This window comes from Aegilops tauschii, chromosome 1 (assembly GCF_002575655.3).
Source record: "Aegilops tauschii subsp. strangulata cultivar AL8/78 chromosome 1, Aet v6.0, whole genome shotgun sequence".
NCBI classification, from domain to species: Eukaryota; Viridiplantae; Streptophyta; class Magnoliopsida; order Poales; family Poaceae; genus Aegilops; species Aegilops tauschii.
Genome location: NC_053035.3, coordinates 396,270,480 through 396,342,568, shown reverse-complemented (window position 1 = coordinate 396,342,568; position 72,089 = coordinate 396,270,480). Strand labels below are relative to the sequence as shown.

General features: G+C 48.0%; 2 protein-coding genes across 3 annotated transcripts; both read left to right on the top strand.

Annotated features, from left to right (window-relative positions):
• Nucleotides 1–1,631: 1,631 nt before the first annotated feature.
• On the top strand, nucleotides 1,632–10,140 carry LOC109762329 (phosphatidate phosphatase PAH1). 2 transcript variants are annotated; one of them, XM_073499004.1, is made up of 11 exons: nucleotides 1,632–1,802; nucleotides 2,771–5,144; nucleotides 5,224–5,804; nucleotides 5,887–5,960; nucleotides 7,054–7,138; nucleotides 7,255–7,341; nucleotides 7,516–7,588; nucleotides 7,772–7,815; nucleotides 8,428–8,556; nucleotides 8,641–8,739; nucleotides 9,595–10,140. In XM_073499004.1, exons 2-11 carry the CDS (start codon nucleotides 2,846–2,848, stop codon nucleotides 9,649–9,651), a joined length of 3,528 nt encoding a protein of 1,175 aa, XP_073355105.1. In that variant the 5' UTR covers nucleotides 1,632–1,802; nucleotides 2,771–2,845; the 3' UTR covers nucleotides 9,652–10,140. The 2 variants fall into 2 exon arrangements, with proteins under 2 accessions (XP_073355105.1, XP_073355108.1); XM_073499007.1 differs by lacking the exon at nucleotides 1,632–1,802 and adding an exon at nucleotides 2,340–2,618.
• Nucleotides 10,141–43,384: 33,244 nt separating this feature from the next.
• LOC109762358 (probable membrane-associated kinase regulator 4) lies at nucleotides 43,385–45,001 on the top strand. The gene has a single exon (XM_020321210.4). The coding sequence runs from the start codon at nucleotides 43,672–43,674 to the stop codon at nucleotides 44,782–44,784; it is 1,113 nt and encodes a 370-aa protein (XP_020176799.1). The 5' UTR covers nucleotides 43,385–43,671; the 3' UTR covers nucleotides 44,785–45,001.
• Nucleotides 45,002–72,089: the final 27,088 nt, after the last annotated feature.

Genomic DNA, 72,089 nt, shown 5'->3' with positions numbered 1-72,089 from the left:
AGGCGTGAGAATGCTCACCCGTCTCATGGTTTCGTGTAACGAACAGGTCACACGAGAATGCCAGGGAAAAAAAGACACCAAGCCTTTTCTTTTACCGAATTTGGTCGCCTTGTTCCCCTGAACACTCGATAAAAGCCTCAACTTGTAGCAGAAAACGGCCGGTAGCAACCAACAGCGTGCGTGAGAGCAAAGGATTCTTTACATTTCCTGCCTGCATCTGCCAACAACTGCCCACGCACGTACTACGCTCTTGTACAGTCGTTAGTACGCCACGCCGGTTGCCGTGATGTCTCGTCTCGTCACCGGCAGGGCTGCGCGCGGCGGTCCCCTCTCGTTCTCTGGCCCTCGTGCGTCCTGATCATTCCTGAGTCACTGTTGGATCCTACTACCGTCTCGTCTATCCACACCACGCCTCCATCCACTCGCTCGCTACTAAATTTTTTCTTTTTTTGAGACGCGCTCGCTACTATTCGTGGAAAATCGCAAAAGAAAAGACCCACCACGGTGGTCGTGTCTCGCACGGTCGTCGTGTGCCCGTGGCTGGTCCGCGGCTATACGCTACGGCACCGCACCCTCCCCAACTCGCCGAGAGCTTCTGGAAACGCAGACCAAGACCAAATCGCGTACTATCCCGAACGCGTTGGCTTCACGCCACAAGGCACCGCGCGCGTAGAGTACAGCAAAAGCGCAGAGACCAGGCGGCACTTGCACCACCGGCGGAATGGGCCGAAAATGGAAGGAGAATGACGGTGCACGCACGCACGACTAGTTGGTGCTGGGATGGGAGGAAAGCAACCGGGCGGTACGTTCTGGAGGCCAGGCATATTCGCCCGGATAACCGCACTTTGTCAAGTGGTGGCGGGCAGGGTCCGCACGCCATCGTTTCGTTTGCCCCCGCGCATGGATCACGTACGTACGGACGCACACCGCGACGTCGACGGTCGGGCCGGGGCTGTACCGGAAATGCCCCTCTCCCGAGATTGGCCTCCAGCACAGCACGAGCCGAGATCAAATCGCTTGTACCCCTGCCTGCCTTTCTCGGTCGAACGAATATGTGTTCGTAACTTGCACATTTTAGCCAGAATTTGCAATTTTGATGCTACGTCAAACTGCCAGTACTCCTACAATTAAACAGGTTAGGTAGATGCGGTTGGGCAACAAGAAAAGACAACGCCATCACAGGCTTTATTACGCCCAGCAACCAACTATTCCTGCGACGAAAAAGCGTCTTCAACACCATGCCAGGTGGGCCCCCGCGGCGCGTAACTCCTGCCAGGCCCACCTTGGCAGCCTCTCACGCTCAGAATTTCCTCACGTCTCGTTCTTCAGCAACGCATCTCATGATTCGGATTTTAAAATGAGGACGCGGACGACAACTGCAGAGGCAGCTTGGGCGATCACTCTCCGGCTGCAACGATCTCTGCGCGACGTGGCGGCATGTTCGTTCATTCCTCCGCGGCCACCCGTCCGCCTACCTCTCTCCATGACACGTGGTCCCGGGCACCCACGTGCCCCCACATGTCAGCCCGACACCGAGCTGCGCTCAGTTGGCGAGGCGGACCGCGACGGCCCACGTGCGCCCCGCGTGCGGAGGACGGGCTCACTTATAAATGCGGCTCTCAACGCCCGCCTATCCCCTTCCCCTTTTCACCCCCCGTCGGTCTCCCCCCAAATTCCCACCCCCCGCAGCGACCCGCGACGCCGGCGCGAGCGACCCCACCCCACGAGAGGCGACGCGAAGCCCCTCAGACGAACGAACGGACCCGCCGGAGAGAAGCGGCGAGCGGCCGAGCCCAGTCGCGGTGAGTCCCCGCCCCCCGCGCTCCCTCTCGGATTACTAGATGATGATTTGGATCCAGTTCGATTTGGCATTTGTTTTTGTCCCCTTTTTCATCCGGGAAGGAAACTTCGCGTCCCGTTTTTACTGCTCGCGGCGTGAGTTTCGCGGAGCTTTCCCTGCCGAAGGAAGGAAGGCGACTGTTCTTCTGGGTTTGGGAATCGGGAGGTCTGTGGGTTTTGCCTCGTCTGGGAATCGATGATGGGCATGCGCGCTAAAGTACTAATTTGGGTAACCGAGGTCTGGAAAATGCGCGCAGGTTTTTGGACCCCTGTATAGGAGTAGCAGAATTTTCTGCTTGTTTTTGAAGCAGGTTTCTGTTTGAATGTCTTCATGAGTCAGCTCACGAGCAGCACGAGTTTTTTCATTAATTGTTATTTGTGGCGATAATGTTCGAGCTATATATAGATCTCAGGACACTTGGAAGTTCGAATTCAAATGCCAATATTACCAGCAATTATATCACGAAATAATACCAAAGACTGAAGAGAAACTGCAAAAAAAGGCCCGACACGTTTATAGTATATTTTTCCATAATATCCTGCGAGAACAGCTCGGGAAACTTCTCTGAAAAACACCCGCACTCCGGCCCGGCCTCTTCTTCTCCCCTTCCCCCTTCCGTCCCCCCCACAGCCTCAATTGGCCTTCGCCGCCGCCTTTGTTCCACCCAAGCACGCGCGCCACCTCGGTGGTATCGCCCACGTCCTCGCCCGCTCCACTGACCTGGCCTGCCGTGGAGTCGAGATCTGTCCGTACCCGGGCTCGGATTGATTTTCCCTCGGTTGGTGGCGAACCCTAACTTGCTTGGATTGTTACTCGAGTCTTGTTCTGGTTTAATCTTCCCACCAATCCATCCACTCTCTGACGGATTTATTTGCTGCGCGGGGGAGTACGGATAGAAATCGTATACTACTTATGTTCATTTGATTGCAGAAATTGATGAAGCAATTGGACGAATCGAGCAGATCGGTGAGTGTTTGATGCGTGCGATCGAGGGCTCGTGCAGAGATGGACGTGGTGGGGATGGTGGGGCGCGGGGTGGGGCGTGTCCTCTCGCAGGGCATGTACTCCGTCGCCACGCCCTTCCACCCTTTCGGCGGCGCCGTCGACATCATCGTGGTTGAGCAGCCCGACGGCTCCTACCGCAGCACGCCCTGGTATGTCCGCTTTGGCAAGTTCCAGGGTGTTCTCAAGCGTAACGAGAAGGTCGTCACCATCGCCGTCAATGGCGTGGACGCCAGCTTCCACATGCTGCTCGACAACTCTGGCCAGGCTTACTTCATGCGGGAGCTCGTGCCTGGCGGTGAGGACTCTGAAACCGCTGCAGAAGAAGCTACGAGCGAGCCTGAAACTCCTCTGCGTAGTAAGAGTGACGGGGAACTTTACAGCCAGTTGGTCGGCCCAGAGTTGAATGAGGACCAGGAGGAACAAAATGGAGAGGAGTTTGATTCATATGGCTATTCCAAGTTGGAGGAGGCAGAAGATTTGGCAAATCAAGCTGGTGGGGGCAATTCAGAGATGCTTTTGGTTAGTGTGAACGGGTGTGTTCTAACTGCTCCCATTTCTTCAACTGAGGAGAATATGGAGAATGTGCAACTAAGTGACCCGCAGTTCCATTTGGGGCCTGGGGAGAGCTCGAGTGGCGACCTCAGCCGCGGTGGCGAGGTGTGGGAATCTGGCATTTTGGATGGTTTATACATATCACAGGAAAAGGTTAAGTTTGATTCTGAACATCCATCAGAGGCTTTGGAGGAGCTTCGGGAGGTGTCAATTTTGAAGGATGGGTCACATGACATCCCAGTTAATGAACATGAAAGCCTCCATGTCTCTGTTAATGAAGGCCAGACCTGTGTTGCATTGACCAATGCTCTTGATGTGTCGGTGAACAATGATGATGCTTATCAACCATTGACCAATGAAGACAAGACTTGTGACATTCCACTGGTTCAGAGCAACTGTGCTGCATTGACCAATGAAGACGAGGTTCAGAGTGTGCTACCACGGTCAGAGAACAATGGACTGAATTATCAACCTTTGGTCGTGGAAGATGAAGGTCATGAAGTTTCAGGGAACAATGGTGAGGGCTATCAACCCTTTCCCAATAAAGATGAAGCTCTTGACGTGTCGGAGAACAATGATGATGCTTATCAACCATTGACCAATGAAGATGAGACTTGTGATATTCCACTGGTTCAGAACAACGAGGCCTGCAAGTCCCCATCCATGGAAGGCAAGGTTTGTGATGCCAACAATGAGATTATTGAGGGTGAGGTTCAGGGTTTATCACAGTCAGGGAACAATGGTCCGGATTATCAAACGCTGAATGTGGAAGATGAGGCTAATGATATTCCAGGGAGCAACGCTGAGGTTGATCCACTCTTGCCCAATAAAGAAGAGTCCCTTGATATCTTGGAGAACAATGATGAGGGTTCTCAACCATTGACCAATGAAGACGAGACTTCTGATATTCCACTGGTTCAGAACAATGAGGCCTGCAAGTCCCCATCCAAGGCAGGCAAGGTTTGTGATGCCAGCAATGAGATTATTGAGGATGAGGTTCAGGGTTTATCACAGTCAGGGAACAATGGTCCGAATTATCAAACGCTGAATGTGGAAGATGAGGCTAATGATATTTCAGGGAGCAACGCTGAGGTTGATCCACTCTTGCTCAATAAAGAAGAGCCCCTTGATGTCTTGAAGAACAATGATGAGGGTTCTCAACCCTTGACCAATGAAGATGAGGTTCAGAATGATGAGGCATGCGAATCCCCATCTAAGTCCGGTGAAATTTGTGATGAAAGCAATGAGAATATTCAGGCTAGTTTTAGCAGATATGATACTTTCAGAAGTTGCTTGGATTTGACATCACAAGATGATGGAGATTCAGGAACTGAACTCTTTTCACCTGAATTTGATCACCAGAGGGATCCTGAGCTTAGTCTGAGTATCCGTTCCGATGTTGACATAGATCTGGGAGAAGATGGAAGTGAAACTGCGGACTGTGATCCATCCAATCAATTAAAGCATATAGAGGAAGTGGATGTTTCATCAGTTACTTCAGACGATAATATAACACGCAGCGAAGGCTGCTCTCCTGTCTATGGCAAGGCAGCTGACTTGTCCTGTGAAGGGGGTTCTGATGACAGGAGCAAAGATACCACCCCTTCTAATATTGCTGCTAGTAAATCTGATCGCTTGCGAATGTCCCCAAGCAGTGACAGAGACAAATTAGGAAGCATTCCGGAGAACCCAACTGCTGAAGAGGAAATAAATAAAGAAGAGCACCCCCATTTACAGAAGGGTTTGGGTAAGCACATGTCAGTCAGCAATGTTTCTCTCTTTTATAAGATTAGGTCTCATAGTTTTTCTTTGATTTGTACTGGCAGGCTTTGAGATTTCTCTGTGTGGGCACTTGCTACGGCCAGGAATGGGCCAAACATCCGCTGATGAAGTGTTCCAGCAAAATCTTGTCCCTGAGGAGGATTTCAAATTGTCTGGACCATCAATAATAAAAAATGCAAACCTTATTGTCAGAATTGGCTGTAACTATTTCTCATGGAGTAAAGTTTCTCATGTTGTTCTTGGGAAGGCTGTATTTGGTCCAGACTTCTGTGTAGAACCTATCGATGCTATTCCAGTTGAACGCCAAGAAACACCCAATTCGAGAGATGATTCTCTTGGGTTGTCCCCAAGCCGGAGATGGAGGCTGTGGCCTATTCCATTTAGGATATCAAGATCTCTTCAACGCAGTAATAGTGATTCTTCTGAGGATATTTTTCTTGACACAGAGACAGTCTTAAGTCCTATGGACGAGCAAGCCCCAGCCAACAATAAAGACCAGTCACCAAGAAAGCAATTTGTGCGGACTTTAATTCCCACTAGCGAACAGGTGGCATCTCTTAATCTTAAGGAGGGACAAAACATTGTCACCTTTAGCTTCTGCACCAGAGTTTTTGGGAAGCAGCAGGTTCATGCCTCTTTTTGCTTAATTAATCATTTCCTGTTGTTATTTCGTGGATCTTTATATTAATATTTGTTATTTTTGCTAGGTTGATGCACATATCTACGTGTGGAAATGGAATGCAAAAATTGTTATATCCGACGTGGATGGAACCATCACAAGGTAAAGTTTGTAGTTCACTTTCATATAGTTTTTAGTTGTCACTTGTCAGCTTAGTATTGTGGAACTAAATATTTCAGCCCCTCATCTGTCAGACTCATAGTGTCTCATCAAACTGTAATTGTTATATCAAACTAGCATAACTTTCCAGCCAAATAATGAGCTGCTGTGTATATACAATAATTTCATGGTATTAGATGTTGCCATGAGGTATTCTTATTTTATCTCACTTCATGTTCAAGGCAATATTGATTGAAAGATGGATCGGCCTTGTACTAGATTCAAACAATTTGCTTGTTCACAAATGAAATTTGTAGTACTTTATTTTGAATTGTGGTCTCATAGAATCTAAGCAGAGTATTTGAAGAACAAAAAAACTGCTAGTTTAAGCATCTACATCTTTGGATTGTTAAATTGAATGAGTCAATGAGTTGTTTTGCTTCTAGATTTATTACATGTAATTCTAGGTACAAACTATGTGCCGTCTAAGCTGAACCTTTTCTATTAATATTGAGGTTATTCATTTCTTGTAACCTTTAGGCACTATGCTCACTTTGTGATATGTTAAAATGGTGGCAAAACTTCCCATTGGCACCATTAGGCCTTGGATGACATTCTTTGCATCTTAGTTGGAACGATTTCTATCATCATATATGGTCTGGTACATGTGAATATTAGGCCGGCAATTGGTAAAATTAGCCAACATCGGTCTCTCAATCACTGCAATAGTGCTTTGCAAAATAACTCGGGCATAGATTTAAATGGCAAAGTTTATCTCTTTCATTTTGAGTTCAAGGCGCCATGCTCATTTTGTTTGAAAACTAGTGATTGTAATCAATTATTTCTCTCTTAAGTCGGATTATCAGGAAATAAATTGCATGTACTTTCTTGGTCACACATGTCCAGCAAATTTCCTTCTCAGCTCAACCGAAAATTTCAGTGGACAATGCTGCCATGCACTGACTGAATTAAACCTCAGCTCCATCCAATGAATTTCCGGCTTACTGCACCATTTCCCTTTGCATTCTAGAGCTCTGTACATGAACTTTTGCTGTAAATTATCACAACAGCTGAATGTGAGTGGGTTACATTTCAGGTCTGATGTCTTGGGCCAGGTCATGCCTTTAGTCGGACGAGATTGGAGTCAGTCTGGTGTTGCTCGACTCTTTTCTGCAATAAAGGTGTGATACACAATTTTGAGATTTTGTTTCAGAATTTTATTTTTGGATGAGATTGTACCCAGTTTTGAGCACATACGGCACATACGTTTCTGATGAGTCTTCTGTTTCCTGTCCAGGAAAATGGTTATCAACTGATATTCCTTAGCGCTAGAGCCATTGTCCAGGCATATCTGACAAAAAACTTCCTCTTCAATCTAAAACAGGTAAATTAGCTGTTGCCATTTGTTGTTTCCTTCTGTCACTTCTATTCAACTCGTAGTGATTTGATCATATATGCGGTATAACTGCATCGATTATCTAATAGATGTCTATTTTATATTGCTAGTATTTTCTATTGAGTTTGTTATGTACTCAACCATCCTTTTACAATTTTGCAGGATGGGAAAGTTATGCCTAATGGACCTGTTGTAATTTCGCCCGATGGATTGTTCCCTTCACTCTACCGAGAAGGTAACGTGATTATGATTTTAGCAAATTAATTTGCCATTTGGATTCGCTTAACTCTACCGGATGATCTGTAGACCCTCTGATTGACCACCGAAAATTTGCTATTAATGATAATTTTTTTTCTTCTTTGACTGCAATATAAAATTGTTTTTTAGCATCTTCTAATGGTTCCTCTGTTTTTCTCAGTTATACGAAGAGCACCACATGAGTTCAAGATTGCCTGTCTGGAGGTAACTGTCAGAATCAGCTTCCTAAGTTTGCTTGCTTAGCACCTCTGTAAAGAAATATAAGAGTGTTTAGATCACTAAAGTAGTGATCCAAACGCTCTTATATTAGTTTACGGAGGGAGTAATAATGAAAGTATAAAAAATGCAATGAAAACTCTACCTTTTCAATGCAATGAAATGCAAAAGCCCTTTGCATTTTCTCGAAAAAAAAGTATAAAAAATGTTGACTTTATGATTTTTCTGGATCTGCAATTTCTCTGGAATTAAGGTCATATTGGCCCATGCCTGTTTAAGTCTCCCATGGGATCTTACCCTTCTACTCCCTCTGTTCCTAAATATTTTTAGAGATTTCAATGCGGACTACATACGGATGTATATAGACGTACTTTAGTGTGGATTCACTCATTTTGCTCTGTCCGTAGTCCGTAGTGGAATCTCTAGAAAGACTTATATTTAGGAACATAGGGAGTAATACACAAACAAATAATAAGCTTGGTAGATTAACTAAGGTTTTTCATGGGATTGGCTCCTAAATTCTCTTGTGAAGGCTGGGGCATAATTTTAGGCACATAAGGCCACAGGCTTTTGACATCTTCTATTTTTATTCTTTGACAGGACATTAAAGCACTTTTTCCTTCTGACTACAATCCATTTTATGCTGGATTTGGCAACAGAGACACTGACGAGCTTACATACAAAAAGATGGGAATTTCGAAAGGCAAGATTTTTATCATCAACCCCAAGGTATCTCAATTACACTAAGTCGAAGTCATTAATGTTGTGCTCGATGTGTGATTGCCTCCTAAGTCACATCTTGTTGGCATGCAGGGTGAAGTGGCCATCAATAGTTCAGTTGATGTGAAGTCCTATACCTCCTTGCATACCCTTGTCAATGACATGTTCCCTCCAACAACTTTGGTTGAGCAGGTCAGTGGCTGTTCTGAACTCTGCTAGGAATTTTTTTTTTTTTTTTGCATTCATCTGAACTCTGCTAGTTACTCCAGACATAGTGGAGTAGTATTTTGCAGTGGTTCCAGACATAGTGGAACAGTGTTATAGCCCCTCCGTCCCAAAATAAGTGTCTCAACTTTGTTTCAACTTTAGTACAAAGTTGTACTAAGGTTGAGACACTTATTTTGGGACGGAGGGAGTAGTTAGGGACAAGTAACAATTATCAAATACACAGCAACAAATTCATGTATGCTGGGTAATATCCAGACCTTAATAGTTTCTATCCATTTCATTTTGCTACTACTAGACTCGTCTTCTACCTAGTACATTTTGCCAGTTGAGAGTTTGGATAATGTTGTTTTGCCTCGTGTATTAATTTTGAATAGCCATCAAATCATACGGATATTCCTCACGAAAGGGAACCGCAAGGATATTTTTTAATCATAAAAATTGTAATTATCAGGGAACAGTTTTCTAACTAGAATGTTTGAACTTGGCAACGATGCTTACACAGTAGTACAGTCAGTTACAATGATTTTTCCAAACAGCGATAAAAGGTCACATAGAGATAAAATGCACTGGACTTGTGTATATGCAAACTACACTCAGAAGATTAGCTACACTGAGGCAGGGGCATGATTAGCTTTTCTTTCTTCTATATTATCAAGAACTCGAACGTTCTTATGCTGTAAGATGCAGACATGCCTATTGATTACTCTTTTGAGAGCAACCAGAATGATAGCGGTCCACTTGCTCATGGTGTTTTACCATTCAAGTGATATGGAGTACTATTTATTTTGGTTTCTGACCATCAATTATAATGCTGTGCAGGAAGATTACAACTCCTGGAATTATTGGAAGGTGCCGCTGCCAGACATTGATTTGTAGAGTAGTTTTGACAAGTACAGCAGTAGATGCAAGTAGAGTCTGTGGACAGCATGACAGGCAAGTTCGTGTACGCTAGTTCTCAATCGCCACAGCAGAATTCTGTTCAACCTGTAAAGCATCTGGTGAGTTTTCCAGATGGACTGTGTTGATCGCCGTTGTTGCAGAAGCTCGATTTTCCTTGCTCCGACGCAGCGCCATCACGATCATTCATCTTTTAGGTAGTGATCTGATTGTCATGGCCGTCGTTAAAACTTATCGGTGCTGTGCTGGCATCTCAATTCGCAACGATGTAGCCCGCCGAGCTTGTTTGTTAATCTGTTGTCAGCAGCTGCTAGACTCTGTTGCTTTCCTTGTTCTTGTAGCTCTAGGCTGTGATGTCAGTTAGATTACTCGTGGTACATTACTGGAAAGCAACAGGGAACAGAAACTGTCAATCACGCTGTATGTTGTTGTATATGGGATATAAATACGACTGCATTTTTCTGTAAACGTCGCATGTGCATGACTGCTGGGCCTGTGGGTGGAGATGATACCAACTCAGATTATGGTATGCAACTTTTTTCGTCTCGTGGTGGTAACCCTGCTGACAATTGCCAAATGGCGAAGAAGAAACTTTTAGCACAATTGGTTCTCTGGAAACTTTGATGGGGTGTGGACGTGCCCGAGCAGAGCAGCTGACCTCCAGAGCTCGTCACATACAAACATGAGTTGTGTTGGGGATATGACTATCAGGCGTGACCCGCCAGGAGGGGCAGGGTCATCCTGATGGCGGTTCATTTCAATGAAGCCCAAGAGTACAAATCATAATGGCGGTTCATAGATAGGCTGAGTAAAGGGCTTAGTTCATAGATAGGCTGAGTAAAGGGCCTAAGCCCAAAGGCGGCTTAAGGCCCACGGTTATAAACCGCATGTATTTATAGACTTGTGTTGTAAGGCATATGAGATAGGTCGCAGGGCGTCAACCCGTGTATATAAGAGGACGACCCGGCGGCGGCTTAGGACAAGAAACAACAGATCGAGAGCCAGGCTTAGGGTATTCGCTCCGTGGTCATCGAAACCCTAGCAATACCACCTCAAACTGGATTAGGCCTTTACCTTCACCGCAAGGGGCCGAACCAGTATAAACTCCTCGTGTCCTTTGTCCTGTTTAACCCCTTTAAGCTAACTTCGTTGCGATGGCTTCACGACTAAGTCCTAACATAGGACATGTGCCGTGACAATTCCACGACAGTTGTTGCCCACCGTGGGGCTATCGCATGATAGTTTCAAGTTCTTAGAGGGCAACTTCGAAGGGCTCAAGGGATACGCCGTGGGCCGGATGACCAAGAGTCGTCGCGGCAAGCTCTACATCGATGACGTAGGCTGGGGCCCCGAGGCCGGCTCAATTGAGTACGGGTACCGGGTCCCCTTTGGTGGAATTCACGTCTTCATTGGCAAGATCGGCGAACCGGGCCCTGAGCTGGACACCTGCACCGACATCATCGAGACGGCTCAGCGTGCGAGACCTTCCCGAGTTCAGCCTGTCATGAAGCGTGCCTTCGTGGGATTCATTAACGGTGCGGAATCTGAATCGGTATCTAACGGTGAGACGGTTGTCTATTCAGATGGCGAGTCATCCACTGGTGAGACCGAGTCATTGTATCAATATTCCGGACTTGGGGGCTGTTCCGATGGCGACAATATTCCGGACCCCTGTGAGCCGCCGAACCGGGTCGCGATCTTCATGGCCGGTACGCAACGGGTGCAACACTCATCGACTGCAGCAGCACTGATTTCCGGGTCAGCAGCGGCGAAGGCTGCAGGGGCAGGAGGCCCTGTGCGCCCGCCGGCTCAGGTCTTAACTGACTTACTGGATAAGCTGACAACATTGTTAACAACAGTAGTTAATCCGGCAGATCAGGATCAGCACAATGCGGCGGTTGCAAAATTGCGTGATGAGATCGCGCAGGCTAAGGAGGAGCTAAACGCGAAAAACGCAAGGATGGCTGAGGAGCGAACCGCTTTGGATGCTCAGGCGCAGCGGATTCAGTCGGAGTCTTACCGACTCATGTTAGATCAAAACGCATCAAACGACGTCATGAGGAGGAGGCATCAGACTCGTCTGCCTCCGGTTTACGAGGCAAGGAATCTCTTGAACACGCCAGGAGCAGGAACCAGTAACCAGCCAGTGGTGAATCGGGTTGAAGCACCTGGGACGGGTATGCCGGTTCAGCCGCGCACGACGGACCCGCCTCGTCAGAACAATAACCCGCCGCAGCACGTGCCAACGCCGCCGGGTCATTACTCTAACCCTTTGGATAACATGATCGCCGCGGCGTCACGGTTGGCAGCTCTTCCGGTTGAGGGCGAGTCTTTGATAGCAGTTGAAACACGGAGGGCTAGAGAGCTCCTTCAGACAGCTTTGGTTCAGCAGCAGGCTTATTCTTACAGTCGTGACAGGATTGATTCCACCCCTCGCCCAAGCCGGAGTTACAGCAGGCACATTGATGAGCCGGCTGTGTCAAGCAGTGCGCGGAATCGTAACCCGCCGCGTGGGCATAACCCGGCGGGTGGTGGTGCCAATGCTCAGAACGTGGTGGATCAAGGTAGAGCCCGTCGAGAGGCCGAGTTAGAGGCGCAGTATGCGGCTCGTCAACCTTCTCCGGTTCGTCCGACAACTTCGGTGGAGCCAGGTGTAACCTTCAGGAATTTGGGCGTGCCGTGTTTAGTATCGACTCTACGTAATGAGCGTCTGTCCAAGGATTTCAAGGGTCCCCGTAAGGTGCCTAACTATACAGCCGATTTACCTCCCGAAGCATGGATCGAGAGTTATGAGATGGCCATGGAGTTGTTGGATGTCAGTGATGCGGCGTGTGCTAAATATTTCCCCCTGATGTTGGAAGGAACGGCCCGTACTTGGTGAAAGGGGCTCCCTGCCAACTCCATTGGGTCATGGGCCGAGTTAAAAGCCCGGTTTATCCAGAATTTCAAGGATACATGCAAGCAACCTATGTCAATTGTGGATTTAGCCTCCTGTGTCCAGGAGGAAGGTGAGCAACAACCCATTGGGTGCGCCGGGTCTCAACAATTCTGCACTCGTCAGATCACATTAATGCCGACTCGGCAGTGTTGATGCTGGAGAACAATTGCCGGTTCACACCCCTAAAGCAAAAGTTGGGACGACTCAAACGTCACTGCAATGACATGGGGACCCTAATGGCGGCTCTAGTTAAGTATGTTGACTCTGATGGTACCAAGGACCCCGAGTCTGATGATGAGAAGCGGGGGAAGGGAAAGAAGAGCAGCAACGCCAAGGGGCAGCAGTATAACCCGGCGAACCAGGGAGGCAACGGTAAGCGCAAGGCTGATAATAGTTTTGACTTTGTGGCTAACACCAATGCACAGAATAATGGTCAGCGTCGTAAGGGTAAACCGCCCCCGCAGACTGGAGGGTCAGGCATCAATCTTGAGCAACTGTTAAATCAGCCCTGCCCGAAACACGGGACGCGGGAGAGGCCGTCTGGGCACCTCTCGAAAGATTGCTACATTATGAAGGAGTTCAAAAATTCAAATCTTTTCCAAGACAGTCATGGACCGGGTGGCGGTTCAGGATCCGATTTCCATGGGCCGGGTTACGGTGGAGGCGGCTCTAGCTCAGGGTTTCAAGGAAATCAAGGTAGTCATGGTAACCAAAGTGGTTACCATCAGCAGAATAATCAGGGGAGTCAACAGCAGCAACAGTCGGGTTATCAGAGCAACCCAAAGAAGTTGAATAGTGGATAATATCATGTCTTCACCACTAGCTTATGCAAGCGATACCATAAGCTTCATAAGAGGGCAGTGAACTCCGTTGAACTGGCAGTTCCCCGTTATTTACGCTGGTCTGAGCAGCCCATTGTATGGAGTCGGGAGGATCACCCGCCCTGGGTTGATAATCCGGGTCACCTGGCATTGGTGGTGGCACCTCAGGTTGGAGGGTATAAGGCCAACTCCACCGCCTGACCCTATCCTGTCCGGCCCCGTCCGTTTGGGGTAAAACAGACGAATAGCGCAGCCCAGCGCGCTGCCTCAAACGGACAAATGTCCGGATTCCGTCCGTTTTTGACCCATCCCCGGCCCAAACTTGCGCTTGGTTTGGGGTGAAACGGACGCGCGCGGACGGCCTGGACGCACGCCCTTGTCCCCCCCGTGGCCTGCCTGTCGGGGACACTAGCAGTCCCTCCGCTCCCAACGCTTCCACCCTCTCTCTCCCGCCCCGCCCCGCCGCCGACGCCGCCACTATTCTCCGGCAGCCTCCTCACCACGCAGCCTCCGGCCGTCCCTAGCAAACCACTTCTCGACATGGCCGCCACCACGCCCGTGCTTTGGCCGTCGATCGGAGGTTTGGCCGTCGCCGTCTTTGCCGGCCGCAGAGGGGACAGGACCGCCGGCGACGCACCACGGCGGCCTCGGCAGCTTCCGACGAGAGCTCCAGAGCGGCCAGTAGCCGGCCGGCAACCACCCCTGCTGCGTTGAGGTGATCATCGCGGCCTCTTCGCCACCACGACCGCAAGGTGTTCGGCATTTTGCCCACAAAGGTATGGACAGTGGAGACGAGTTTTTCTTCCATCACTTCCTTTGTTCATCAGACGATTCGTCGTCGGATGATGAAGATCTTGTGGTGGCTGCACTGGTCGTTCACGACCACATTCAACGGCAGCTTCCTCGGTACAGGGGGTCAGTCCCTGGCCGTGCTCCCAACCCGAACCACAACAGGGAGAGAGAGGCCACGCCCTGCTCTATGCTGATTACTTTGCCAACACCCCGCTCTTCAAGCCGGATAAATTCCGTCGCCGTTTTCGAATGGCAAGGCATGTGTTCAATCGTATCCGAGAGGAAGTGGTTACTCATGACCCATACTTCGAGTGCAAGACGGATGCCCTTGGCAAGCTTGGATTCTCCTCTTACCAGAAATGCACCGCGGCCATTCGCATGCTTGCATATGGAATCCAGGCGATCTGGTGGATGAGTATGTGCGTATGAGTGAGACAACATGTCTGATGTCAATGTACAAGTTTTGCCAGGCTGTGATCGAGGTGTTTGCCCAGAGTACTTGAGGCAGCCAACTGCCGCTGATACAAAGAGATTGTTGGCGACCAACGCAGCTAGAGGCTTTCCAGGCATGCTTGGCAGCATAGATTGTATGCACTGGGAGTGGAAGAACTGTCCATTTCGATTGGCACACTCATTTGAATCTTCAAAATGACTTGGTTGAGCACGTGTGGGATCACATTAGCAACCAATAGATGTATTGGTTCATTTTATGTTCATTCAAGACAATTTCGATTGGGTTGTAAAACTATTTTTATTTTCAAACAATTAATATTTGGACATGCAAACTTGTTTTGATATGAAAATATGGGCATTTTTGGCCCTGGCGGACAGGATGGGGCAAACGGATGCGGCCGCGCGCTGGGCGCACGGCCACCGCATCCCAGGACAGGCCCGGACACGACCCCATTGCCCTACCCAAACGGACCGATTCCGGGCAAAGCGGACGTCCGTTTGGGGTCGCGCGGTGGAGTTGGCCTAAGTTCACCAAGGTACTCATGGACGGAAGGAGCAGCATCAATATTCTCTATTATGAGACTTTCCGCCGCATGGGGCTGACAGATAAAAATCTTAAACCATCAAACACTGTTTTCCACGGCGTGGTGCCTGGTAAGTCGGCGTACCCAGTTGGAAAGATAGCTCTGGAAGTTTCTTTTGGAGATGAGCATGACTCTAGCTCAGAGACCTTGACCTTTGAAGTGGTGAAAATTAAGAGCCCTTATCATGCTCTTTTTGGACGGCCGGCTTATGCCAAGTTCATGGCACGGCCTTGTTATGTGTATCTGCAACTCAAGATGCCGGGTTACAAGGGAACCATCACAGTGCATGGAAGCCGGAAGATAGCCTTGGAGTGTGAGGAAGGAGACACTGCTTATGCCGAGTCTGCTTGTGCAACAGAGGAGCTGAAATTTTATAAGGATAAAGTTGACCCGGCGGACATGACGTCTCTAAAGAAGCCAACCACAGAGCAGGATCCTTCACTCAACTTTAAGTCGGCAGATGATACTAAGATGGTTGACTTCGTTCCTGGCGATTCATCGAAGCAGTTCAGTATCAGTGCCAATCTGGATCCGAAATAGGAAAGCGCGCTCATCGAGTTCATCCATGAGAACCGGGACATCTTTGCATGGAAACCTTCAGACATGCCGGGTGTACCGAGAGAAATCGCTGAGCACACTCTTAATATTGATCCAAAGTTTAAGCCGGTCAAACAGTTTCTTCGCCGATTCAACGAGGAGAGGCGGAAGGCCATTGGAGAGGAAGTGGCCCGGCTCTTGGCAGCTGGGTTTATCGTTGAAGTTTTCCATCCTGAATGCTTGGCTAACCCGGTGCTGGTACTCAAGAAGAATGGCACTTGGCGGATGTGTGTGGATTACACGAACTTGAACAAGGCTTGTCCGGCTGATCCGTTTGCTCTCCCTCGTATTGATCAGATCATTGATGCTACGACGGGTTGTGAGCGTCTGAGTTTTTTGGATGCTTATTCTAGTTATCATCAGATCAAGATGGCAGTTAAGGACCAGGAGAAAACAGCTTTCTTTACTCCGTTTGGAGCCTTCTGCTATGTGTCTATGCCTTTTGGGCTCAAGAGTGCCCAGGCGACTTATCAGCGGTGTGTGCAAAATTGCCTTCACAATCAGATTGGGCGCAATGTTCATGCTTATGTCGATGACATTGTGGTGAAGTCAAGAAAGAAGGAGACCCTGATTGATGATTTGAAGGAGACATTTGATAATCTCCGGGTCTACAAGATGATGCTTAATCCGGCTAAATGTGTCTTCGGTGTGCCTGCAGGCAAGCTCTTGGGTTTTTTGGTTTCTAACAGAGGCATTGAAGCTAACCCGGAGAAAATCAAAGCCATTACTTCTTTGGCTTAACCGGTGTGCGTTAATGATGTTCCGCGCCTGGCGGGTCGTATTGCGGCTTTGAGCCGGTTCATAAGCCGGCTGGGTGAGAAGGCTATCCCCCTCTATCAAATGATGAAGAAGACAGATCATTTTGTTTGGAGTGATGCTGCTAACCAAGCATTTGAGGATTTAAAGAAACAATTGGCTGAGCCGCCCGTGCTTGCTGCCCCTGTTGATAAGGAGCCATTATTGTTGTATGTGGCTTCTAATAGCCGGGCCGTCAGTGTGGCCATCGTGGTAGAAAGGAAGGAGGCAGGCAAGGAGTATCCGGTTCAACGGCCGGTTTATTATATCAGTGAGGTGCTCATTAAGTCCAAACAGAGGTACCCACATGGCAGAAGCTTGTGTATGGGGTCTTCATGGCAAGCCGGAAGCTTAAGCAATATTTTCAGGGTCATCCCATCACTGTGGTTAGTTCTGCTCCTTTGGGGGATATCATCCAAAACAGGGAAGCAACTGGCCGGGTTGCTAAGTGGGCTATTGAGCTTGGACCTCACGGGCTAAAATATGTGCCTCGTACAGCTATCAAATCTCAAGCACTTGTGGACTTCATCAATGATTGGACAGAATTGCAGGCACCGGAGGAAAAGCCAGATAGCACATATTGGACTATTCACTTTGATGGGTCCAGGCAGTTGGAAGGCTCGGGGGCTGGAGTTGTGCTTGCTTCCCCTCGAGGTGATAAATTTTGCTATGTTCTCCGTTTAATGTTCCCTTGCACTAACAATGCAGCTGAATATGAGGCCTTGCTCCATGGTCTTCGAATGGCTAAGGAGATGAACTTAAGCCGGGTAAGGTGTTTTGGCGACTCAGACTTGGTGGCTCAACAAGTCTCTGGTACTTGGGATTCCAAGGATCCACTCATGGCGGCTTATCAACGAGAGGTGGATATTATTGCTGGTCACTTCAAAGGTTATCAGGTCGAGCATGTCGATCGGCGCAAAAATGAAGCGGCGGACGCTTTAAGCCGGTTGGGTTCTCAACGTAAACCGGTGCCGCCCAATGTCTTTCTTGACATTTTGCATAATCCGTCGGTTAAGTTACCTACAGAGGAGGATTTGGCTATTCTTGAGCCGGAGGCACAATTGGTGGTGGCTCTTCATGTTATTCCTGACTGGACAGTTCCCTATTTGGCTTACGTGACCCGGGGCGAGTTGCTTGAGGATGAGACCTTGGCCAGGCAGATAACCGGAAGGTCTAAGTCAATGACAATTGTCAATGGGGAGCTGCACCATTGCAGTGTTACAGGGGCGTTTCAGCGTTGCGTTTCTCCTGAAGAAGGTTGTGAGATTTTGCGTGAGATCCACGAAGGAGATTGTGGTCATCATGCCGGCTCTAAATCCCTGGTGGCCAAGGCTTTTCGTCATGGGTTTTATTGGCTGACGGCTCATGCTGATGCTGAGGACTTGGTCAAAAGATGTGATGGTTGTCAGAAGTTTTCACGTTGAGCTCATGTTCCGGCTCAGGAGCTAAGGATGATCCCTACTTGGCCGTTTGCAACATGGGGGCTTGATATGGTTGGGACTTTCAAGAGGTCCAAGGATAAGAAGACCCACCTCTTGGTGGCGGTTGATAAGTTCACTAAGTGGGTCGAGGCAGAGCCGGTCAGCAAGTGTGATGCAACCACGGCGGTTCAATTCATGAAGGTGATCTTCTGTTTTGGCTTTCCACACAACATTATAACGGATAATGGCACTAATCTCTCCAAGGGTGCTATGAAAGAATTTTGTCAACGTGAGCATATCCGGCTTGATATATCATCAGTAGCTCACCCCCAATCTAATGGCCAAGCAGAGAGAGCCAATCAAGAGATCTCGAGAGGCATCAAACCCAGGCTTATGGTTCCTTTGCAGCGAACGCCGGGTTGTTGGGTGGAGGAATTACCTTCTGTGTTATGGAGCATCAATACAACCCCCAACAGGTCTACAGGTTATACACCTTTTTAATGGTCTACGGAGCAGAGGCGGTTCTCCCTAGTGACATCCGTCACGAGTCACCTCGCGTGGCGGCTTATGTTGAAGCTGACAATGAAAAAGCACGTCAGGAAGCACTTGACCTGTTAGATGAGGAGTGTGATATCGCAGCGGCTCGTTCAGCGATTTATCAGCAAGATCTGTGCCGTTATCATAGCCGCCGGGTTAAAACTAGAACTTTCCAAGAAGGCGATCTAGTGCTCCGAATTATCTAGGATCAGACTGATATGCACAAGTTATCCCCACCTTGGGAAGGACCATTTGTGGTCAGCAAGAACCTGAACAACGGGTCATACTACCTTATTGATGTTCGAGAGCACAAAGACTCACGTAAATCGAAGGAGGAGACCCACCGGCCGTGGAATATTGCTCATCTTCGGCCTTATTACACCTGAGCCACAGGCTCTTCTGATGTACATATTTTAACAGTGTATATATTATGATCAATATAATAAACCGGCATCCCTGCTAAAGCGGGGCCTCTGTCGTTTTTTCATAATGAGTGTTTGGTTACTTGGGGGCTTCTACTTTATAGAACAAAGTTATGCTTACCCTTGGATCCGACTTATGGGCCACAAAAAAAACTTGGGGGCTTGCGACCCAGTTTAAAGGGACCAAAGAGAGTCTGTTGCAAAAGCACCACTCAAACATAGGTACCCATTGAGCATAGCTAAGAAAAATTACTTGGGGGCTCTTTTTGTTCTAAAGAACAAGAGTTGCTATAACCCTTGTGATAGGCTTAAAAGCCAGGCTTGGAAGCCAGGTGTATTCACCTAAAACCCGGGGTTATCCTGCGTGTATGCCAGATGCTTCTCCATCAGGTAATCCTGATTGACCCGGCGAACTCTTAATAGTCAATTTTTCAACAAGACCCTGAACTTGTTAAGGTTAAAACGCCGGTTTGTCATGTGAGGGCACGGCTTACGGATAGCAAGGAGAAGCTCAGGCTGATAAAGCTGCCTTCCTTGAAACTTGGATAAATCGGCCTGTGATGCACGATGCTACTCTGACCCCGCGTACTCCTGATAAGTCTATCTTTAAATAAGAACTGAACTTATCTGGGTTAAAATGTCGATTGAGTAATGTGAGTGCCGGCTCACGGAAAGCACGTGCCTTCCAGTGACTAATGCTAGTTTCATTGAAGAAGATATTTTGGCTTGGCGGCCTATGAAAGCCTTGGATTTTTCTATTGATTTGATTTGAACGTCTTTCTGTGTTTTTTCTCTTGTGACATAGTAATACATGGTTGAAAACCAATAAGGCTTATAATGCCTTATGAGTCGTATATGACATTAATTCGGTGTTTATTGACCCGGCCTGGCTTTTGACTATAAGTCGCCAGTATGTCATAAAATAGTATCCGGTGTTTATTGACCCGGCCTGGCTATATTCATAAGCCGGCAACGTATGCTGATTACCAATGCTCAAGTTTTGGGTTATCGCCCTTATTCTACTGGTTTGGTAAACCAACAGTGTGATCAAATATCACAGGTATGACATATCTTGTTATAATTAAGCTAGTCCTGATTATAGGAGTGTTTATGTATTGGGCATTATGACCCGTCCTGTGGTAAACCATGGGACACTTGTGATTTGTTTTTGCATACAGGAACAGATTCAAAAGCTGCATTATAAACATCAGTGGCAGATATTCAATTGGCTGTCTTATGCAACGCGAAACGTGCACGATGGCACGACAGCTTCAAAGTTTTACTATCCTATTACATGCCTCCATGGGCCGAATAAGATCAAAGTGTTTTGTCAAAAACTCAAGTTGAGAGCCGCCCGGCGGTTCAGTCTTCTTGGCCTTGCCGCTCGGAGTCTTCTGCGTCATCCTTTGCCGGCTCTTCGTCTTCTTCCGCCGGCTAAAAATTTGGTGATGACCAATTGATGCCAAATAAAGCTTCAAATTCAGCTTCATCATCTATAAGCTCAGACGGATCGACAACAAAGGTGTTCTTACGGATTGGTGGGATTAAGTCCATCACTTTGTAAGCCGGAGTTGGCATCTTCTTATTCTCCTGGTCATAAGCCGGATGATACTTGGAGAGGTCCGAGTCATTGGCAATGAGAGTGGCCATTGGGCGGATTTCCTTTATGCAGGCTGAGAAATCTTTCTGACCGAAAGGCGTACCATCTTCTTTCAAGCTTGGGTAACCGGTGGCTACCTCAGACGGGTCAAGCTCCGGTACCCATGCCTTGGCCCGGCTTAAAGCCGTCACAGCATCGGCTCTAGCAGATGATCGCTTTATCTCCTCAAATCTTACAGGCAGCACACAGAGTTTCTTCAAAACATCTATCAACAAAGTTGGTACTTGACCTGCTGGTGAAATGGCAGCTAATGTACGTTGAGTCCCGGTGTACAGCTGCTCAACAAGTGTGTAGACAGCTTTAAGCTTCACAAGCATATCTTGATTGAGATTGCTGCTCCTGGGACCTGGATACATCGCAACATGATTAAATGGCGGGTTATACGATCAAAATAATGATTCATTTCTGATGCTTGGTAAGGCGACTCACCAAAGATAGCAGAAACCATCTGATTTACACGGCGTTTTAAACCGGTAAGCTCAGTGGTCACTTCTTCAAGCGCTGCTTCTGCCTTCTCAGCACATTGGGTCAAAGCCGTCTTTTCATCCGCCCAAGTCTTTTTCTCTGCTTCAAAGCCGGTCTTCAGTTTTTCGACTCAGCCACGCTAAATTGGAATTTTGATTCAGCCTTCTGGGTCTCAGTTTCCTGAGTCGCCAGCCGGGTCTTGGCATCATTCAATTGGGACTCCAATTCAGGAGTGACAGCCTGTATAAGGTACAGAATTGTCAAATATCAAGTGTATCAGATTACAAGTCCCAAGTCTTTTGCCAGCAACAACACTTGACACTTGGGGGCTAATGTCTATCGAAGCAAATTTTTCAAGACAACGGCTCTAATGAATAAAGTCCCAAGTACTTTGCAAGCAAGACTACTTGGCACTTGGGGGCTAATGCATACCGTTTGTTTTTTCTTCATCATGAGCTAGAAGTGATGTAACAGTCCCACCGACTCATGGGGGCTATGTGGTCAAGATTTTTTCATATACAAAGGCAAATTAGGACCGGCTCATTCCCGTGGATTAAACCGACCCTTGGGGACTACGGACGGAAAGCTCAACTTGTACAAACATCTGGTTTACATTTAAACCGGCCAAGGAGGGATTCTAGGACAGAAGTTATGGATTTTTCTAAAGTCTACAACCTATTCAATCTTGTCATAGCCAGTAGACTTGGGGGCTGGCAGGATATGTACACAAATTACTTAAAAGCTGGAAGTCATACCTCATATTTTTGGTGCATCTGCTTCACCATATCAATTTTGAGGTCGCGGCTGGAGTGGACCTGGCTGAGATAGCCGGAGAGGATCTCATTGCTGCTCAGTTGCGAGTAATGAGAAATGTCAAACTTCTGTTTCCGCCTCTCAATAACTTCTTGTTTGGCAGTATGTTTGGCCAGAGCTATTGGATTTCCCGGCTCTACAAAGCTGGTGCCAGTAATCAACACATCATCATCTTGAGGCTCTGACGGCTTAGGCGAACCCGAGGGGGCAGAAGTTGAAGGATTAATAGCAGTGCCATCAACGCTAAGATCTGGAATTTCAGGCGGGGTGATGGTAACAGGTTCTTCCGGCTGTTTATCAGAAGCCTCAGGAACAGGAACTTGTTGTTCCGACTCAATAATTTCAGGCGCTTCTGTTGGCTTGACCACCTTAGCCTTCTTGTTTGGTTTTGCTTGGCCACTGCAGAGGTTATGACGAGTCAGTATTAATATAAGAGTATACGAAGTTATAGAGCAAAACTAATTATTAGTACCCAGGAGCAGCCTTAAAAGCCGGCATCTCAGTTTGCGATGAGCCGTCAGAAGAAGAACGAGCAAGTTCCTGGTCAATGATCATTAAAAGAGTTAAGTGACGGACAAGTAAGACCCGTCAGTAGATGAGAAGAACTCCAAGGTTTAAGAAAGCACCTCGTTCCGACGTTTCCGAGGAGCAGGGGTATTTGGTAAGCCGGAGGACAACTCATCACCTCCACTGGTCCGGGTCTTTCGTGTTGCTGTTGTTTCAAAAGAAAGTGAGGATCTAAATAAGCCAAGGGGTGTGAAAACCTTACTTTCCGGGTTACTTGTCGAAGTTTCTGTCTTGGCAAAGATTCTGAGCCGGAGGAGATTATAGTTACATCTTCTTCAGCTGCCTGGCTGGCTCCCGTGTCAGCCTGATAAAAATCAGTGTCAATAAGATGGTTGAAAAATAAGCCAAGAGAATCAAGGGCTACCTCCGACTTAGAGGTATCTGATAACCCACAAGTATATGGGATCGCAACATTTTTCGAGGGTAGAGTATTCAACCCAAATTTATTGATTCGACACAAGGGGAGCCAAAGAATATTCTCAAGTATTAGCAGTTGAGTTGTCAATTCAACCACACCTGGATAACTTAGTATCTGCAGCAAAGTATTTAGTAGCAAAGTAATATGATAGTGATGGTAACGGTAACAAAAGTAACGGTAGCAAAAGTAATATTTTTGGTGTTTTGTAGTGATTGTAACAGTAGCAACGGAAAAGTAAATAAGCGGAGAACAATATGTGAAAAGCTCGTAGGCATTGGATCGGTGATGGAGAATTATGCCGGATGCGGTTCATCATGTAACAATCATAACATAGGGTGACACAGAACTAGCTCCAATTCATCAATGTAATGTAGGCATGTATTCCGAATATAGTCATGCGTGCTTATGGAAAAGAACTTGCATGACATCTTTTGTCCTACCCTCCCGTGGTAGCGGGGTCCTAATGGAAACTAAGGGATATTAAGGCCTCCTTTTAATAGAGTACCGGAACAAAGCATTAGCACATAGTGAATACATGAACTCCTCAAACTACGGTCATCACCGGGAGTGGTCCCGATTATTGTCACTTCGGGGTTGCCGGATCATAACACATAGTAGGTGACTATAGACTAGCAAGATAGGATCAAGAACTCACATATATTCATGAAAACATAATAGGTTCAGTTCTGAAATCATGGCACTCGGGCCCTAGTGACAAGCATTAAGCATAGCAAAGTCATAGCAACATCAATCTCAGAACATAGTGGATACTAGGGATCAAACCCTAACAAAACTAACTCTATTACATGATAGATCTCATCCAACCCATCACCGTCCAGCAAGCCTACGATGGAATTACTCACGCATGGCGGTGAGCATCATGAAATTGGTGATGGAGGATGGTTGATGATGACGATGGCGACGAATCCCCCTCTCCGGAGCCCCGGACGGACTCCAGATCAGCCCTCCCAAGAGGTTTTAGGGCTTGGCGGCGGCTCCGTATCGTAAAACGCGATGAATCCTTCTCCCTGATTTTTTCTCCCCGAAAGCAAATATATAGAGTTGGAGTTGAGGTCGGAGGAGCTCCAGGGGGCCCAAGAGGTAGGGGGCGCACCCTAGGGGGGCAGGCGCGCCCTCCACCCTCGTGGACAGGGTGTGGGCCCCCCTGGTCTCCATCTTTTGCAAGGATTTTTTATTATTTACAAATAGACGTTCCGTGGAGTTTCAGGTCATTCCGAGAACTTTTGTTTCTACACATAAATAACACCATAGAAAGTCTGCTGAAAACAGCGTCAGTCCGGGTTAGTTCCATTCAAATCATGCAAGTTAGAGTCCAAAACAAGGGCAAAAGTGTTTGGAAAAGTAGATACGATGGAGACGCATCAACTCCCCCAAGCTTAAACCTTTGCTTGTCCTCAAGCAATTCAGTTGACAAACTGAAAGTGATAAAGAAAAACTTTTACAAACTCTGTTTGCTCTTGTTGTTGTAAATATGTAAAGCCAGCATTCAAGTTTTCAGCAAAGATTATGACTAACCACATTCACAATAACGCTTAGGTCTCATGTTTTCTCATATCAATGGCATAATCAACTAGCGAGCAATAATAATAAATCTCGGATGACAACACTTTCTCAAAACAATCATAATATGATAGAACAAGATGGTATCTCGCTAGCCCTTTCTGAGACCGCAAAACATAAATGCAGAGCACCTTTAAAGATCAAGGACTGACTAGACATTGTAATTCATGGTAAAAGAGATCCAATCATAGTCATACCCAATATAAATTAATAGTAATGAATGCAAATGAAAGCTGCGCTCTCTAGCTAGTGCTTTTTAATAAGAGGGTGATGACTCAACATAAAAGTAAATAGATAGGCCCTTCGCAGAGGGAAGCAAGGATTTGTAGATGTGCCAGAGCTCGGTTTTGAAATAGAGATAAATAATATTTTGAGCGGCATACTTTCATTGTCAACATAACAACCCAGAGATGGCGATATCTTCCATGCTACACACATTATAGGCGGTTCCCAAACAGAATGGTAAAGTTTATACTCCCCCTCCACCAACAAGCATCAATCCATGACTTGCTTGAAACAACGAGTGTCTCCAACTAGCAACAGTCCCAGGGGGAGTTTTGTTTGCAATTATTTTGATTTAGTTTGCATAAAGCATGGGACTGGGTATCCCGGAGACCAGCCATTTTCTCGTGAATGAGGAGCGGAGTCCACTCCTCTTGAGAATAGCCCGCCTAACATGGAAGATAAGGGCAGCCCTAGTTGATACATGAGCTATTCGAGCATACAAAACAGAATGTTTATTTGAAGGTTTAGAGTTTGGCACATAGAAATTTACTTGGAACGGCAGGTAGATACCGCATATAGGAAGGTATAGTGGACTCATATGGAATAACTTTGGGGTTTAAGGGATTGGATGCACAAGCAGTATTCCCGCTTAGTACAAGTGAAGGCTAGCAAAAGACTAGGAAGCGACCAACTAGAGAGCGACAACAGTCATGAACATGCATTAAAATTAATAGACATTGAGTACGAGCATGAGTAGGATATAATCCACCGTGAACATAAATATCGTGAAGGCTATGTTGATTTGTTTCAACTACATGTGTGAACATGTGCCAAGTCAAGTCACTTAAATCATTCAAAGGAGGATACCACCCAACTATACCACATCACAACCATTTTAATAGCATGTTGGCACGCAAGGTAAACCATTATAACTCATAGCTAATCAAGCATGGCATAAGCAACTATGATCTCTAATTGTCATTGCAAACATGTTTATTCATAATAGGCTGAATCAGGAACGATGAACTAATCATATTTACAAAAACAAGAGAGGTCGAGTTCATACCAGCTTTTCTCATCTCAGTCAGTCCATCATATATCATCATAATTGCCTTTCACTTGCACGACCGAACGATGTGAAAATAATAAGAGTGAACGTGCATTGTACTAAGCTGGAATCTGCGAGCATTCAATAAACAGGAGAAGACAAGGCAATATGGGCTCTTGGTTAAATCAACAATGATGCATATAAGAGCCACTTCAACAATTTAATCATGGTCTTCTCCTACGACCCCCAAAGAAAAGAAATAAAACTATTTACACGGGAAAGCTCCCAACAAGCAAAAGAAGAACGGGAAATATTTTTGGGTTTTCTTTTTAATTATTACTACTACAGCAAGAAAAGTAAACTAACTAAAAGCTACGCTAATTTTTTGTTTTTCTTAAGGTTTAACAAACACACAAGAAGAAAGCAAGAAAAAGGAAAATAAACTAGCATGGATATTACAGTGAAAGAGTATGAGCACCGACATCTAGCAATGAGTGTGTGAACATAAATGTAATGTGGGTGAGAAATACGTACTCCCCCAAGCTTAGGTTTTTGGCCTAAGTTGGTTTATTGCCAAGGATGGCCTGGCGGATATTCGTAGTTGTAGCTGGGGTCGTACTGAGATGAAGATGACTCTGACTGCCACTGGCTGGCAGTCATCTCCGGATCCCAAAAGTAATCAGACTGTCGTGGAGGCTCAAATTGTGGTTCCGGCTCCGGGGCTGGTGTAGGGTTCCGGTAAGCGTAAATGGCCGCCCACGGAACGAGATACGGACCTTCAGATAAATTAAACAAGGAAGGAGCAGGCAAGGTAATAGTCTCAGGGTGATGTTTATCAAAGAACAATTTATATTTAAGCTCCCCTTCCTTGTTCTTAACAATGAAATCATGCGCTACCATACCCTTATAATCTAAATAAGCAGTGGGCAGCAATTTTTCTTCTTTCTCATAGAGCCTAATAGGCATGTTAAAATGTGCAGAAAGGCGTGAAGCATAAATACCTCCAAAGATGGGGCCCTTTGTACGGTTCAAACTTAACCGTTTAGCAATAATACCGCCCATACTAACAGTGTTATCGGAATATAAACCATGGAACAAAATGATAATATTAGGAACACTAAGGTTTCCACAGTTTCCGCGACCAATTAAGCAACGACCAGCAAATATAGCAAAGTAGCGTAAAACAGGAAAATGTATGCTAGTGATTCTTGCATCGGAAACCTTCCCAGTTTCCCCCACAGTAATGGTGTCAATAAACCCGTCCACATATTTACGATGTGGTTCACCTAAGGTACCCTCGAAGGGTATTTTGCAAACCTTGCAAAATTCATCTAGTGGCATCTTCTTAACAACATCATATAAATGAAACTCTACTGAAGGAGGTGTTTCTTTAGGAAAATAGTTGAAGTTTTGCACAAAAGTATTAGTGAGTAAGAGATACTGATGACGTTGCTCGCGGAGGAAGTCGGTGAGGCCAGCATTCTCAGCCAATGAATAGAAATCATCATAAATCCCGGCTTCTCTCAAGAAATCATCGAAAGGCCATTCACACGGCCGAACCTCCGCGATGCAAGGCAAATTATATTTGGGCCTCTGTGCTTCTTCATTCTGCTTTTCCTTCGAGCTTCGGCTCGATGAGCCCCTCAAAAATCTCTTCATTATTTTTTGAAATATTCTGAAATTTTTAGTAACTTCAAACAAAAGTGAACCAAGCTCAACAAAATTGATAGCCACTACTCCTACAAGTGCCTAGAACCTATATCAAGCATTAGAACTACTTGGAACCATATAAATTTGACATGCAAGCTCAAGAACATGGTCACCTAGGCAGCACAAATTTGCAATGAATAGAGCACTAGAACAAAAACTAATTGGACCAATGGAGGAGTCACGTACCAAGTAACAATCTCCCCGCAGTTTTGTGAGAGGTGCTTTGAGCAAGGAGATCGAAAATCGCAGCAAAATGAGCTAGAACTCGTGCTTGAGCTGGATATTGATGTTTGTGGGAGGAAGAAGGAGTGTGTGGGTGCAGGAATAAGTGGAGGAGGGCCACCATGGGCCCACGAGGCAGGGGGCGCGCCCTGGGGGGTAGGGCGCGCACTCCACCCTCGTGGCCAGGTGCTTGCCCCTCCTGCTGTGTTCTCAGTGCCAGATATTCTCAAAAATTCCAGAAAAAATCATATTCCATTTTCAGGGCATTTGGAGAACTTTTATTTTCGGGGTATTTTTATATTGCACGGATAAATCAGAAAACAGACAGGAAAATACTATTTTTACTTTATTTCAACTAAATAACAGAAAGTAAAAGGAGGGTACAGAAGGTTGTGCTTCTAGTTTCATCCATCTCATGCTCATCAAAAGGAATCCACTAACAAGGTTGATCAAGTCTTGTTAACAAACTCATCCCGAATAACACGGAACCGGAGAAATTTCGAATAACACTATGTTACCTCAACGGGGATATGCACATCCCCAATAATAAGAATATCATATTTCTTCTTGACAGTAGGTAGAGGAAATTCAAAACCTCCAAAAATAATTGATGGAATTTTTCCAATAGAATTTATACTGTGGACTTGAGGTTGTTTCCTTGGAAAGTGTACCGTATGCTCATTACCATTAACATGAAAAGTGACATTGCCTTTGTTGCAATCAATAACAGCCCCTGCAGTATTCAAAAAAGGTCTTCCAAGAATAATAGACATACTATCGTCCTCGGGAATATCAAGAATAACAAAGTCCGTTAAAATAGTAACGTTTGCAACCACAACAGGCACATCCTCACAAATACCGACAGGTATAGCAGTTGATTTATCAGCCATTTGCAAAGATATTTTAGTAGGTGTCAACTTATTCAAATCAAGTCTACGATATAAAGAGAGAGGCATAACACTAATACCGGCTCCAAGATCACATAAAGCAGTTTTAACATAGTTTCTTTTAATGGAGCATGGTATAGTGGGTACTCCTGGATCTCCAAGCTTCTTAGGTATTCCACCCTTAAAAGTATAATTAGCAAGCATGGTGGAAATTTCAGCTTCCAGTATCTTTCTCTTATTAGTAACAATTTCTTTCATATACTTAGCATAAGGATTCATTTTGAGCATATCAGTTAATCGCATACGCAAAAACATAGGTCTAATCATTTCAGCAAAGCGCTCAAAATCCTCATCATCCTTTTTCTTGGATGGTTTGGGAGGAAAAGGCATGGGTTTCTGAACCCATGGTTCTCTTTCTTTACCGTGTTTCCTAGCAACAAAGTCTCTCTTATCATAACGTTGATTCTTTGATTGTGGGTTATCAAGATCAACAGCAGGTTCAGTTTCCACATCATTATCATTACTAGGTTGAGCATCATCATGAACATCATCATTAGCATTTTCATTAGGTTCATGTTCATTACCAGATTGTGTTTCAGCATTAGAAATAGAAATATCATTTGGATTCTCAGGTGGTTCAGCAATTGGTTCACTAGAAGCATGCAAAGTCCTATCATTTTTCTTTTTCTTCCTTTTAGAAGGACTAGGTGCATCAATATTATTCTCTGAGAATCTTGCTCGATTCTCCTAGGGTGGCCTTCAGGATACAAATGTTCCTGAGTCATTCTACCAGTTCTAGTAGCCACTCTAACAACATAATCATTTTTCTTACTATTCATTTCATTGAGAAAATCATTTTGAGCCTTAAGTACCTGTTCTACTTGAGTGGTAACCATAGAAGCATGTTTACTAATGAGTTTAAGTTCACCTTTAACATTATCCATATAATCACCCAAGTGCTCAATCATATAAGCATTTTGTTTTAATTGTCTACCAAAATAAGCATTGAAATCTTCTTGCTTAACCATAAAGTTATCAAACTCATCCAAGCATTGGCTAGCAATTTTAGTAGGAGGGATTTCAGCTTTATCATATCTATAGAGAGAATTTACCTTTACTACCTGTGTCGGGTTATCAAGACCATGAGTTTCTTCAATAGGTGATGGATTAAGATCATATGTTTCTTCAACAGGCGGTAGATTAAGACCATGTATTTCTTCAATAGGAGGTAAATTCTTAACATCTTCAGCTTTAATGCCTTTTTCTTTCATAGATTTCTTTGCCTCTTGCATATCTTCAGGACTGAGAAATAGAACACCTCTCTTCTTCGGAGTTGGTTTAGGAATAGGCTCAGGAATTGGCTCAGGGAGTGTCCAATTATTCTCATTTGTCAACATATTATTCAATAAACTTTCAGCTTCATCCGGTGTTCTTTCCCTAAAAACAGAACCAACACAACTATCCAGGTAATCTCTGGAAGCATCGGTTAGTCCATTATAAAAGATATCAAGTATTTCATTTTTCTTGAGAGGATGATCAGGCAAAGCATTAAGTAACTTGAGAAGCCTCCCCCAAGCTTGTGGGAGACTCTCTTCTTTAATTTGCACAAAGTTGTATATTTCCCTCAAAGCAGCTTGTTTCTTATGAGCAGGGAAATATTTAGCAGAGAAGTAATAAATCATATCCTGGGGGCTACGCACACAACCAGGATCAAGAGAATTAAACCATATCTTAGCATCACCCTTTAATGAGAACGGAAATATTTGAAGGATATAAAGTAGCGAGATCTCTCATCATTAGTGAACAGGGTGGCTATATCATTTAATTTAGTAAGATGTGCCACAACAGTTTCAGATTCATAGCCATGAAAAGGATCAGATTCAACCAAAGTAATTATATCAGGATCAACAGAGAATTCATAATCCTTGTCGGTAACACAGATAGGTGAAGTAGAAAAAGCAGGGTCAGGTTTCATTCTATCATTAAGAGATTGCTGCTTCCATTTAGCTAATAACCTCTTGAGTTCATATCTATCTTTGCAAGCTAAAATAGCTAAAGAAGCTTCTTTATCAAAAACATAACCCTCAAGAATAGCAGGCAAGTCTTCATCATCACTTTCATCAATATAATCAGTTTCAATAATTTCTTTCTCTCTAGCCCTAGCAATTTGTTCATCAAGAAATTCACCAAGTGGCACGGTAGTATCAAGCATAGAAGTAGTTTCATCATAAGTATCATGCATAGCAGAAGTGGCATCATCAATAACATGCGACATATCAGAACGAATAGCAGAAGCAGGTTTAGGTGTCGCAAGCTTACTCAAAACAGAAGGTGAATCAAGTGCAGAGCTAGATGGCAGTTCCTTACCTCCCCTCGTAGTTGAGGGATAAATTTTTGTCTTAGCGTCTTTCAAGTTCTTCATAGTGACCAGCAGATATAAATCCTAAGTGACTCAAAGAATAGAGCTATGCTCTCCGGCAACGGCGCCAGAAAATAGTCTTGATAACCCACAAGTATAGGGGATCGCAACAGTTTTCGAGGGTAGAGTATTCAACCCAAATTTATTGATTCGACACAAGGGGAGCCAAAGAATATTCTCAAGTATTAGCAGTTGAGTTGTCAATTCAACCACACCTGGATAACTTAGTATCTGCAGCAAAGTATTTAGTAGCAAAGTAATATGATAGTGATGGTAACGGTAACAAAAGTAACGGTAGCAAAAGTAATATTTTTGGTGTTTTGTAGTGATTGTAACAGTAGCAACGGAAAAGTAAATAAGCGGAGAACAATATGTGAAAAGCTCGTAGGCATTGGATCGGTGATGGAGAATTATGCCGGATGCGGTTCATCATGTAACAATCATAACATAGGGTGACACAGAACTAGCTCCAATTCATCAATGTAATGTAGGCATGTATTCTGAATATAGTCATACGTGCTTATGGAAAATAACTTGCATGACATCTTTTGTCCTACCCTCCCGTGCCAGCGGGGTCCTAATGGAAACTAAGGGATATTAAGGCCTCCTTTTAATAGAGTACCGGAACAAAGCATTAGCACATAGTGAATACATGAACTCCTCAAACTACGGTCATCACCGGGAGTGGTCCCGATTATTGTCACTTTGGGGTTGTCGGATCATAACACATAGTAGGTGACTATAGACTTGCAAGATAGGATCAAGAACTCACATATATTCATGAAAACATAATAGGTTCAGATCTGAAATCATGGCACTCGGGCCCTAGTGACAAGCATTAAGCATAGTAAAGTCATAGCAACATCAATCTCAGAACATAGTGGATACTAGGGATCAAACCCTACCAAAACTAACTCGATTACATGATAGATCTCATCCAACCCATCATCGTCTAGCAAGCCTACAATGGAATTACTCACGCACGGCGGTGAGCATCATGAAATTGGTGATGGAGGATGGTTGATGATGACGATGGCGACGAATCCCCCTCTCCGGAGCCCCGAACGGACTCCAGATCAGCCCTCCCGAGAGGTTTTAGGGCTTGGCGGCGGCTCCGTATCGTAAAACGCGATGAATCATTCTCCCTGATTTTTTTTCTCCCCGAAAGCAAATATATAGAGTTGGAGTTGAGGTCGGAGGAGCTCCAGGGGGCCCACGAGGTAGGGGCGCGCCCTCCACCCTCGTGGACAGGGTGTGGGCCCCCTGGTCTCCATCTTTTACAAGGATGTTTTATTATTTCCAAATAGACGTTCCGTGGAGTTTCAGGTCATTCCGAGAACTTTTGTTTCTGCACATAAATAACACCATAGAAAGTCTGCTGAAAACAACGTCAGTCCGGGTTAGTTCCATTCAAATCATGCAAGTTAGAGTCCAAAACAAGGGCAAAAGTGTTTGGAAAAGTAAATACGACGGAGACGTATCAGTATCATCCAGCTTGAGCAGGTCAGAGGCGCTTGGTTTCTTCTTCTTCTTGGTGGTCTTTTTGGCGGTTTTCCTAGCGGCCTTCTTGGCAGCCCTGGCCTTCTTAGCAGCCTCGTGATCATACTCCACTTTCCAGAATTCCGACTTAGCCTGCAAAAGGTGTCAAAGGTCGAGTTAATAAGATATTTAAATGATGAGGTGAAGATAAGTGAAGTTCGAAGGCTTACATCAGGCGGCGGGTTAAGCTTGCTGAAAGGGGCCAGACCCACTTTGACACAGTCTTCCGGGTCTTTGTTCAGGAGAGATTTAACCATCTCATTGATGGCTTCATCAGTTAATGGCGCGGAGCTGTGGCGCAGTGAATCTTTCTCATCACCAGTGTAATTACACATTAAGCCGGTACGGCGGCTCAACGGGATGATCCGCCAAGAAACCCAACATCTGACTAAATCAACACCCGCCAGCCCATTTCCTAGCAGGGCTTTGACTTTCACAATGGTAGGTGCAATATTCTTCCATTCAGCAGCAGTAAGTTTTTCGGGAAGGTTATGTTTTGGATCCAGGCGTTCAACACGATAACCCGACAGTGGATTCTCGTCAGCCGGAGATGTATCCTTGCAGTAAAGCCACGTCTGGTTCCAGTCTTTGGGGTGACTCGGCAAGTAGGCATAAGGAAAGATGGCATCCCTTCTACATTGAATTGAAATCCTGCCGAGTTCCAAGCTAGGACCATTGGTGAATTCAGTCTGGCGGTTTAAGTAAAAATACTCTCTGAAGAGTTCAACACTAGGCTCCTCTTGAAGGTACACCTCACAGAAGACTTGAAAGTTGCAAATATTTGACACGGAATTGGGTCGAATGTCTTGAGGGTGGAGCTGGAAAAAGTGCAGAACGTCTCGGAAGAACTTAGAGCCGGGCGGTGAGAAGCCCCGGTTCATGTGATCAGTAAAAACGATGACTTCGCCATCTTTCGGTTGAGGTTTTTCCGTGCCCGGGTTAGGAGCACGGTAATGCATCACGCTCTTGGTGGGCAGATACCCGACTTCGAAAAAATCTTTGAAAGTGCCCTCGGTGACGATGGAAGGGACCCAATTGCATGTGTACACTGTTTTGGGCGGCATTGTGAAAGAAAGCCTAAAGGAAAGAAAAATTGCCAGTTCAAGTTAATTGGTGAAATCACAGTTTAAGCGCTGACAGTATACATGGCGGCTTAAGTGAGGACTAATGGTATATGAAAAATTATAAGCCGGGTGTGTAAGACGCCATGAAAGGTATAGATATTCAAAATCAGACAGAGGGTAAAATTCTACTAAGTGTTGGACGAACAGGTTTCACAGATTACAGTTATGAATTCGGATATGAAATTGTGCAGAAAAAGGGAATAAATTCCAGGCCTTCAGAGGCAATAGCGGAAAACAACAGTGATCTAGAAGGGATCTGTAGCGATGAGGGTATGTTCTAATATCAAAAACAGGTGCGAAAGCTGCTGCTGCACAAGATTCATGTGGCTTTTGGATCTAATCGGCGAATCTAGACAAAGGATAAAGACGGGCGGTGATGAACACTGACGAGCACCGATGAACACAGAAACCCTAATACTAGATCTATGGCGGAGGAAAGAAGGGCTTACCAGTGCTGATGAGATGGCGGGGAGATGCCGCGGTTCTTTGGTCCGTTCAGGGTGATGCAGCGGCCGGAGTTGAAGACGGATGCGGAGGTCAACGACGACGGAGCTCGTGCAGGTCGGCGTGTCGCAAGGAGGAAGAAGAAGATAGGAAGGAAAGAGGGGGGAATGAGAGGAGAGCCCGATGTCTTATTTATAAAGCCTGGAAGGACAAACGATAGGCGCGAAAATCGAGGAGGCAAAAATGGATAAGTGACGACGCGGGCGCCTCGCTTTCCGGAAAGACAGTAAAGTAAGAGATTTATTAAGATTTGGGTTCTGTGAGGCATTAATGACAGGTGACGTCACGGCGGATTACTGAAAATTCAGGAGATGACGTCATGGCGGGTTACAATATTTCACAGTCAAGATGAGGAAGGATTTTTCTAAATATTGAAGATTGACATGAACAAGTTCAAATCAACCTGGGGACTAATGTTGGGGATATGACTATCAGGCGTGACCCGCCAGGAGGGGCCGGGTCATCCTGATGGCGGTTCATTTCAATGAAGCCCAAGAGTAAAAATCATAATGGCGGTTCATAGATAGGCTGAGTAGAGGGCCCAAGCCCAAAGGCGACTTAAGGCCCACGGTTATAAACCGCCATGTATTTATAGACTTGTGTTGTAAGGCATATGAGATAAGTCACCGAGCCGGACACGTTGTATGAGCCGGCCGGGACTCTGTAGGCCGCAGGGCGTCAACCCGTGTATATAAGGGGACGACCCGGCGGCGGCTTAGGACAAGAAACAACAGATCGAGAGCCAGGCTTAGCGTATTCGCTCCCTGGTCATCGAAACCCTATGTAACGCCCACGATGTGGCTATATCTCCCACGTGTCGAGGCACGACTTGGAGGCATAACCGCATGTGGTTTTGTCGCAAGAAGGGTCATCTTCACACAATCCCATGTAATGAACAAGAATGGGATAAAGAGTTGGCTTACAATCGCCACTTCACACAATACATAAATTAAACATACATCATTCAGAGTACAAACAAGGTCCGACTACGGAACCAAAATAAAAGAAGACAACCCCAAATGCTAGACCCCCGATCGTCCCAACTGGGCTCCACTACTGATCAATAGGAAACGAAACAACACAACGAACAAGATCTTCATCGAGCTCCCACTTGAGCTCGGTTGCGTCATCTGCACTGGTATCATCGGCACCTGCAACTGTTTTGGTAGAATCTGTGAGTCACAAGGACTCAGCAATCTCACACCCATGAGATCAAGACTATTTAAGCTTATAGGTAGGATGGGGTAATGAGGTGGAGCTGCATCAAGCACTAAGCAAATATGGTGGCTAACATACGCAAATAAGAGCGAGAAGAGAAGCAACGGAACGGTCGAGAAGCTAGAAATGATCAAGAGGTGATCCTAATCTCCTACTTACGTCAAACATAACCCAAACACCGTGTTCACTTCCCGGACTCCGCCGAAAAGAGACCATCACGGCTACACACGTGGTTGATGCATTTTAATTAAGTCAAGTGTCAAGTTCTCTACAACTGGACATTAACAAATTCCCATCTGCCACAGAACCGCGGGCACGGCTCTCGAAAGTTCAAACCCTGCAGGGGTGTCCCAACTTAGCCCATTATAAGCTCTCACGGTCAACGAAGGATATTCCTTCTCCCGGGAAGACCCGATCAGTCTCGGAATCCCGGTTTACAAGACATTTCGACAATGGTAAAACAAGACCAGCAAAGCCGCCCGAATGTGCCGACAAATCCTGATAGGAGCTGCACATATCTCGTTCTCAGGGCACACAGGATGAACACTACGTACAACTAAAACCAGACCTCAAGTTTCCCCGAGGTGGCGCTGCAAGTGGCTCTAGTTCGGACCAACACTCAGAGGAGCACTGGCCCCGGGGGGGGGGGGTAAATAAAGATGACCCTCGGGCTCCGGAAACCCAAGGGAAAAAGGCTAGGTGAGGCAAATATAAAACCAAGGTTGGGCCTTGCTGGAGGAGTTTTATTCAAAGCGAACTGTCAAGGGGTTCCCATAACACCCAACCGCGTAAGGAACGCAAAATCAAGGAACATAACACTGGTATGACAGAAACTAGGGCGGCAAGAGTGGAACAAAACACCAGGCATAAGGCCGAGCCTTCCACCCTTTACCAAGTATATAGATGCATTAATTAAGATAAGATATATTGTGATATCCCAACATAAACATGTTCCAATATGGAGCAATCTTCAACTTCACCTGCAACTAACAACACTATAAGAGGGGCTGGGCAAAAGCGGTAACATAGCCAAACAACGGTTTGCTAGGAAAGGATGGTTAGAGGCTTGACATGGTAATATGGGAGGCATGATATAACAAGTGGTAGGTAGCGCAACATAGCGATAGAGCGAACAACTAGCAAGCAAAGATAGAAGTGATTTCGAGGGTATGGTCATCTTGCCTGAAATCCCGCAAGGAAGAAGAACGAGTCCATGAAAAAGACAAACGGACGTAGTCGAACGAATCCTCACAACTCCGGAATGAAACCGAAGCTAACGAGAGAAGCAAACCGGAAAGAAGCGAACAACATGGTAAACAACCATCACATAAGCATGGCATGATGCAAAATCAAGTATGATGCATGTCCGGTTTAATGAGGCATGGCATGGCAAGGTGCACAAACAATACTACAAGTTAAGTTGAGCTCAATATGCAACGAGTTGCATATTGACGAAACACCACATGACTTATTTAGTTCTCTCTCGGTTATGTACCCAACAATATTAAATGTTGATTAACATGGCAAGAGGTGAGGCATAAGAAAACTACCTATCTAGGCAAATTTAAATGAGGTCGGAACAACAAACAACAATTCCGGAAAATCCCCATGTGCATATTTTGGATAGTGTTCTGCCTAAAACCATATTTTATTGTTGTTAAACAGTAAAACAAGATGCACCAAGTTAATCTATGCATTTTTCTACCCCATTTACATATAAAGTTTATTAAATTTGGAGCTACGGTTATTTAGTTATGAAACAAATCATTTAGCATGGCATTTATGCAAAATAAATGTAAACAGAAAACATTTTAAACATGGATGAGAGCAGCATATTGTGAAACTAGACAGAATTCTAAACACTTTACATGTATAAGTCATTTTAATATGATGCATGGTTAAATATTTATTAATGCATGAACATGAGGGTTTTTCTGCAAAACTGGTAAATCCTGGGATAATGCTAAATTCGCAGAACTGGAAAAAAACATCTACGGGCCGAATATGCACTTGGGCCAACAGTGGAAGGGGGGCCGCTGCGGTGGCTCACCATGGGTTGAGGCCCAGTTGGTGGAGGCAGGCCGAGCGAGGCCGCTGGGCAAGGGCGCGGTCAACGCGAGCGCTGCTCGTGCGCTCGTTCTCTTGTTCGATGCAGGGAGCTGCGGGCGGCGCCTGGAGCAGGGCTCCGACGAGCGGGCGAATGGGCGGCGAGGCGAGGGACTTGGGGCGTGGAGCGGCGACGGCAGGGTTGGTGCAGGAGCTCCGGTGGCTTGATCCCGTCGGAGCATCGGCGACCTGCGGAGAGGCGGCCACGGCGGGGAAAATTCAGAGAAGATACAGAGAGGGAGGAAAAGAGATAGAAGGAGAGGAGAAGGCGCGAGGCACAGGCCTGCTGGTCCGGCGGCTCTGCTCGTAGAGGTGGCCGATGGAGGAGCTTGGCCTGCGTCGAGGCGGTTCCCGTTGGTTCGGTCGGCCTGCGGTGGGGCGGACGAGGCGCGGGGGAGGAGGAGGAGGTGGTCGGGCGGCTTGGCGGCGCGAGGAGACAAGGTCGAGCGCTCCTGCTCAGGGTCTCGGGCGGGTGCACCGCGAGCGCGCGGGGATGGTGGCGGCGCCGTTGCCCTGTTCAAAGAGAGACAGAGGAGAACAAGGTGAGGTTTGGGGGAGAAGAAATGGAACGGGGAAGGAAGAAAAGGCAGAGGCGAGGTTCCTCCAGCGACGGGGAGCTGCTGCTCCGGCTGCTTGCAGGTGAGGAGGCCCGCAGGAGGTGCGAGGCAGGGGCTCCTACTCGTGGCCGGAAAACACGGGAGGAGGTCGGAGGCCACGGGTTTAAGGGAGGAGGATCGGAGATGGATGGTGGTTGGCTCGGCGCTGAAACCAAGGGAGAGAGTGGCGGCGGCGTGGGGATTTGGTGGAGATTGGACAGGCTAGGGCTAGGGTTGGACGGTTTAAATAGCAAGAGGGTTTTGGTTAGGGGTAATCGGACCCTTCGATTTACATCGGGTGGTCGAGATAAAAAGGTTAAGAGAGATCAAATAATAAACCGAAGATATTAGAGGGATATTTGGAGATGATCCGAATCCAACGGTCACGTCCGCTCGGATCGAGTTCGGGGAAGTTTCGGACACGGTCGAGGGGTCGATGCGCTGTGCAAAGAGGGGTTAGGCGAACGAGGTCAAGTGTGTGGTTGGACTGAGAACGGACAACGATAACAACGGAGAGACGCGGCAACTATGAACGGTTACGAGTTTTTATGAAAACATGCGGATGCAATGCGTATGATGTCATGATGAAAGCAACAAACAAAAATAAAACACACGGCGACAACAAAATAGCTGGAAGACTTCTGGGGCGTCGGTCTTGGGGCGTCACAACACTCCTCCACTTATAAGAGATCTCGTCCCGAGATCTAAGGATGGCACTGGAGAGAAACGGAAGAGGAAAAGGTAAAACAAAGTTGCTTCTTTGACAAACGAGTGAAACCAAAGAACTTTGAGAGGTTGAACAAATTGAAAGAAAGAACACAACAAAGTTGAACGAAATTGAGAGCACTCCGGTAGAAAAGAGAAACAAGGAACACCATGTGAACCTTGGAGGTTGCAAAGCTATGAATGATGAGCACAATGGACAAGAAGGAATTAAAAGCACTCTGGTTGAAACGAGATAAACAAGGAACAAGGAAGAACAAATTCGGGCAGCACTCCGGTTGAAGAGATGCAAGACCTGATAAGATGAAAGAACTTGAATGAGAGCACAACACTCTGGTTAAATGTGTAAGCATGAAAAGAATATGATCTTGGCAAAACGAGATGATGGGTGAAGAGAGCAACATCACAATGCCTCCGGAACGAAAGAATAGTAGCTAGATTGTTGGGATAAAGGGACAGAGAAGAAAAATGACAACTTCCACCACAATTGAATTTCAAGAGCATCCTTGCAAGGAAGGATTGAACGGAGTTCTTGGAAAACTAGCAACGAGAAGATTAAGCTTGTAGTGGGCTTATGGAAACATGTCAAAATTATGAGGTGACAAACGGCCACTAACGAAAACCATTGATTTGATTGAGAGCACCAAAGAGATGAAAAACTTCTTCCACCAAGATGATAAAGAGATAACTTGGATCATTGTTAAGCACCACAATAGCAACATTCCTTAGGAAAGGCTTTAGATGAAATCTCTACCAAGATAACTCCAACGAAGAGATTGATGGATTTAAAAACCTCATTCTTGACAACATGTGAATCATGGAACATGAATGGAAATTATCAAGACTGACATAACACCACCTCAAAAAATAAGGTAGAAAGAATTGCACTTCGGAATGCAAGATGAAGAATACTTGAACTCCTCAAAACAAGACATGTGTTGAACACCATGTTAATTTTTGAGTATAGCTTGGCGGATCATAACTTTGAGAGAAATCTTGAAGAACAATTGAAGAATGAAACGAATCCTTGACGAACCACCAAGTGAACCTTCCATGAAGAACTCCGGTAAAACAAGGATGATAGAAAGAAAGAGAAGTTGAAAACACAAGGTGAAGCCTTGCGATGATTTAGATGGAGCTTCGCGGCGAGATAAAGCGGAAAACTTGGAACTCCGGAAAAGAAAAGATGAAGCGCCTCGAACCGAGAAATGTGACATGATGAACAACTCTGAAAATAAGAAATTAGATCACTTGGATGAAACAATAATAAGAATTACGTTATGTGTATCCTTCACCAATTTAAATTGATGACAAGCAACGGATTTGGCATACTACTTATTCTCGTAGAAAGGATTAAGATAGATATAGCGCAAACTTGGAAAGGTCTTCAACGAACCATCGGTAGGATTGAAACAACGAATAAAATGATATGATAATGAAGGAAGAGAAATCTTGAACGAACCACGTAAGAATTGAAAATGAACGTAGCAAACGCACAATTCACCGGGAAGAATTGGAAAACGAATAAAGATACTTGAGGGAAACTTGGATACAAGAGAACAAAGAGATCATGAGTTGACTAGAGTATACTTGAACGATGCATCGGTAAGATTTGGAGAACGAGAGCTGAAAGCTGGAATAAATAATCATTCTGAGATGATGGCCTCCGGATAATCAAACTGAAAAGACTCGTGAAAGCTCCGGATGGTTATGAAAAGAATTCTCGCAATCGAAAACAATTATGAGAGGATGGCATCAAGCTGGAACTACGCATCTTCAAGAGAACGGAGCAAGATTTAAGAGAAAATCTTCTTTGGTCTTCAAAATCCGAGAATGACGATGAGAAACACCACCATGACTTGTTGAGACACTCCGGAATAATGAAGAATATAAAGGTTGAATCAACAATGAAAAGAATTTGAACGCGATCTTGGAAAGCATCTGACTGATGAAATCCATTCTTACGTCAAACTTCGAAAGGAATTTGGGAATAGCTCCGGGAAAATTAGAAGAGTGTTTGGTTGCCACACCTAAGTTTATGCAATTTTGACCGACTTAGGTGAGTGTTTGGTTCAAGTCACAACTTAGGCAAGTCACACTAGGGCCCCACATGGTATACACACACAAAGTGTGGCAAGATTTTCTTAGGCTTTCTAACTGTGACTCTTATTTTAATGAACTAACCTTAAGCTTAAGTAAGCTGGCAAAAATGTGTGGCAAAGTTTGGCAATGCAAGACCTAGAACCAAACAGCCCCTAAGAGCTGAAGCCGAGCAATTTGGCAAGCGACAGGTTCTCTTTCTTTCCTTTCCTTGGCATTTGGTGATAGAAGGGCCCAGAGTTGCCGGAGCCGGAGACGGAGAGGAACAGAAAAGAGAAAGCTTGTAACCTCGAGCTCTGCGACCGCATTCCTTTCCACTCCTTTTTACGGTGGACGAGCTTAACGTTTTGGCAACACGCAAGAGCAGGCGAGTCCCATCTGTCTACTTGTCCAACTCCAAGCAACCGCACTGTCACTTGCCAGGTCAGGTCGCATGGACGGGAAACCATGACGCAGACGGTCAAGAAAAACGCGACTGCTCCACGCGACAAATGTACCGTGCAGGGATCGCAACACGAAACGTGAGGCCGTGACCAAACCGAACCAACTACTGCTACTGCTAGTACCACATATGCTCATTCTCGCACGCATGTAAAAGCTAGGCGACAAGGCGCGGGATAGTTAAAGCTGCGGTGCAAATCTTCCCGGGGTCATGAGAGTGAGCTAAGCAAAGGTGCTTTGACCTTTAATCCATCGCGAGATGCTCTGCTTTGCTTGGCTTGGCTTAGCTTAATCCATCAGCACGAATCTTCCACGTTCAAACAACGGAGAGCTGGTCTCCGGCGTGCAAGTGGGGCGCGCCCTCTTTCAGCCACCCTAAACCCCGGAGGCTCGGCCGTTGACCGGAGACCTACTGATCTGCGTCCAACGCTCCCTAATCCAACCGGCTGGATCACTGCTGCGACTAGTAAGCGTCTTTATACAGGAGTACTGTTATTTTTTTTCCTCCTCCTTTCCTCCTTGAGTTAAGACTTTGGGGCTGGGGAGACGATGTTAACGTTGCGATTTTTTAAGCGATTCAATGGACTTTTGCTTAGTGCTCTACTAGCTCGTAGATGGAAATGGAGTGTGGTAACGGAGAATAAAGAGGGTGGTAGGCGGGCCGCCACGTCAATGCCTTTCATTTTCCCTGCAAAGACAAGCTAACAAAATCTCTTGTCGCGGGAAAGAATTTGAGAAGTTTTTATATGCATCTATACTGTACTTTGCTGTTAACTATTATCATGGTTATAGTAGGAGCAGTGGAGCAGCAGGAGTAGGAGTAGGAGTAGGAGAGTAGTGCTTTGCCAAAATTCACGGCTCGTCAGGTTGCTCTGCAGGATGTCACCTTCGCGTAAGCTGAACAAGAAGAAAAGAAGACACTGCTGCTGGCAGCGATGGCAGGTGGCAGGTCCGTCGCCCGCGCGCGCGTGCACGCACGCACGCACGCACGCACGCTTCGTCAAGGATCGGCGGCACGATCCCCGAGGCATCCGTAGTTCCATGCAGGCCAGTGACCAGACGCAGCGACGCAGGCATGCAAAAGCACAGCAGCAGCGACGCAGCCGGCCCATGCCGGCCGGGGCCTCCTCTGCTCTGTCTGAGACGATCCTTCTTTCCTCTGATTCAGACGGCCACGACGCCCCTCCCTCCCTCAGCCACTGCACACGCCACGCCACCGATGGGTGAGTGAGTGGCAGGCTGGTTGACATGGGGATGGGATCGAGACGCGTAAATAAATAAACCAATGCACGCACGTACTACTACCCGCAAGCACACACGGCAGCTAGAAAATCGCTCACTGTAGTAGTAGTATCGTGTGCCGATCCATGCATTGTTTTCGTATTGATCTGGGGGCGTGAGCTGAGCTTCTCTCCTCGAATTCGAATTCGAAAGTTTTGGCTGGAGCGGCCAAGGATTTTGAGCGGATTTATAGGTTTGATTCAGTCGCCCGAGGAGCGAGCAGAACAGAGCAGCCCGGTCGGTATCCGGGCCAGCGCAGATACTGCTAAATCAGCCGTACCACTGTCCATAATCCAGTGGTTGGAACTAGAGATCGCTCAGATGCGTGCGCTCCTAATTGCCTCGCAATGACTAACCTCGCCTTGTAATTTGCACCAGTACCCATGCCGTAATCATCATCACTCTGAATACAGTAGGAGCAGTATTTTTACACTGTCAAATCGAATGGTGTACGAGACGGCTAGATGGAGTAGGATAGATAGCCTGATAGCCATGCATGTAAAGACGAGAAGCGTGGAGGAGCGGAGAGAGGGGGGCGGAGGGAAGGCGAAAGCAAAAGAAAAGAGGAGCCCTAATCGAGTAATCAGTCACTAGTGGCGGTACTTGTCCGACCGCCAAAGCCGATTTTCCCTCGAGGGAAAAGAGCAACGCAACGCGTGGAGGGGGGCAGCACGACACGGATAAAGCCAGAGACCGAGCAGTGCGTGCTCGGCCGAGACAGACAGTGAGCAAACAAAGCACCAGAGCATCGCTGCTTGCCGGGACGTACGCACAGGATGCAAACAAGACTCAGATCATGCGGACAGCAATGGTAGTTTAGTTTGCTGGGCACCCACCTCCCCCGGGACAAAGCTCGGGTATAAGAGCGCCCCCGCCCATGGTTGCCACTGCCATTTCTGCCCGTCCGTCCCAGCGAGCGCCGAGAAGCAGCGGAGTGAAGTGAGGCGAGGTCACCAGACCACCACCAAGCTTATACAGGACGAGGGTTGACGATGGCGAGCAGGCGAGGGGAGGAGGCCCACGGGGACGGGCTGGAGGAGGAGTACATCGACATGGACCTGAGCCCGGCGGCGGGGAGGGAGTTCGAGTTCCACTTCCACATGTCGGCGCCGCTGGACAGGTCGGGGCAGCCGCCGCTGGCGTCGCCGGCCGACGAGCTCTTCTACAAGGGCAAGCTGCTGCCGCTGCACATGCCGCCGCGCGTCCAGATGGTCGAGGAGCTCCTCCTCGACGGCGCCGTCCGGGGCCGGGCCGGGCCGCGGCTCGGCGGCCTCGCCGTGAGCACCGCCCCCGCCACGCCCTGCGAGCGCTCCCGCGGCGTGTCGCCGGCCAACTCGTGCTTCGTGAGCGGGGAGCTCAACGTGGAGGAGTTCTTCCGGGAGTACGCGGCCGGCATGGCTCTCGCCGACGACGACGACGCCGCGTCGGCGGCCGGCGGCGAGAGGAAGCCCTGGTCCAGGAGGCTCCGGTTCGTCAGGCAGCTCAACCTCGGCCGCCAGCTCAAGGCCTCCAAGGCTTACCTCAAGACCATGTTCGCCGGGAAGCAGGCGGGAGCCGGCGGCGACGACAAGAACGGTCTGGGCGGAAAGGACCTCTCCGGTCACGGACATGGCCATAGCCATGGCCACCACCCCCGGGCGTGGAGGAAGAACCCGTTCGGCCACATCAGAAGCAACAGGTGCATCACCGAGCAGAGCGGCGGCGGCGGCGGCCGCGCCGGGCACCGGAGGTCCTTCTCCAGCGTCGTCGTCCGGTACTCCGCGTCGAGCAAGACGTCCCCCGCGCCGGCGCCTCCGTCGTCGTCGTCGTGCTCATCGACGTCCTCCTCGTCCAAGTCCTCCACCTCGTCGTCGGTCCGGTGCTCGAGCGACTCCGACGGCGCGGGGGCGGGGGCGCCGGCGCTGAGGAGGAGCAGCAGCGCGAGCTCGGAGGCGGAGAACCCCATCCAGGGGCTCATCGCCTACTGCAAGAAGTCCCAGCAGCTGGCCTCGGTGCGGAAGAGCGCCAGCGACGCCGGGTTCCGGTTCCTGTCGTCGGCGGCGGCGTCCAAGGTCGCCGCGGAGTCCGAGGGCCACGACGAGCTCATCGAGATCTGCAGCGGATGATCGTCGCCACTGTCGGTGCCGTGATGAACGTTGAATGTGTACAATGGTGTATGAAATGATGCATTCTGGAAATTTTGTGGCGTTGAGACTTATGCTGGTGTTGCTCAAATCAACTGACCCTGAATCACTAAACCACATATGATTAGTACGAGTAGATTCTTTTTCTGACTCTTAAATTTTTTTCCTTGCAGTATGGTAATTGTTAACAACTAAACAACATCTGTTTAGTGCAAGTGCAAGACAAGAAGCATATGCTGCAGCTTAAAAATAAGAGAATGAGACCTAAGAAGAGATCACAAAGTCAAGCGCATAATTTCATCGAGAGATCATATCATATATATTTGCAGTCGGCACGTATCAGTCGATCTTAGCGCCCCCAGAAGTCTTACGAGTGTGAAAATGACCTCCATATATTATTATTCCCCACTGCTTGCATTTCTTCGGAGATTATAGACTGTAAATTCATCTTAGCGCCGTGGCACGAAGATATGACAGGCCAAAGCAAAGATCGCACGCTTTTCACAGAATCATTTGAAGGTACGATCAAAGATACTACTACTACTAGCAAGGCATGAATATACCATCAATCCACCATCATGCGGCCTGACAAGAGCATCATAGGCAGAGCCAAGTGAAGCCTGATTCCTCTCTGACACTTTGATTTCATGCCATTAGTTAATCTGGATCCAGGCCACGGTGGATCATACATACATATACACCATGCATGCATGCATGTGCGCGAAAGCAAAAAATAATAATAATACTACACTACGAGAGCAGAGTATCTTGTTTCAAGGAGAGGCCGAGCTCCAGTGGCCGACACACAAAACTTGCAAACTACAAAGGGCTCGATTTAATCCCACTACATCAGCATATGTATTAGTGGTCATCTCTACAATATGTGAAGAATTAAGACATATTTACGAAGGTGTGTACATGTTTGGAGGCCATGACGAGGGATATTTTTACTTGGTATGGGTGGCAACATGATCTTTGGATTGACCCTCTTACCACTTAGGCGCTAGCAGTCTCCACATGATTACTTGTATTTCGCTCTTCTTCTTTTTTGAAACGTGAACTTGATTATGGTTGCGTACATTTTAATTATGCAGAGGCTCGGTGTAGTGCTTAAACCATTTAAGTAATAAAACACCCTTTATAAAAAATATATGTATTAGTGGTTGCCAATACCAACACCATGCTCGTCTTTAAAGCTAAGCACAATCAACTAATCAAGGGAACAAGCATGGACAATGGAGGAGGCACACGGAGCTTTTTGTTTCCATCAATGGCTGTCCCGTCCATGTCCGAGCCGCCATGGTCGGATCTCCTGGTACAGGGAAACATGGTGCGTAAACAAGGGCATGCTGATTGATACGGCGGCTCCACGGATTGGAAGTGGATTAGCACCTTTCCACATGAATGCTTGTATGTGAGGAGGGCCACTCTTGCTCCATTGTTCCTTGAGAGGCAACATGAGCAATGTATAGTTAACTGCTCAGCAATTTTGTCAAGTATTTAAGCCATTGCCCAGCATACAAGGATAATGAAATGAAGGAAAAACTGAAGTTAGTGGACCAACTTTCTTTTGAAGTTAACAATTGCTCAACATGGAAGGGTAATGAAATAAATAGGAACAGTAAGGTAGTGGGCCAAAGTTGCTTACTACTTAAACCAGTTCAGCCGATGAACTAAGTGCTTTCATACCATTGTTAGATATTGACATAGTTTTTAAAGATAGTACAGTTGAATAGAACAAGTGCAATGCAGAAAACAGGGGCCAGATTGGCATATTTTACTCGTGCTAAGCTGCAATTCAACAGACAAGATCAGCTAGCCCACATCACAGCTGCCAGATAAAAACCAAGTCTTCTTTGACACTGCAATCCAAGGTGGGTACATATTCTCATAGCTTGGCTTAAGCAACACATGATGCTGAAACCAGACCAGAAATAGTTAATTAAAATGCAAATCGGCAGCGCACCAGGCTGCCAATGATGCCGCATAAAGAGCACCGCATATGCTTGTCACCATCTTGGCTGCATTAAATCAGATCAGCGGGATCCCACTCGGCGATAAAATAACAACCCTGCTCCGTCGCTTTGAGCGCGGAGATGCCGTAAAGAAATTGCGAAGAACACTAATTCTTTTCAAAAAATATAAGTATGTAGCCAATACCAATATCATGCTCATCTTTTAAGTAAATAATACTACCAATAGAAGCCCACAGCCGTCGCCTCCTCCTCCTCTAATAAAAAGCTAGGGTTTCTGCCTCCCGTCGGCGCCGCCGCAGGTCCGCCTCCTCTCCGGTGGCCCTAGGGCCATGGGGGCGCGGTGGATCTCGGCAAAGGCCGGCGGGAGGGCTCCGTTTTTAGTCGTTTCTTTCATTTTTGCTAGGGTTTGTGTCCTGCTTAGGAAGACGAGACGGTGGCGGCTCCCTGAAGATGGAATAAAGGTCTCCCCGTCTAGCCCCGTTCCGGCGGTGCATCTAGCATCGTTGGTGGACGTGTGGAGGTGTGTCTTCGGCGGATCTATCTTTGATGGATTTGCTCGGATCTCGTCGCTGTTCATCTACGTTCGTGTGTCTTCGGATTGGATCTTTTTGATCTACGTTATTCTTCATCTGCGGTGGTTGCTGTTCTGGTGCGCTGGTCCTACGGGGCCTTAGCACGACGACTTCCCGACTGTCTATTACAACAAGTTGTGCCCGACTCCGGCGATGGAGGGGCGATGACGGCGGCGCGTCTTCGGCTCGCTTCAGTGCTGGTAGTCGTCGCTAGGTGGTCTACGGATCTGGGTGTAATTTCTATTATTTCTGGTATTCGTTGTACTGCCATGATCGAAAATGAATAGATCGGAAATTTTCTCGAAAAAAAAATACTACCAATATCATGCTCATCTTTAAAGCTAAGTAGCATCAAGGAAACAAGCATGGACACCATTGGTTGTGCATCAAAATGAAACTGAAAGACAAGGAGACAATGGATGGAGGCACACAGAGCTTTCTGTTCCCATCAATGGCTGTCTCATGCATGTCTGAGTCGCCATGGAGGCACACGCGGAAACATGGTGCGTAACCAAGGGTATTCTGATCGATAAGGCTCCACGCATTGGAATTGGATTAGTAGCTTTCTGCATTTCCTTTTTCTTTTCGGATTAACAATTGCTCGACATGGAAGGGCGAGATATCTCGAAGGATAATGAAATGAAAGGAAGACTGAAAGCTGGTGGGCCAAAATTCTTTGCTCCTTAAACCTGCTAAGCTAATGAACTAAGGTTAAATACCATTGGTGGATGTTGACACAGCAGTTTAAGACAGAAATATTAGCAGTTGAATAGCACAAGTGTAATGCAGAAAACAGGGGCCATATTCCATATGTTTTTACTCCTGCTTAGGGTCATGGACTGAAAGCTGCAATGCAACAGATATAAGCTAGATCAGCTCAGCTAGCCCACCACACCGCAACTGTCTCATGAAAACCAAGACTCTCCAAGACGGCAACCACGTATGAGTATGACGTATGTATATATTCTCTCCCCTTGGAGTAAAAGCATGGCATGATGGTGAAACAACACCAGAAAAATTCGACGAAAATACAGAATGAATTGAGCACATCAGGGTTGCTAATGATTTCGCATAAAGGGCACCACCGAATGCTTGTCATTGGGCGATAAGAAAGCAACTTCAACTCAATCATCGATGTAGTGAGCCGCAACTCCATATGCAAGCACTCGAACTGTCGCGGTACACTTCATTAACAGATATGCATTCATTTCTCCAATTTCATTTTTTCCCAGTTGGAACTTGGAACCAAGCATCAATGCCTCTCCACTGCTTTTGTAAAATCGCTGCCGAAAATGCTTTCCAGGATACACCGGGTTCGGCACAAAGTAAACATTGAAAAGTTTGGCATGACCATTTGCCCTAACTCAGTGCATGCGAATGCAGTCGAACTGAGAACCACGTTGCGGTCTCCTCCCATCTTCCTCTTAAATGATCATGGGCACTGCCACTCGAGACCATCATCTTCTTCTTCTTCCTCTTCCAATGAGAAGTCATGGAAAAGCGTTTCCCTCCGCCTCTTTATCTACACAATGCAAAAGTCCAATAATCAATTACGTGCATAAATGACAAAAAAACGAGAAAAAAAACACCTCATGGCAATTTGTCGAACACCTTGAAAGCAGAAAGAGGCGACTACCACACCGGCAAGCCTGTCGAATATGAAGATGAGGAGAGGGAGGATTAACAATCAATTGCTCAACCTTTTTGTTCCTTTTGAGATTAAGAATCGCTCAGTATTGAAGGACAAGGGATCTCGAAGGATAATGAAATGAAAGGAAAAAACTGAAAGCCAGTGGGCCAAAATTGCTTGCTACTTAACCTGTTCAGCTAATGAACTAATGCTTGAACACCATTGTTGGATGTTGACACAGTAGTTTAAAACGAAGATATCAGCACTTGAATAGCACAAGTGCAATGCGGAAAACAAGGGCCAGAATCCATATTTTACCCGCGCTTAGGGCCATGAACTACTGAAAGCTGCATTGTTTTGTATTCGAGAAAGAAAGCAGCATTGTTTTCTCTCATTCTTTTGAGGCATGAACTGAAAGCTGCACCGCAACAAACAAGCAAGATCAGCTAGCCCGCCACATCACAGCCGTCTGACGAGAACCAAAACTCTCCAAGACGGCAACCAGGTAGGTATATATGATTATATTCTCTCCTCCCCTTTGGCCTAAAGCACGGCATGATGGTGAAACCACACCAGAAAAATCCGACGGAATGCAATTGAAATTGTGCACGTCAGGGAGGCTGTTAATGATTTCGCATAAAGAGTGTCACCGTCTTGGCTGCCCTGAATCGGACCAGCGGCAGGATCCCACTGGGCGATAAAAAACAGCTCGTCGCTTTAAGCGGAGATCTCGTAAAGAAATTGCAAGGAAAACTAGCGATTCTTCAGCTGAAGCGCACGCCATATCGCCATCGCGGAAAAGAAAATTTAAGGCGGAACTGACGCTCCTGAGCAAGCAATCCATGGCGGGGTTGACAGGGCATGAAGCGCGCGTTAGTTTATGCTAAGGACCGTATTCTTTCCACAAAGCAGGCAGGCACCCAGAATTAGCCAAAGTATTTGTTGTTTATTTAGCAAATGGGGTATGTCTGCGTTCTCTGTTCTTCCTCGTTTTACTGGCCTGGATGAAGAAAAGTTTATTTCAGTGCTGCCACCCTAGGCTGGACGACTGTAGTGACATCCAGTAGAGCTAGATCCTATCGGGATTCAGGGTCATGGGCTTGGGTGATGGCCAGGTAAGGGCATGACCAAGGCGGATCCGTAAACCTCTCCCAACCATTCGGTCCACGCTGTTCGGACCGCGGAAGTCATCCAATGTCGATCCGTGTGAGGCGGTCTGGACGCAATTTCTCTTGTAAACCGGAGATAAACGTGGGGAGGTTTGAGGGAGTTCGGACCGATCCCAAGCTCGCTTCTGACCGCCCCGGCCCATCAGCCCCCCCCCCTCTCACGCACGCGCTCCCGCTGGCGCCGGCTGCCCGCATTCATGCCACTCTACCATTGAAGACGCCTCAGGGCGGACGCAACTTCTCACTGCCTCCGCCATAGAAGCAGCTGATCGGCCGAGGGTGCCGCTCGCGACGCGTCTCCGGTGTCCGCGCCTATTCAATGCCGGAGATGCGTGACTGGACGGGACGGGGCGGACATCTACCACACCCGTTCAATGCCGTTATACGTCCGTCTGCCGCCATTAAGCAGGCTCGCCGGCCGAGAAACCCACTCCGGCGCCGCGCATTGGCGCCCCCGGACGCCTCGCCTCACCGGAATCTGCTATATAAAGGCGGCCACACCCGGCTAACTCCACACCACAACACAAGCCCCTCCACATTCTCCTCCTTTGCACTGCATCCGCCATGACCGCCAGCGGGAAAGCAGTGTGGGATAGTTTGTCGCCGGAGACGAAGCACGCGGTGGCTGCCCTTGCCGCCGCCTGGCATAGCCGCCGTGCCAGGCGGATCGAGGCCGGCTTGCCTTCCAGCTCACCCGAGGTCTTCGACGACGAGGATGACACCATGATGGAGACTGGCTCCGGCGACTCCGCCCTGGCTCCCGCGTTTCCTGTGGATGCCGGCTTCACCATGGAGCAGGCGCAGTTCAACGCCGCCATGGAGGAGATGCAGCCGGCGCCGGTGCCTTTGTCGGCGCTCCAGTAGGCGCAAGAGGAACAATGGTACAACATGTTCCTCTTGGAGCAACATCGGCTGGCGGAAGGCTAGATCTACAGCGAGTGCGCGGGCGAGGAGGCCGTGGCGAACCCAAATTTTGCCGCAGAGCAGCGTGCCATCTGTGATGCCGTCAGCGTTCAAGCCGCCGCTCGCCAGGAAGTGACAACTGTGGAGGCGCAGCTGCAGGCGATCGCAGAGGAGAACATCGCCAGCTGCGCCTCCTACGCGCCACCGACGAACCATCAGCCGGCCCGGTGGGACGACGACAACCAAGGCGCCACCATTTCCCTCATGGACCTTACATCCACCGGCGACGGACAAGGCGCGGACTCCTCCGAGGATGAGTAGGCCATGGGAGGCGGCGGGGCCTGGTGTCCCATGTGGGCTAGTCCGCCTCCCGTGTTCTACTCTTTCTCGCCGGAGACCGCACCTTCACTTCATCGGTCTTACCACCGGTGCTCATGGAAACGACGGAAGGAGGACGACACGGGCTTGGACGCCGGGCGTTGCCGCCATAGGATAGGTTTAGGGAGGGCCTTTTTCTTGTTCTAAATGTAGAAAAATCCGCCGTGTTTGTATGAAATCCGTCATGTTTGTATGAAGTCCGGCCGTGTTTGCATGAATTTCATCTAGTTTCTTGAAAAAGAGTTTGAAATGTATGTGGCTAGCGTTGGATGTCGACCTCCCGCATCCATGTCTGTGGACTGGTCCCCCCTGTCCGCGAACGGATGCGAGAGGAAATTTGCGGGTTGCTGTTGGAGATGTCCTAAGGTAAAGTAAACTTCAACAGTACAAGAGAGAATAGTATTAGTATCATATTTTCTTGTAAGACTTGCATCTCCAACACGGACCCTCAAACCGCTCGCATCCTTTTGGATCAAGCGGTTCGGATCCTGCAAGCCATCCAACGACGTCCCGAATCGGTCCGTGGACCAGTCTAGACTTTTGTTTTTCTGCAAACTGGAACCAAATCAGGGGATGCTTTGTGGGAGTCCCGCCACCAGCCACGTAGGACTCCGACACCCCCGGCCTACCAAAAACTAAGACGTAGCTCAAGCATTTGGAGCCATTATTGACACTGAGGCTACCCATTACCTATTCTCTGATACTCTGAGGGCATCCTTTACTACAGAAAACTAAAAATTTATCTTTATTGATTCTCTCACCTAAACATCACAGTAATATACAACAAGTGTGATACCGCTTCCACACCTTCTCTTCTTACTTTAAAAGACAACATGCTATCATCTATAAATGTAAGTGATTCAACAGCGATGCCATCTGAGCCATTGTGATGCCACTGAGTTGTGATGACTGGTTGTTAGCTTTATGGAGCCATGAAAGCCCCTACTGCTAATAAGAAAGAGATAGGGTGAAAGAGGTTCTCCTTGGCGGATTCCTCTTGAGGGTTTAATTATTTTAAGTTTCCATTGAACATCATCGAGAAAGAAACAAAGCTTACAATGTCCATGGCAATTGAGACCCGTTGATTTGCAAAACCCAATTTTTGCATATGGCCTGCAAGTAAGCCCACTCAATTCTGCCATAGGCCTTCATCATATGAAGCTTTAGGGCATCTCCAACGGCGACCCTCAAACCATCCGCAACCGTCCGGACCGCGCGGCCCAGACGTGTTTTGCCATCCAACGCGGGCCTATATCGGTCCGCAGGGCGGTCCAGACGCACTTTCTCCCGCAAACCAGAGAAAAATATGTGGCGGGGGGGGGGGGGGGGGTGGGGCTTTGCGGGCGTCCGGGCAGCACCCACACCCGTTTCTGACCACACTTGCCCACCCAAACTGACGGTGAACGTTGCATGAAAAAAAATCCTACGAAACACCAATGATCTATTCTATGGAGATGCTAGCAACGAGAGGGGGGAGTGTCTACATACCCTTGTCGACCGAAAGTGTTAACGATCTAAAGATCATGGTTGGCGTAGTCGTACTCCCTTCATGCTCCAATCCGATCCAGCGCCGGACGGACGACACCTCCGAGATGTGCACAAGTACGGCTCGGTGATGTCTCCGCCTTCTTGATGCCGTAAGGGAGGGTAGAGGTTGATGGGATCTAGGCCAGCACGACGGCGTGGTGGTGGTGACGACAGCGAAACACCGGCAGGGCTTCGCCAAGCACTGCACGAAGGAGGAGTAACGGGAGGGATAGGCGCCAAGGGGTGGAAGGGCTGCTGTCCCCAGCGCCTCCCCACATTTATATAGGCATGGGGGGCTGGTGGCTTGCCCTCCAAGCCACTAGGGCCAGCGGCCAAGGGGGAGGAAGGAAATCCCTCCTTTACTTCCCCACAGACCGCGATCCCCCCTTTTTAGGGATCTTGACCTTATCCCTTCGGGATATGATCATATTCCTTTTAGGGAGGATATTGGTGCGCCTGGACCGAGGTATGGGGCCTTGACCCACCACCCACGTTCAAGTGGGTCCCTTCAGGCAGGTGGGCCCCACTCCAGAACCTTCTAGAACCTTCTTGGTACACCGCCAGTTAATTCACGAACTTTTTTGGAACCTTGAAAATCCCGTTTCATATATAAATCTTTACTTCCGGGCCATTTCGGAGCTCCTCGTGATGTTCCGGATCCCATCCGGGACTCCGAACTACCTTCTGACTTACCACTATGAATATCCCAATACTACCCTAGCGTTACCGAACGTTAAGTGTGTGACCCTACGGGTTCGAGAACATGAATACATGACCGAGACACCTCTCCGGTGAATAATTAATAGCAGGACCTGGATGCCCATATTGACTCCCACATAGTCAATGCAGATCTTTATCGGTTAACCATGATGTCGAGGATTTAGTTAATACTGTATACAATTCCCTTTGTTCGACGATATGTTAGTTGCCCGAGTTTCGATCGTCGATGTCTGCATACCTAGTTCAATCTCATTATTGGCAAGTCTCTTTACTCATTCCGTAATACAAGATCCCGTGACTAAACTCACTAGTCACATGCTTGCAAGGTATTCATGATGTTGTGTTACCAAGAGGGCCTAGAGATATCTCTCCGTCACACGGAGCGACAAATCCTAGTCTCAATCCATGCAACCCAACAAATACTTCCCGAGATACCGGAAGAGCACATTTATGATCACCCAGTTATGAATTGACGTTTGATAACCCACAAAGTATTTGAAAGGATCGATATAGCTGACTAGAGGGGGGGGGGGGGTGAATAGGCAACTAACAATTTTTAGCTTTTCTTTACCAAATTAAACTTTGCATCAAAGTAGGTTGTCTAGATATGCAACTAGGCGGACAACATATATGATGACAAGCACACAAGCAAGCAAGGGATACAACTCAATACAAGCTTGCACAAGTAAAGGTGAGAGATAACCAAGAGTGGAGCTGGTGGAGACGAGGGTTTGTTACCGAAGTTCCTTCCCTTTGAGTCTCCATTGGAGCGGCGTGGAGGCACAATGCTCCCCAAGAAGCCACTAGGGCCACCGTATTCTCCTCACGCCCTCACACAATGCGAGATGCCGTGATTCCACTATTGGTGCCCTTGAAGGTGGCGACCGGACCTTTACAAACAAGGTTGGGGCAATCTCCACAACTTAATTGGAGGCTCCCAACGACACCACAAAGCTTCACCACAATGGACTATGGCTCCGCGGTGACCTCAACCGTCTAGGGTGCTCAAACACCCAAGAGTAACAAGATCCGCTAGGGATAAGTGGGGGGAATCAAATTTCTCTTGGTGGAAGTGTAGATCTTGGTCTCCTCCTTCAATCCCTAGCAAATCAACAAGTTTGAGTGGCTAGAGAGAGAGATCGGGCATGAAAGCTTGAAGGGCATTAATGGTGGAGAGAGAGAGGCAAGAGGTGAAGGAGGTAGGTGGAAGAACCTCCTTTATATAGGAAACCCTAAAATCCAACCGTTACCGCAGTTATTGCACTGTAGCGTTACAACCGCTCATTACCCCGCTACAACCGGGATTCACGGTTACACTGTAGAAAACCTGACAGGCGGTACAACCGGACAGACAAGCGGTAGTACTGGTTGTGAAGAACAACCGGAACAACCGCTCTGCCACCGCTCAAGCACCGCTTTGAAACAGAAGGGAGTCACCCCTGTGAGCGGTGATCGAGTGGTAGTGCGCCGATGCAACTGCCTGGCCCTGGTACCCTGGGTGGCTAAGTCCTAAGTGGTAGAACCGCTTAGGGCACTAGTGGTACCGGTGTGGAGAGCACGACCGGAACAACCGGGTCACCACCGCCTGAGTACCGCATCAAAACAGAAGCCTGTCCGGTTGTTGAGCGGTACCTGGCCGGTATAACCGCCAATGACACACACAGACATTTTTAAGCATGGTGGTGGTACCATCGCTCGGGGGCAGCGGTACAACCGCTTGGTCATGTACTGGGATGTTCAACCCCAGGGTATCACCCCTGGGGTGGTGGTTGGGCTGGTGCAGCAGCTCCAGCGGTGCAACCGCCCAGAAGAGCGACACAACCGCTAAGAGGAAAGATCATTACAACAGTATGGAAAATAGGAACCTCTCTCAAGCAAGGAACGTAAGGCAAAGGTGGGTGAGGAATATGTGTATGTGCAATGATTCACCCAACTCCTTCCGATGTGGATTCCCTCTTAATAGTACGGGTTTCCTACGACCAAAGAGATAAACACGTAGACAAACACCGTCTTCGATCTTTTCCTTCCAAAGAGAATGACTAATCGATGCAGCCTAATCACCGAGTACCTGAAGCACTTAACACAAGATTAGACCAACAGAGAGTTGTCATCATCATCCAAAACACAAAGTAGGGACATAACCTAACAATCTCCCCCTTTTTGGTGGATGATGACAACAACACAATTTGCATAAGAGGTCTAGAAAATATAAACGGGACTCCCCTAGATGTGTGCACTATTTAGAATTTGCTTTTGGAATGCAAAGGCACACATTAGGAGCAAGACCCCCCTAGATTTTATAGACCCACCACTCCTACTAGACATGCGAAGATAAGCAGTAAGCGCATAAAAAAGAAAGTAAATACTTAAAGGATAACCGACATTAAGGATAGATAGAGGAGCGCATGTCTCACACCATGCAAGTCGAGATAAGTAACAAGGTCCACAGACTGAAGTTCAACACAAAGCACGAACAAACACAAACCCAAGCAAATCCCATGAAAATCCCGAGACCTAATAGAACTCTCTCCCCCTTTGGCATCAAGACACCAAAAAAGGAAAAGAGCAAAGCTAGCGCCCCAGAGCTCAGGAGTCCTCCTGTGACTCCTCAGTCGCATCTAGATCCTCATCATCGTCCTTGTCAGCGTCCTCCATGATATCATCACCAGCAGCAAAGGGGTAGAAGGCTGGCGAGGAGCCTCATCATCTGACCATGTGCTGTGCGCAGAGATCCACCGGTCCTCAGGGGTGATGCTCTTCTCAGATCCACTATTGACGGGCATGTTGAGGTTGAGGGAGTCCTGGATTAGGGGGTCCTCGGACAGCCGGACTATATCCTTTGGCCGGACTGTTGGACTATGAAGATACAAGATTGAAGACTTCCTCCCGTGTCCGGATGGGACACTCCTTGGCTTGGAAGGCAAGCTTGGCAATACGGATATGTAGATCTCCTCCCTTGTAACCGACTCTGTGTAACCCTAGCCCCCTCCGGTGTCTATATAAACCGGAGGGTTTAGTCCGTAGGACAACAACAATCATACCATAGGCTAGATTCTAGGGTTTAGCCTCTACGATCTCGTGGTAGATCAACTCTTGTAATACTCATATCATCAAGATCAATCAAGCAGGAAGTAGGGTATTACCTCCATCGAGAGGGCCCGAACATGGGTAAACATCATGTCCCCCGCCTCCTGTTACCATCCGCCTTAGACGCACAGTTCGGGACCCCCTACCCGAGATCCGCCGGTTTTGACACCGACATTGGTGCTTTCATTGAGAGTTCCACTGTGCCGTCATCATAAGGCTGGATGGCTCGTCTCGTTGTCAAGGACAACATCACCTCTGGGGGAGCCCTGGCTGTAGGCCAAACTCTCCGGCTAGGCGGTTTCGTCATGACCGCCCGTTCGGCCGCTGTGTCGACGATGACTTCTCGGGTCATCGAAAATAGCCTCCACGTCGGCTCGGAATTCGCCGAGCAGTTGGATCCAATGGAGCTCTCTTCCTTGAACGAGCTCTTGGATCGCATCGCCGCCTTGGGAGTCGCTACGGACTATGATCAGATCAAGCTTAAACCAGACCAATGGGAGATTAACTCCCCGCCGGTCACCCATCAGATAGCGGTGGTGGAGGAGCAATGCAGCAATTCTTCCTCTATCTTGAGGACAAACTATGTCCGGATTCCCGAGCTCTCCGAGCCGGATACCCGTCTACGGGAGGACATGGCCCAAGCCTTGAACCTAGAATCAGGCAGCGGGCCAGACCTATTGGGCAACATCCCGGAGCCCGAACTGCCAAGCTCGGAAACTCCTCCGCCCCTAGGTCTTAGATCGGGTCAGGGTTCGGACCTAAATCCACCCACCCACCCAGATATAAATGATCTTTCCCACATTAGACAAGAGCCCCAAGAGACAGTACACCACTATTGGGCCAGATTCCTCCTTGTAATGGACAAGGTTAAGGACTGTCGCGAGGAAGACGCAATTTCATTCTTTTGCAAAAATTACATGGACAGGGGAATCCTCAACGCCATAAGTCCCCGTGACATAGCACACTTCGCTGACTTGGTGCCCATAGTACGGAAGTACTGTGCGATGGAAAGCGCCTGGAAAACCCAAACAAAATTTTGGGATCCTCCGGCTCTCACAAAACCCCCCGTCTGAACTAAAAGGGTGTACTCTCGTAAGTCACCCGATCCAATTACAAAGAAACAAAAGCCCACTATAGGGCGCGGAACCGTATTGGAGGGATGGCTTAACGGGCCATGCAAAATTCACAGTACAACGGATACCATGCCAACACACAGCCTTAGAGCATGTTGGGTACTCCGGCAGGTGGCCAAGAGCGGTGGGGATCTCCTCATCAACAATACCGCAGAGCACCATCCTGTGGAAAACAGCAATACAGTATTGACAGTTTTCGAGACCTTCGCCTCAAATAATAGGCGTAAGCGAGCACTCCGCAGCCTTGACGAAGTCTGCCACATGGTAGCTATAAATCCATGGAGTGATACGGCTATCACCTTCAATGCCAGTGACGAACCTAAATTCCGAACAGCCCGAGCACCAGCCGCCTTGGTCCTTAGTCCAATTGTGGACGGCTGCCGGCTTACTAAAGTGCTCATGGACGGCGGCAGCGGATTAAACCTCATCTATGAGGAGACTCTTCGAAAAATGGAAATAGACAAAAGCCGCATTGAGCAAAGCAGCACGACCTTCAGAGGAATCATCCCTAGTCGGGAGGCACGATGCGCTGGGAAAATCACACTAGATGTGGTATTCGGCACGCCGGAGAATTATAGGTCCGAAGAAATCACATTCCAAGTGGCCCCGTTCAATAGCGGATACCAAGCCCTTCTAGGGCGGGAGGCATTCACGATCTTCCAAGCTATACCCCATTACGGGTACATGAAGCTCAAAATGCCCGGGCCCAATGGAATCATCACTCTAGCTAGTGATTCGGACATAGCACTCTGCGCCGAAAATAAAACAGTCGCACTGGCCCTCGAGGCGTTATCCGAAGCCCTCGCGGCCGAAGAATTAACTGCGCTATGCTCCACAGTGGACAGGGATGATGTGATACTCGACAAAAGGTCCAAGTCCACCTCTTTTAAACCAGCGGATGAAATAGTCAAATTCCAAGTCCATCCAACGGACCCTACAAAAACAGCATCCATCGGGGTACAATTAAACCCCACAGTAGACGCCGCGCTACGGGAGTTCTTGCGCGCGAATTGGGACATCTTCGCCTGGCATCCTTCAGACATGCCAGGAATCCACGCAGGCTGGCCGAGCATAGCCTTAACATTCTAAAGGGATTCAAGCCGGTCAAGCAAACTCTTCGGCACTTCTCTGAGCCTAAGCGACAAGCCATGGGAGAGGAGCTAGCCAAGTTACTGGAAGCTGGATTCATTCGAGAAATAAAACATCCGGACTGGCTAGCAAACCTGGTGATGGTACCAAAGAAGGACAAATCCTGGCGCCTATGTGTCGACTTCAAGGACCTTAACAAGGCTTGCCCCAAGGATCCCTTCCCCGTCCCTCGCATCGATCAAATTTTCGACGCTACCGCGGGACACGACTCATTGTGTTTCCTCGACGCATACTCCGGATACCATCAAATTAAGATGGCGGAGTCCGATCAAGCCGCAACGGCATTTATCACTCCATACGGCCCTTTCTGTTTTAACACCATGCCTTTCGGGCTCAAAAACGCCGGTGCAACCTATCAACGCATGATTCAGACATGCTTGGAGACACAGATCGGCAAAACAGCGGAGGCATACGTAGACGATGTGGTCATTAAAACCAGACACGTCGAATCCTTAATAGACGACTTGAGGCTCATGTTTCAGAATCTCCAAACATACGACATTAAGCTCAATCTGGAAAAATGCGTCTTCGGCGTGCCCGCCGGAAAGCTCTTAGGCCTCATCGTCTCCAACAGAGGAATCGAAGCAAATCCGGCTAAAATCCGAGCTCTGTCACAGTTGGCCATCCCAACAGACCTCAAGCAAATCCAGAAACTAACTAGATGCGTGGCCGCCTTAAGCCGCTTCATCTCCCGGTTAGGAGAAAAGGCACTGCCTCTTTATCACCTTCTTCGACGCACCGAACACTTCGAGTGGACGGATGCGGCCACGGCCGGATTAGAGGAAATAAAAGCCATTTTGGCCACAAACCCAATCTTGACCGCGCCAAATGTCGGCGAACCAATGCTGTTATATATAGCGACAACACAGCAAGTTGTAAGCGCAGTGCTCGTCGTGGAACGAGAGACGGACGGACATAAGTTCCCACTTCAAAAGCTGGTATACTATGTATCCACTATCCTCACTCCATGCAAATCATGGTACCCACATTATCAAAAGATAGCATACGCGGTCTTCATGGCATCCCGAAAACTACGACACTACTTTCAAGAGTGTTCAATTATGGTGGCCTCTGAAGTACCACTCAACGACATAATAAACAACCGCGAGGCCACGAGCCGGATTGCTAAATGGGATATTGAGCTCCTCCCGTTCGACATAATATACAAACCACGGCGAGCCATTAAGTCACAAGTATTGGCTGATTTTGTCGCCGAATGGACAGAAGCCGAACTCCCTAAAGAGTACGGCGCGTACTCCAATTGGATCATGCACTTTGACGGCTCTAAAATGCTGGCTGGTCTGGGGGCTGGTGTCGTCCTGACATCCCCCACCGGAGATACAGTCCAATACGTACTCCAAATACTATACACAGACTCCAACAATGTAGCAGAATACGAGGCCCTGTTACATGGTCTCCGGATGGCAGTCTCCATGGGCATTCGACGCCTAGAGGTGCGTGGGGATTCGAACATCACAATATCTCAAATAAATGGAGACTTTGACGCCAAGGATCCAAAAATGGCGGCTTATCGCAATGCCGTCCTCAAAATGTCAGCTCGGTTCGAGGGGCTTGAATTCCACCATGTGGTCCGGGAAAACAATCAGGCGGCAGATATCCTTGCCCGCATCGGCGCTAAGCGCGACCCTGTCCCACCTAATATCTTCTTGGAAAGGCTGTTTAAGCCATCTGTGGTATGGGAAGGAGAGACCGGAAATAATAGTCCGGACCCAGACACAACGCCAGATCCCGAACACCCCGACGTAATCGGAGGCTCTACCACCGAAATAACACCTTCCGCCCACGTGATTATGGCCGTCATCGCCCCGTGGACAGAACCCTTCTTGGCCTACCTAACTAGGCAGAAACTACCCGAGGACCCAAATGAGGCACGTTGCATTGTGCGGCGGTCTAAAGCCTACAAGGTCCATGAGGGAGAGCTTTATAAGAAAAGCGCTACCGGAGTCCTTCAAAGGTGCATCTCCGAAGAGGAAGGACGGCAACTTTTGGCAGAAATTCATGCTGGGCTTGGCGGCCACCATGCCGCAGCCCGGGCCCTTGTAAGCAAGGTCTTACGTACATGTTTTTACTGGCCGACGGCCCGAGCAGACGCACAGGATCTCGTTCAACGATGCGTCGGTTGCCAGCTTTTTGCAAATCAAAGGCATATGCCGCCTACCGCTCTCCAAACAATCCCCATCACTTGGCCCTTTGCGGTCTGGGGGCTTGATATGGTCGGACCCCTCAAAGGGGGAAGCCATAAGAAAAAATACTTATTGGTCATGGTGGATAAATTCACCAAATGGATAGAAGCCAAACCAGTTAAAATGGCCGAGTCCGGACCAGTGATAGACTTCATATCCGGGGTTGTACACCGTTACGGCGTCCCCCACAGCATCATCACCGATAACGACTCGAACTTTACAGCCGACGAGGTAAAAATTTGGTGCAGCAACATGGACATTAAGCTCGATTATGCTTCTGTCTATCACCCGCAAACTAACGGTCAAGTCGAGCAAGCAAATGGTCTTATCATGAGCGGCATTAAACCCAGATTAGTGCGATCCTTAAAGGAATCAGATATGCACTGGCTAGAGGAGCTCGACTCCGTACTATGGGGGCTACGGACCACGCCGAATCGCACTACCGGATACACACCGTTTTTATGGTGTATGGCCCAGAGGAGGTACTGCCATGCGACATAATTCATGACTCACCTCAAGTGCGCATGTACGAAGAGAAAGAAGCCGAGCTTGATCGGCAGGACAGTTTGGACGCCCTGGAGGAGGAGCGTGACATGGCAAAAGCCCGTTCCGCATTTTATCAGCAACAGGCTCGAAGGTATCAAAGCAAAGAAGTACGGGCCAAAACTTATAACGTCAACGAACTCGTTCTACGCCTACCGGAGAAGAAAAAGAACAAGCTCAAGCCCAAATGGGAAGGTCCCTTCGTTATTGACCAAGTTCTGACTGGTGGAGCGTATCGTCTGCGGGATGCATCGGACAATCGACTCGAGCCAAACCCATGGAACGCAGCCAGACTCCGAAGGTTCTGCGCCTAGTGCCGGACTCTATGTTCGTATCCTTACCTCCGTCAATTTTTTATATATCCGTTATCTATCTTTTCTTTCTTTCTTTCTTCCCTTTTTCTTCAAGGCCTTAAAAGGCTAAAATATGTCTTGATTACACAATCTTGACGCGCTAGCCGCGCTCATTATACCTGGGGGCTTCTTATACAGAAGCTTAATATAACTATTTTCCGGGCTCTATGCCCCACACATGTGTTATTCTTCCACATGTACCTTTTTTCGCCATTATATGCATCGATATGACTTAAGTTTTGGCCAAGATGGGTTGCCTGGCTCTTGTGTTTATGCCCTACGTTCCCGTTAATTTGGCTAGGGCATAAGGGGAGCACCTCTGCGATTGTTATTGCCGGGTCAGCCGGATGTGTACCTCAGACTGGGTGAAGCCAAAAGCTAGCGTTCTTAAGGGAATATTCGGTCGGTGAACAAAATATGACCTTTATTGATTGTAATACATGCCCCCAGATGTTTATATCCTGCATCTCTTTTTGCAGTTCGGACATGCACATTAATGCATGCGTACCCAGGGAAAGGAACCCTTAACGGAACTATTCTCCCTGGAAGATGTTTCTTACTATCCATGTAATATAACATAGCTAGTTGGGTACTTGTCTGTTCAAGCACTTATGACCCCTACGCCTGGTTTCCACGCGTACCCCGGTTTTTACATAACTAAGCGGGTATTCGGATACACTCCGGACTGTCGGGTCCAGAGGTCGAAGCGAAAAGGTCCGCCATGACAAATGATTTACAATCCGGCTAGGGACAATACATGTCACTTGAAGTACACAGTCACTTAGACTGACTAAATTCTTCTTCTATACCATCCAACAGGCTGTCTAGCCTACAATCCTGTTGGGAATACTTTGCGGCTAATTCTACTTGGTCATAAACCAAACTGACGGGGATCTCTTTCCTATCAGACCCCACAGGTCCGACCTCGGCCATGTGGTTCGGGTCAGCCTTGGTATATCGCGTCTTCACCATGGCCCAGGCTTCCCTTGCACCTTGTCGGCAGGCTGATATCTTCCATAATCGGAAGCACCGCCGAGCTCCCTTGAGCTTCTCTACAAGCTCCCCCATGCCTCCTGGCAGGGAGGCGGATGGCCACAAGGCTTGGGCAATGCCCTGCATCACCTGCCGAACTTGTTCGTGCAGTTGTGAGAGCTCTGGCAGAAGATCACCCGCAGACCCGGGCATCTCCTCCGCGGGACGACCCGTCAGCATACCTGCAGACATAACTCTGTTAGCCGGTTTCTTCGCCAAACTCTTTAAAAGTTTGTTCGAGCACTTACTGAAAATGCCGCGTCGAAGCCTCTTATTCTCCTTTACGGAGTCAACAAGCTGGGCTCGAACATCTTTCAGTTCAACGCCCAGCCGGGTATTGGCGTCTTGGAGATCGTTTTTCTCCCGCCTAACCCGTGTAAGCACGCGCTCGCCAGCCTTTAGCCGTCGTTGAGCATGTTGCTCATCCCCTCGCACGACCTCTGGATTCACTTCAGAGTCATCTGCAGAATCTATTGTTAGATTTGCATGTATGCCGCATACTACCTGGTACATGTCTTTCTTTGCAATAGAAATAAGTGTTACCAGATGGGGCCTTCTCGGACTCCTTCACTGTGGCAACTGCGGCCTGAAGCTGGGCTTTGCACTCCTCCAGCTCTTGAGAAAACCGGGTATTCTTCTCCGTAAGAACCTATGCAAACAATGATCCTTAAATCAGTTGTGCCAACTGTTTCAAGTCTCAGGGGCTACTGATATACATAATTATTAGATCTTCTTACCAGTATATCCTTTACATACTGGTCCGTGGCTCTGGCAAGACCATTTTGAGCAGCTCGGATGTACGCGTCTCCTGAGTTGAAGGCATCAAACGCCTCTTGGGAGAAACAAGCGTCGCGGAGTACGGCCCGGCGACGCCTGTGATTCATGGCACTCTCCACTTCGGAATTCGTAGCAGACAGCCTATCCACATCCTCTGTAGGAGGAACATCCGGTGTTGGCCCCATGTTAGCGTCCGCCTCTAAGTCCGGCTTTGGAGCCCGGCTGGTGGAGGCGTGGCCGGCAACCTCTCCGGATATAGTCCGGCGAGCGTTTTTCCTACTAGGAAACACGGACGTTATTATATTTTAAAAGACGACAACCACGGAGCGGGGTTCTTTTTCATACCTCTGCGACGGCGTCTCAGTCCTGACCGCCTTCCTTTTAAGCCTACCCGGCTTCGGTGCCCCTTGTTGGTGAGTCACTGCGGGTTCGGCATGGCGTCCCGAGGGCCTTCCCTATGAGACACCATATGTGTGCGGTAGGTGAAGTGCAGAAAAAGGGATCCTTCTCGGAGGTTGGGACTCCGGTTTTACTTACATGCGATGCAGGGAGTAGTCCAGGATAATCGGCTATGATGGCCACCATGGCATCATCGCAGCTCAATTGATAGAACGTCCTGTCAATAAGCTCCACAAATGTGTCCGGATCCTCTTTGAGTTCGGGGTCGAGGGCCCGGTCAGGGTCCTCTAGTTGTGGAGGTGGGCTGTGGACCTCCCTCACGGCTTTTCGCAGTTCCTGCTATGAAATAGCAAGGTAAATATTTATGTCAAAGAATGTGGGAAGGTCTGGAGTAAAAAGTAGCAGCTCACCAGTTTGGGGGGTTGTACATGGAGAATCCATCCCGTGGCTTGATACGGATGAACTCCTCTTCCTCTCCTTTATATAAATCGGACAGTATTTTCGCTAGAGCATCGACGGAGTCCAGACCTTTACGACCGCAGCGGTGGCATCGTCTTCTCCATTGAAGTGCCACATGGGTTGTCCCCGATATTGAAGTGGCTGCACCCCCCGCATTATACATATTGACATAACCTCGATTATTGTCAATCCTGATTTGGCCAGCGTTTGTATCCGGCCCATCAGGTAAAGGACCTCTCTGTTATCTTCCTCCTGGGGGCTCCGAGGGCGCCAGCTGCGGCGTTTCTTCAAAGGGGTGTTATTGAACTCAGGAAGGCCCATCCGAACAGGGTCCGGAAGGGGGACGTCCTTCGTATAAAACCACTCCGAAGGCCAGTCTTCAGACGTCTTCTTCGGAGTACCGGACAGGTATCCGGTCCCGGCGATGCGCCATATCTCGGCTCCGCCCACTTGATATATCGACCCCTCCTGTGTACAGGGTACGAGGCAGAATAGCCTCTTCCATAGCTCGAAATGAGCTTCACAGCCCAAAAATAGCTCGCAAAGGGCGACATAGCCTGCGATGTGTAATATGGAGGTAGGAGTAAAATTATGCAGCTGGAGGCCGTAGAACTCCAGGAGCCCGCGGAGGAACGAATGGATTGGAAATCCAAGTCCCCTTAACAAGTACGGGACAAGGCATACCCGCTCCCCCATAGACGGGTTGGGAAAGCTCTCCGCTTGTTCCCCACCTGTCGGAGTAAATGGCCACGGGTAGCCTAACCGACTCCCCCTGGCTCTTTGAAAAATTATCGGGCCATTTGAGCCTTCAAGCATACAGAGCATAGGGCCACCTTCCCCCGGCCGGCTATCCCCACGGTCGACTACCGAAAGGCGACCCAGCCTCAGAAACCTTCCCCAAGAAAGATACGAGATGGCCGACTCCAGGAAGCCGGCCCCAAGAGGACCGACTCCCAGAAGCCGGCCATGAAGAGAGCCGACTCCCAGAAGCCGGCCAAGACTACACCCACCAAGATTGCATCCACATAACGGCGATAGGACGGGGCGTGGCCGCAGTACAGCCCACTACCCCCGAATCCTGGAACAGGCATGGCCACAGGGCGCCGTATGGGCCAGTCATCCCCCGTCCGGCACGGCACTGTAGCCATGTTGGCCTCGATGTCACCCACGACAGGCGCCAGTACGGCCCGCGGGCGGCGGGCCCCTTTAGCCAGAGAGACACTCGAAGGCGGCCCGGCCTCCCCTAGTCGGCCAGGGGCGTGGCCGGCTCCCAATAGCCGGCTACCTCCCTCCCTTGAAACATGTGCCTCATTAAGGAGACAAGACGAGGTAAGGCTACAGTGAGAGCCTGCAAGGCGGCGGCACTGTAGCCACGCTTACCTCGACAAAGCCCTCGTCATCAGAGGCGAGGCAACAGTAACCAGCCGCCGACAAAGCCCCCAAGCGGTGGGGCCGGCCTGTCGGCCAAGAGGCCGGCAGCCGGCGGGACCCACCAGTCGGCGGGCCCCAATGACCGGCGAGCATAGACACTGACGGCTGGGACCCGCGCCCAGCCGGATTACCATTGTACCCCTGGGGGGTAGGCCTATATAAACCCCCCGGGACACCCATGCAAAGGGTGGATCTCATAGAGTTTCACACACCACATAGAGAGAAAAGGAGAGCTAGCCTCGCCCTTCTTCTTCCTCTAGCCAAACAGCTCAAGGAGCACTTGTAGCTACTTGTACTGATCTAGTGATCATGCGGAGATCCCACAGAGCAGGACTAGGGGTGTTATCTCCACGGAGAGCCCCGAACCTGGGTAAGATCCGCCGGCGTGCATGTCTTCGCCTTATCCCGTTTCCAGGCACCGGCGATGTCTTACTGGCTCCCACAATGATTATCCACCCGTTGGCATATGTCGCACCTACCACCCGACACCACCATTGTAAGTGGCTAGTCCAGCGCGGACGGGGACCATATATGCAGGAGGAAGAAACCCTTGGGTCTATAACTCTGCTAACTGTCTGTGGGAAACGGAACACTTCTTCCAGTTGCCTGGCTTAGGGCAACGGGAGCGAGAAGAGGAGCTGCGACGACCGGCCATGATAGGATGGATTTTTCCGGGCGTGCTCCGATGGATACTCGCTGAGGGAGGATGGTGTGATCTAGATCTGAGGATCCCCGGTCCCTTAAATAGACGATTTACTCACATGGTTAGGGTGGCAAGTGCAAAAATGCCCTGACTTCTCGCATTCGCTCGACACGTGGAGGATAGCCATTATTAGGCACAGAAGCCAAGGAGTGCAACATTCATGGGAAGCCGGACACTACTCGACAGGTACTCAGGACTTGGAGAAGAACTCGCCTTGCAATGCCGAAGACAATCTGCGCACCGGACTCATCAACATTGAAGCCTGGTTCGGGTGCTACTGAGGGAGTCCTGGATTAGGGGATCCTCGGACAGCCGGACTATATCCTTTGGCCGGACTATTGGACTATGAAGATACAAGATTGAAGACTTCATCCCGTGTCTGGATGGGACTCTCCTTGGCATGAAAGGAAATCTTGGCAATATGGATATGTAGATCTTCTCCCTTGTAACCGACTCTGTGTAACCCTAGCCCCCTCCGGTGTCTATATAAACCGGAGGGTTTAGTCCGTAGGACAACAACAATCATACCATAGGCTAGCTTCTAGGGTTTAGCCTCTACGATCTCGTGGTAGACCAACTCTTGTAATACTCATATCATCAAGATCAATCAAGCAGGAAGTAGGGTATTACCTCCATCGAGAGGGCCCGAACCTGGGTAAACATCGTGTCCCCCGCCTCCTGTTACCATCCGCCTTAGACGCACAGTTCGGGACCCCCTACCCGAGATCCGCCGGTTTTGACACCGACAGAGGTGCTTCATCATAGCAATTTGACGACGCCTGGCAAGCTTCCCATTGACATGGGCCTCATACATCTTCTTCTGAATGTCAGTCTGAAGGCAGAAAGTCTTCTTCACTTTAGCAGTGAGCTTGGTCACCCAAGAAGGCTTGGCCCCTGGATCCATATCAAAATCCTCATCATCTGAAGTGGCATAGACATCCTTGGGATCATTAGCAGGAAAGCGAGGCTCGACATGCTTCTTCTTCTTGAGTTGCTTGACCTCATGCACAGTGAGGTTATCTGGAGAACTGAGAAGCTCTGCAGGGTGGCGAACAGCCCAAACTGAGTTCAGAAAGCACATTACAAAAGGAGCATAAATGGGGACCTTTCTGTAGATGACCATGTTGTACATCTCGTGCCACATCCAGTTGGACACATCAAAAGTAGCACCAGAGCCCACCTTGGTCTTCATAGCAACAAGCAAGTCAACGAGGTACCCATAGACCTCATCCTGATTTCCAACCTTGGGCAAAAGCACATTGCGGAACACCTGATGCATGATATCATAGACCTTCTCAAGATCCTTGGATTCTGCAATAATGCTTGGTCCCCGAATGTATAGAAGAGCAAGTTTCTCCTTAGGCATAGAATGGGGATGGTCGTGAGGACGAATGCCACCATTCCCTTCGAGAACGGTATCCTCATACCCAATGGCATTGCAGAAAGCCCTCCAAGGCACTTGATAGAGCTCATGACAGCACATGAACGAGAGAGTGCGAGCGTCATCTTCTCCAAAATGAACAGTGGCATAAAACTGATGGATAAGCTGAACATCAAAGTCATAGTTGACAGACATGAGCTTGACCAAGTCAAACTCCCAAAAGTAATCCAAGTTGCTCCTCCAGTGATCAAGATCAATAGTCCACTGCTTGGCATACCTATTCTTGTTGTGCTAAAAAAGTTCATGAACAATCCTCACTTGCATCTCATTCCGGAACTGAACGGTGGTCCAACGAGGCGCAATGGGAACCTCGTATGGATTTTTTGTCCGGAAGGCTTCCCAATCCTTGGCTTTCCACCGGTGCAGGGGCATAACCACACGTTGCTTGGCAGCGGCAGACTTCTCACGGTGAGAGGGCTTGGTGGGAATCACAACTTCTTCTTCTTCATCAGTCTCAACCGGGCGCTTGCATCTCCGAGCCCTCTTCTTGGTCTTGCTACGAGGAGCAGAGCGAGAACAAGAGCCTCCTACACACACACACGAGAAGAACACCAGAAACCCAACAAAGATGAGAGGATTGCACACAAGAGTATAGGAATAGATTGCTTGCGAAACAGAGAAGATATAACAGTGGTACGTGGTTCAGACATCGCGGTTGTACCGGTTCTACAACCGGTAGTACCGCTCCAGTGGTTGTACCGCCCTGGAGGCGGTAGAACCGCTGGGAGAGCAGCACTACCAGTAGTAGAATGACTACCCATGAGATCTGAATCAAATTAACAATATTCTAACTTCTAAGACAATGCTAACAAAGCAAGAGGCATATAGATCTCTTCCACCCAATAGTTTGAACAATAAACGCGGAATGTCAAGCAATGCCCTAGAAGAAGGGAAGGAAACCAATCCTAGAGAGAAAAGAAATGGGGCATTACTGGCATCCATGGGAAGAGATCGGGAAGGAGGGGGCCTCCATGGAGCGGATCCATGGAGAATCCACGGATCCGGAGCACGACGAGCACTCCGGGGCAGGGGCAATGGCAACTGGCGGCTAGGGTAGGAGATGGAGGAGGAAAGGGGATAAGGGGAAAAGAAAACCCCTTGGCCCTGACCCTATATATGCCCGCAGATGCGAAGCGGTTGTACCGCTCATAGGAGCGGTTGTACCGCTTCCTGATACGTACCAGTGGTTGCGGGCGGTACTTCCGTTGCTTGGAAGGCAGCGGTAGCACTGCCTGTAACCGAGCGGTAGTACCGGCCAGGAGCACGACCTAGGGTCGAGCGGTGGAACCGCTCAGACACCCCTGGGAGTCCTCCTGGGACGGTACAAACCGAGTGTTCCAGCGGTTGAACCGCTAGGGCCACCGGTTGTACCGCCTAGTCAACATTACCCATACTAAGATCAAGATGCGTGCAATTGGATTAGATGTTTAATAGGTAGAGAAAGGCTTGGGATGGATCAAGACACTGGAATATGGTGTGATGATCTCCAAGAGCAAGAAGCAACCAACGAGAAAAACCCCAACTTGGAGATCACAACACCTAGGACCTAACAAAGGACTTAAGCAAGAGCGAAGAAACCCAAGGAAACCAACTCCAACTCCCCTTCAAAAAAGGAAGGGCGGTGGCCGAGGCCACCTATTTTTGAGTGTAAAGGTATGGCACCGCGAAGATTTTAACCTTGGGCCCATGACCAAAACTCATCTTTAAAGCACAAGTACCATAAAAAATGGCTAATGTGAAAGACTTGATCAATTTATGCATTATGGGAGGAGGAAGAGTTCATTGAGAGAACACTCCCCCTATGTCCATGCCTACACCTAGAACAAGAAATCACGATGAGTATGGTGGGGTGTGCAAAGGTTCAAGCCACATTGCTCGAATCAACGATATTTAGCTCACGCCTTAACTCGCGAAATCTTGCTTCATCCAAGGGCTTCATGAAGATATCGGCAAGGTTATCATGAGTGTTTACATAGTTGAGCTCGATCTCCCCTCGCCTAATGTGATCCCGGATGAAGTGATATCGAATCTCAATATGTCTCGTCTTGAAGTGTTGCACCGGGTTGAGAGAAATCTTGATGGCACTTTCATTGTCACACCAAAGAGGCACTTTGTCACAAATGACACCGTAATCCTTTAAAGTATGCCTCATCCATAGAAGTTGTGCACAACAACTACTAGTGGCCACATACTCCGCTTCGGTGGACGAGAGAGACACACAACTTTGCTTCTTAGAAGACCAACTCACACCAAGAAATTGGCACCCTCCGGAAGTTGACTTCCTATCCACTTTGTCTCCCGCCCAATCTGAGTCCGAAAAGCCCACAAGGTTGAAGTTTGCTCCTCTTGGGTACCATAAGCCAAAGTTTGGGGTATGAGCCAAATATCGAAAGATTCGCTTGACCGCCACATAGTGGCTTTCCTTAGGTGCGGCTTGAAACCATGCACAAATACTCAACATGATATCCGGTCTAGATGCACAAAGGTAAAGCAAGGAGCCAATCATGGAGCGATATACCTTTTGATCCACCACTTTACCATTGGGATCTATGTCAAGTTGGCATTTGACGGGCATTGGAGTGGAAGCCGGCTTGACATCACTTAGCTTGAATCTCTTGAGCATGTATTGAGTGTATTTGGCTTGGCTGACGAAGGTTCCTTCTCTTCTTTGCTTGATTTCGAACCCGAGAAAGAACTTCAACTCTCCCATCATGGACATCTTGAACTTCGAGGTCATGAGAGCGGCAAATTCCTCATTGAAAGCTTTGTTAGGGGAACCAAATATAATATCATCAACAATAGTTGGCATACAAACAACTCACCTTTGACCTTCTTAGTAAAAAGAGTGGGGTCGATTTTCCCAATTTCAAACCAGCGATCTTGCAAAAACTCGGTAAGGTGCTCATACCACACACGTGGGGCTTGTTTAAGGCCATAGAGTGCCTTATCGAGTTGGTACACATGATTGGGGAACTCAGGATCCTCAAACCCCGGGGTTTGTTTGACAAATACCAACTCATTAATAGGACCATTAAGAAAAGCACTCTTCACATCCATTTGTTGCAACTTGAAGTTATGATGAGAAGCATAATCAATCAACAAATGAATAGATTCAAGGCGAGCAACGGGAGCAAAGGTTTCACCGTAGTCGATACCCTCGACTTGGGAGTAGCCTTGTGCTACCAAACGAGCCTTGTTGCGAACGATAATTCCATGGGCATCTTGCTTGTTTTTGAATATCCACTTGGTTCCAATGACATTATAGTTCCCTGTTGGCCTTGGCACCAATCTCCACACCTTGTTGTGCTCGAAGTTGTTGAGTTCTTCATGCATGGCATTGAGCCAATCCGGATCCTCGAGTGCCTCATAGACCTTTTGGGGTTCAACACAAGAGACAAACGTGTGATGTTCACAATAGTTTGCTAATTGTCTACGAGTGCTTACCCCCTTTCTTAAGCTTCCAAGCACATTGTTCATGAGATGATCTTTGGTAGTGAGCTTGGAGGCAATCTTGGTGGCACGATGCTCCAATTCCTCCTCAAGAGAGAGTTGAGGAGCGGTAACTTTATCATCTTGAGCGTCGTCATGAGCTTGTTCTTGATCTTGAGCTTGCTCTTGATCTTGAACTTGCTCGGTAGTGAGAACTTGACCTTGGGCATCACTTGGTGGTTCACCACCATCTTGAAGTTGATCTTGCCCTT

Coding starts and splice junctions, on each gene's coding strand:
- LOC109762329 (XM_073499004.1), top strand. CDS start 2,846: ATGGACGTGGTGGGGATGGTGGGGCGCGGGGTGGGGCGTGTCCTCTCG. Junction 5,805..5,886: donor GAGTTTTTGGGAAGCAGCAG/GTTCATGCCTCT, acceptor TATTTTTGCTAG/GTTGATGCACATATCTACGT. Junction 7,816..8,427: donor TCAAGATTGCCTGTCTGGAG/GTAACTGTCAGA, acceptor ATTCTTTGACAG/GACATTAAAGCACTTTTTCC.
- LOC109762358 (XM_020321210.4), top strand. CDS start 43,672: ATGGCGAGCAGGCGAGGGGAGGAGGCCCACGGGGACGGGCTGGAGGAG.